Below are 72,089 nucleotides of genomic sequence, written 5' to 3'. Positions count from 1 at the left end.
TTCTGTCTTGAAGTGAATCCATAATCCTGTTGGGTCCTGGCCCTATGAGTTGACAGCTACAAAACTTCATGAAGTACATTTCCACTGAACTCCCCTTTCTCTCATGGGGAATCTTTACCACACGGAGTCCACACTTGAGGGCTTAGATCACATATGTCAAGAGGCCCATGAGGTTCAGCTCCAGTGCCAAGCTCAGCAGATCACTCCTAGCACGTGGTGCAACTCATAGCAGTCTTCTTGGCCCCTTGTGGGGGAACCTCTCCATCCCAACTCAGAGCCCATTGCATTTCTTTTGTGCTTTTCACGACCATGCATAACATGGAGGAACTACATGTTAATAGTGGGGCCCAAATAAGCCTATTGAGTAACTGCAGTACATACACAACTGGAAGCTTCTTAAACATGGCAGACCAGTGAGGCTCATTAGAGGACCCATAAATGGAGCACACCCAATTCCTATATGCTAAAGGCCCCTTTCTGACTCAGGTAATGCAGTCTATCGGAAATTCCCCAGTGTCTTAGATGCTATCTCCTCCCCCATCTTTCTGAACCCAAAGGCCAATGGATCCCAGGCACAGGAGGGATGCACATAGAAGTATTTCTGGGCTGCTTGGGGGATAGAAAGATGCAGCTTGTTCCATTCCCTCTGTACACAGATCTAGAGCACTCAGTGCTCTGTCTACTGTCCCCTCTGGACTATTTTCTGGCCTTTTTCCTGCAAACAGATTAAGGGCTCTGGGTTCTGAGGAGGCTGTAAGGTAAATAAACTAAATGATAAAAAGTACCTACAACTAAAAGGAGAGGCTACTGTAATTGTTTATATCTTCAGAGCCTGAGAAAAATGTATTGTTTAATGTATCACATCTTGCACACCAAGCTAATCTCAAAGCATAGTCCTGCTGACTTTCCCCTTTGAAAAAAAAAAAAGACCAGTCTTCAAAAGAAATAGTCCACTCTAATAAACATGATTTTTTTGCCCTTTCCAGTATATACAACTTAGCTTTACACTAATAATAACATGTTGAAATGATGGAAAGCTATTACACTTTGTTACCTGGCTGATGATAGCAACAAACAGAGCAGCAAACTGCATTCTCAATATCTCCTGTGCACTCAACTTCATTCCTGGGCTGCAGCCGTAGAGCAGAAATTTTATTTGGCATTTAAAAAAAAAAGGTTGCTTCATTGTTCAAGCTGCTTCATGTTCTTTGAAATCTCTGAGTTCCGTGGTCATGACAGTCTGACAGCATCAATAAGACAAAGTTAACCTTTCCCTGCATTTACAGTCACTTGTCAGGTGTCTAAAGTTTCTTACCAAGCTTCTTAGGTTATTGATACTTACAAATGTTGAGTTCTTTCTTGGTGTCGATTTGTTTTCAGACCTGGAGTTTCAATTCCACCTGCCTTAGAGGATGGGGATGGACTTTATTTTCAGAAGAGCCTAGAATCTCCTGGGCTGGAGGAATTTTCAAGGCTAAAGAGCTGTATACTTACAACTGTGAACAAATTTCACTTGATCATAGATACTGCACATTTGCTATATTAAAATCAAGGTGGGAAAAGTGTGACTGATGCAATAATGGCATTAAGGATGCATTCCAGCTCCTTGGTTACAATATCCGTTTCAGATTTGTTTGGTTAGGAGTCTGATTATTTCCACTTCAAATTTCATTATCTGTTCCCCTTACCATTTACTACTGTTTTCTATAAGTGCAAGTTTCACTCTATAAAGCGCCATCTCAGCTGAACTGTGTGAAAAAAGGACTAGGATCATGCCTCAAATCCTTCCTGATTCCTATGCACTGGCTAGTGCCAGCAAAAGAATTAAGTACTTGAAATCCTTGCATTATGCCCATCTCTGTGTATTCTCTCCTTCCCTTGCACAGCCTGCAAAGGCCAGGTACTAACTGGCCTAGAGACATCAGAAAAGTATGGGTGAAGGTAATAAAGTGGTTTTTGTTATTCATTACTAGACTTGAAATACATCTGGCATAAAAATTCATGTGAATAGTGAGGATCCAAAACTTTACTTTTCACAACCTTTGAGGAGGTCACAATTTGTTATGGACTGAACCAATGAGGAATTACTTCCAAATTTTGAGAGAAGAGGTGCTTCTGTAGGGATCACAGGTTCTAAAGGATAAAAGGGAGCAGTTGGTTCATGGATTCCTGACTTCTATTACAAACTCTGTTGTTGGCTAATCTTGACGATGCCTTATACGTATGAACATTTTTCGCTTTCACAAAAGGCTATAACCCATTTTATAGACTGATAAACTGAGGGCCATGTGAAGATTAAGGGCCTGAAATGCTGAGCATCAACCATTCCAACTGAAACCACCTCAGCACTTCAGAAAACTAGGCCATGTATTGTATTTTCTAAGTAGTGATGTAATAGACTAATTGTTGGCAGACAAGTTTCAAAGTGTTGGCCTAAATGACTTACAGAAGTCCACAAAGCAAATCAATGGTAGAAGCAGCACTGGAAAATTTCAGGCACCAGACTAACAGTCTAATGCTTATTCCTCTAGAGCTCACCATCTTCCTATACCCCTGAAAAAAGGATCTAACTGTAACCCCTCCTGTTCACTAGCCCAGTATGAGGTTATTCAGCATAAAGAAAGCCTTGTGACTTCTTAGACAGCTGTGGGAGGCTAGGCCTGAGGCTCTTTGGTGTGCTCTGCATTGCGTATTATTGTGTGTGCACCTTACACCAGACTCACTTAGACAAACCACCAGAAACAAGCTTTATTCTGTAAAAGAAACATAGAACAGGATCACAGTTCAGCAGCCCCTCCTCTCTACATGCAGTGTGCATACTGCTCCTAGCTCAGTCCCTGCTGGGGGTAGAGGGCACATCCTGTCAGGAATCAGGAAGTTCTCCCAACATGCTGCAGTTTGTAGTCCACAACTTGTAGTTCCCAGGGCTGCTGTTGAAGCACACTGGACCTTGGGCTACATAACAATAAATGAATAGACAACTAATAGAAAAGATACCAAATATAAAAGTCTACATGCCACTTAAATCCAATTTATGTCTTCAAAATAAGCTTAAGTGAGACTTAAATGGTTAATAAGCATTTGTTCCCCCCCCCCCTCCACCATATGTTAATGGATATTATTAATCTAGCTATTCAGAAAGAGATGTAAATATTAAACCTGATATAAAAGTCTAATATTTAGATGCAGAATAAGTTCTGCTTGACTTATTTATGAGTCAGAGTGAAGAAGAACCCAATGTAGATTAGAAAATAATATAAAGTTTGTTCACACAGAGAGAAACTATTTTTGACTCATACCACACAAAAGTTGACAGCCATTTTTCCATATATAGAGTTAGCCTTCTTTCTAAAGACAGAAATGAAGTGACCTATAATACAAATAATGAACGTACATCAAGTAATCTTGCCCAAGATATACAGTTGTTGACATCATATGAGAGGCAAGACAATAAGACGTGTAAGGAATTGTTTATATTTTGCATATTATCAATAGCGATATTTCTGTACCAAGGTTGTGTCTGCTCCCTTCTCCAGGCCACACAGTGGACAGCTTACCTCACTGTGCTTCAGTAACGCACTGAGGAGTGTATTTATTATGCATTTCCAAGAAGATATGAACCCGTTGCCTCTCCAGTTTCACAGCCTGGAAACCACTGGGTCAATTCTGAATATCAGCAAAGATAGAGGCCATCGCTTCTACCTCTGATATGGAGAGTACAGAGCAAAGAAAACTAAGAGGCGGTTAATTAAGGGATCAAAAGACACCATGGGCCAATTAATTATATGGAAACTATAATGCTTTCTCCAACAGAGTATAGTGAATGTTGATTTTTTCAGGCTAGCATTTCTGATAAACACAAAGGTTGACGATAGTCTAATCCTGCCAACCAGAGTTTGTGAGAGAAAAATGTGTCCCTTTGAGTTACAGATCTTTGTTTAGCTACAGTTTAAAAATGCTGAATAATGAGACTAGATTCAAGCTCTCTTAGGGTATGTCTACACTACAGCTCTATTTCTAATTAACTTAATTCGAAATAGTTAATTCGAATTAAGCTAATTTGAATTAACACATCTACCTATTTTGAAATAGCATTTTGCTATTTCGAAATAGGGCATCCAAACTGAGTGGATCCTGAACCAAAGTTAAGGCTGGCTGGAACCAGTACCGGCAGGGCATCAGGTTAGGACTTACTGTGTGGGGCTGCTGCCTGAGGCTATCTGAGGTCTGTGTTTAAAGGGCCCCACCCAGACAGCCAGGTCTCAGCTTTCCCTGCTTGCTTGCCTACCTCGATGAGGGACAGAAAAGCATTTTGTCTCTGCATGCTCTGGTTGCTAAAGAAGGTTAAAAAATAAGTCCGTTTTTTTTCCCACAGGTTGGGAAACAATGCACCATCTGCCTTCCTAATACCACTCTTGACTACAAGGCCGTAGTGTCAATGGGTTTCTCAGCCAGTGCAGCAGTAGCTTAGCCCTCTTTTTTGGTGCTCATATACTAACAATATAGAATGGTGCCCTGGCATTTTAAAAGTCACTTCTAAGTGTTTAAAACTACCTTTTATAAAAAGTTAATTATTCTACAGTTAAACCTAATTATGTAATGAATGACCTTTTAAAAGATATGAGCTCGTATGTATAATCCTGGCCTTCATCCTCAAAGAGCTGTGTAGACAGCAGTGTTCCATGTGGGTGCAGCAGGGGTCTGCCTAGTCTGCACTCTCTTGAGTAGTTGTAGCCAGATTAGTCCCCATCATATTGTACATATAGTTGGGATTATTTTTTCCAATGTGCATTACTTTATATTTATTAACATTACATTTAATTTGCCATTTTGTTGCCCAATCACTAAGTTTGGTGAGATCTTTTTGAAGCTCTTCACTGTCTGCTTTGTTCTTAACTATCTTGGGGCAGTTTGGTATCATCTGCAAAATTTGCCACTTCACTGTCTACCCCTTTCTCTAGATCATTTATAAATAAGTTGAATAGGATGGGTCCCAGAGCACACTTTTGGGGGACCCCACTAGTTACCTCTATCCACTCAGAAAACTTACTGTTTATTCCTATCCTTTGTTTCCTGTCTTTTAACTAATTATCAATCCATGAAAGCATGTTCCCTCTTATCCCATGTTAATTTACTTTACTTAAGAGCCTTTGGTGAGGGACCTTGCCAAAGGCTTTCTGGAAATCTTAGAATACTATATCCACTGGATCCCCCTTGTCCATATGTTTGTTGACCCCCTCAAAGAACTCTAGCAGATGTGCAAGGCATGAGTTCCCTTTACAGAAACCATGTTGACTTTACAGAAACCATGTCCCCCAACAAATTTTATTTATCCATGTGTCTAACTATTTTCTTCTTTACTATAGTTTCAACTAATTTGCCCAGTACTGATGTTAGACTTACCTGTCTGTAATTGCCAGGATCACCTCTAGAGCCCTTTTTAAATATTGGTGTCTCATTAGCTACCTTCCAGTCATTAGGTACGGAAGCTGATTTAAAGGATAGATTACAAAGCACAGTTAATAGCTGAGCAATTTCCCATTTGAGTTCTTTTAGAACTCTTGGGTGAATGCCATCAGGTCCCGGTGACTTGTTACTATTACGTTTATCAATTTGTTCCACAACCTCCTCTAATGACACCTCAATTTGGGACAACTCCTCAGATTTGTCACCTAAAAAGAATGGCTCAGGTTTGGGAATCTCCCCAATATCCTTAGCTGTGAAGACGGAAGCAAAGAATTAATTTAGCTTCTCTGCAATGACTTTATCATCTTTGAGTGCTCCTTTAGCATCTCGATCATCCAAGGTCCCCACTGGCTGTTTAGCTGGCTTCTGATGTACTTAAAAAACATTTTGCTATTACTTTTTGAGTTTTTGGCTAGCTGCTCTTCAAACTCCTTTCTTATTATATTTTACACTTAATTTGGCAAAGTTTATGCTCTTTTCTATTTTCTTCACTAGGATTTGACTTCCATATTTTAAAATATGTCTTTTTATTGGAACCTACATAGGTTCCTTAAAAACAGCCTTCATAAGAGGTTCAGAGGCCTGTCCCATCCCTCACCTTACATGGCAGATCTTGAAACATGACAGAAAAAACAAATCATAGAAAATGGCTCCTCGGAGATAGCATTTCAAACTTATTGTCCAAATTCCTCCCATCCAATTAGATGATTTGAATTGATAGCACATAAATTGATAATATATTGCTGGGTAAGTGAAGAGAAATACTTATCTCATTTTTCCAGCCCACTGGCTCAGTTTCTGCATGATACGATCATTTATTACAAAATTTTCATTTTTTTCATTACTTTTTATTGTTAGTGCAGAAATAAAATCCCATTAACAGAGGATTTATGATGACAAGATAACTACAGTGCAGGAATGGAGAGAGCGTGAGTTTAATGACACACAAATAAAGTTTAATGAAATATTATGTAATGGAAATAATATGGAGCCTGGATAAATCTTCCCAGAATCTTTTTGATTGTTAGACAAGAAGATTTAGGAAAACAGGCAATAAAAATGAGACAAACACACTCAACACTGTGACACTATCTGAAATAGTTGTCTTGGTCTACTTTTGTATTTATGAATGTCTCAAAAAATACCGAGTAGAAAAACCCAAGACATCATGCTTTTTCCTTACCTATAGGCTGTGTCTAGACTAGCAAGTTTTTCCGCAAAATCACTTGCTTTTTCGGAAAAACTTGCCAGCTGTCTACACTGGCCGCTTGAATTTCCGCAAGAGCACTGACTTCCTACTGTCTGAAATCAGTGCTCCTTGCGGAAATACTATGCTGCTCCCGTTCGGGCAAAATTCCTTTTGCACAAAGCTTTTGTGCAAAAGGGGCAGTGTAGACAGCTCAGATTTGTTTTGCGCAAAAAAGCCCCGATCGCGAAAATGGTGATCGGGGCTTTTTGCTGAAAAAGAGCATCTAGATTGGCATGGACGCTTTTCCACAAAAAGTGCTTTTGCGGAAAAGCGTCTGAGCCCATCTAGACGCTCTTTTCCGCAAATGCTTTTAACGGAAAACTTTTCAGTTAATAGCATTTGCGGAAAATCATGCCAGTCTAGACGTAGCCATAGTGATAAACTAAAGAAATTTGCCAAAGTAAAGTCCAATGCACATAAAGAGTGATTCAGAATAAATACTAAAGAAACTGAGCCCAGAATTAAGGTAATCTCTATTGAAGTCTGATTTTGTTTGTGTTTTTTAGTCATCCCCCAATTTCCTGGGGTGAAGGCAGGAAATTAAGTAATCCCTAATCACCTTTGTTAAGGCAGCAGTTTTAAATATGCTTACGTAATCCAGAAAAGATCCAGGAAGCACGAGCAGGCTCTAACGCTGTATCTAATTCATGGCAATGGGCTTACCTAGGGAAGTAGTGGAGTCTCCATCCCTAGAGGTGTTTAAGTCTCGGCTTGACAAAGCCCTGGCTGGGTTGATTTAGTTGGGATTGGTCCTGGCTAGAGCAGGGGGCGGGACTTGATGACCTCCTGAGATCTCTTCCAGCTCTATGGTTCTAGGATGCTGACAAAGGAAATGTCTTTACAAAACTAGATGACTAAAAGTCATAGTATTTGAGATAAACTCCTGGCACTGTCAGACTCGATGAGAGTTAGCCATTGAGTTCAGCTGTGACAGAACTTCAGTCTTGTAATGCAAGTACTACAAATTTCCTTAATTATAGTGCTTCCCCTATATGCTTGATCAACCTCCCAGATCTGTTTCCCTGAGTGTATGGTGTCTTAGCAAAAAACACTGGTGGCAGTGATTCTCAGATCCCAGGTCAATTGACTTAGGCATGTGGGGTTTGTCCCGGGGGTGGGGGAGCGAAGAACAGTTTGGGCTGACTCTCAGGATGTGAAAGCTGTCAAGGCAATAGCGAAAGAAATCAATCTTTAGTGTTCAGTGTTTTTTCCTACAGCTACAGCAGCCTCATTTTAAAAATGTAGCAGCAGATTCACAGATACAACAACCACCTGCATTATGAGTTTTGCAATCTCTCTCTCTCTCTCTCTCTCTCACACACACACACACACACCAACTCCCATAGGTGTGGTAACTAGGGGTGCTAGAGTGCTGCAACACCCTTGGGTTCTCAGCCTAGTGTCCGGGGTTCCAGTTGTTGGCCCTGAATGCCACAGGGGCTCTACTGCTGTCACCACTCCTTGGGGTCCTGGTTTGACTCCTAAATGCTGTGGGCCTCTGCTGCCAGCCCCATGCTCGGGGTCCCAGCTGCTGACCCTATATGCAGGGGCTTTGCTCTCAGCCTCAGTTGGGGGGGAGGGGAGAGGTGGACAGAGGTAAAGAGGCTCACCTTTAAAAATGTTCCCATGCTATTAGCCCCAAAACTCACTCCCCATCTTATGGCGGGTATTTACAATTTGCTCTCCCAAGAATGTGATTCCCCTGCAGCCATTTTTGAATCTTAACTTTTAAAATGCCTCTGCACTCAAATTTTTGTATTCAGAGGCTGTGACCACACTACAAGCTACGGGGGGGGGGGGGGAGGGGGGGAGAAACTCCATGCGTGTGCACTCATATGCAGGCTAGCTCTCATTGACCTACTCTGGGCAAAAATAGCCGTATATCCTTGGTAGCAAGGCTGAGTGGCGAGGAGTAAAAGTCCACCTAAAACCAATGACTGTGTAACTGGCTCAGCTGAGCAGTCCTGCTGCTGCCACCCTTGTTATACTGCTATTTTTAAGTGCATTAACTCGATGAGCTCACAACGGTGGGGGAGTGTAAACATAGCCTCAGAGAGATCTCAACATTGAAACTAACTTCATTGTTAAAACTATAAAATAGGCTGGGAGCACATCCTCATGTCTATTTTTTTTTTATCTGAGACATGAGGCCTGGTATGAGGGGCCTGGAGGAGTAAAGTCAGGCCTTGCTTATGTCATGCAGTTAGTGACAGTCAGGCTTGCTCATAGCTATACAGCTGTTTATGTTCAGACTAGCTCAATGAGAAGTACATAGTGATAGTCAGGCTATGAGCAAAAATCAGGCCCTGTTCACTGAACTCAACAAAAACAGCTGCCCCTGAACACGCCGGTGTGTCTCGAGGGGTTGTTGCCATCAGCCCGGCTGCACTTGCTGCAGGCTGCCATCCGGGGAGTCCATCGGGGGGCTGTCAGCATCCAGGAGGCCCTGAGGGAGAGCGACCACCCCGAGGAGCCCTCAGAGCCTCCCTGTTCCTTCCCACTGGGGGCTCGTGCCCCATTCCTCCTTCATGTCCTTCCCTCTCTAGCCCCCCTTCCTGATGTCAAATAAAAGACATATATTTTCAAAAAAAGAAACTGGGTTTATTGAACAAAACTGGGGGGGGGGATGAACTGCTGGGGAGACTGGGAAAAGGAGGTGGGAGAGGGGAAGAGAGAGGGTGGGAGAGGGGAGGGGGAAACCTGGGGAGGGAGCTGAAAGGGGGAAGCAAGGGGAGGAAGGGGGAGGGGAAGTCAGGATTGGGGGTCTCGCCGGACCAACCTGACTTTCATGCTAACCTGCTCCTGGGTTCACATCTGGCCTTTGGTGGCCAGGCTGGCAGCTATCCTGCCGTAGACGGCTGCATTCCTCCGTCTAGTGCAGAGATCATGGACGTTGGGGGCATCCCCCCCCAAACCTGAATAAGGTCCATGATCTCCACCCTGGACCAGGAAGGCGCCCACCCTCTCTGGTCCCTGTCAGGCTCCTGGGAGCTGGCAGCCTGCTCCTGGGGAGCAGTGGAGGGCTGGCTGCCAGTGTCTTGCTGGCTGATGTTTTGGGGCCACTGGGTCAGGGGCCCTGGTGGCCACTGCTGGCTTGGGCTGACAGGCTTGGAGATGGCACAGGCACTGTGGCCAGGTTCTACCCCTTTAATGTCTCCGGGGCTGAGGGAGAGGGGAGTAAGCTTTCCTGGTTGTGCCCAGAGTGGCGACCACGGCTCCCTGGGAAGGGCTGGAGGCCCCCTATTTCGAATTAAGTGTCTACACAGCACTTAATTCGAAATAGCTATTTCAAATTTGGTGTTACTCCTCGTTGAATGAGGTTTACCAAATTCGAAATAAGGGCTCCACTATTTCGAATTTATTTTGAACTAGCAGTTTGCCTGTGTAGACACTATTAAAGTTAATTTAAAATAACTGCTGTTATTTCTAATTAACTTTGTAGTGTAGACATACCCTGAGATACTAGGACCATGCCTCGTTGACAATCAACCTGGCTGAGTGCCTTCACTACTGAACCGAGTCTGTGTCCTTCTTAGGCAGTTTGACTGAGGTCTGTGTAAGATATCTGCGTCAAGCCGGCGAAGCATTTATCAAGGGCACACACAGCCAACAACTAACAAAACTAAACAATCTTTAATATCTGAATCGAAGAGAACTGAGTAGCACCATGGAATTAGCACATGTGCAAATTTAGAAAGGCTTTCACACTTGTGATCATTGATGGGACATGGTCCTTCTCTCTAGAGTCAGGAAATGCCGCAGTTAAAATTTAATTAACTGCCTGAACAATGCTCTTCATCATTGATAGAGGGAATACTGTAAAAATCCTATTTTTAAGAAATACGTAACAAATATATTTATATCCTGAACTCCTCAGATCAGGAACTTTGCCTACTTCTGTTGAGAGTAAATGTATTTTTCCCCTTTGGAAAACATAAAACTAGAAAAAGAAACCAAAAATTAGCCAAAACCAAAATATTTTCCATATTTCCTTGCTAATTTTCAGTCTGGTTACCACAAAGTGGGAAAATTTTCATTACTAAACTTTCCATAAAAAAAATTCAGAAAGTTCTGATACACTGAAAATAGTGGGTGAGAATAAAAAGCCTGACATAGCCTTAGTTCTAGTGAGCGCACCCCTGCCTCTGTTATAATAATGGGTCTTTTAGAGGATGGTCAAACATGGAATGAATGTAATAAGTGTCCAAGTTCTGGGATTGGGAATTGATTGTGCCCCTAGCAATGGGAGCACACTGCACAAAGGGGTACTAAGGGGAAAACTAGAAGCAATGTCTTGGAGAAAAAGAACTCGGGTGGCCAAACATACTGTTTTTAAAGGGGTAATCCCCTATTTAAGCCCTCCTGAGGATGTGCTGACTTTTCCTTAGAAATAGGCAAGTTGTCCTGTATTTTCTATGTCCTCTCCCCACCATCGGTACTAGCAGGCCCTGCTTGCTATCCGTCTGCCCACCAGCAATGAGTGGGGGGCGGGCGGGTCTAGTAGCAGACAATGACAATGGGTGTACAAAGCATGGACCCTAGCCTTCCTGCTCTTCCACATCCCCTCTCCGGAGTACATCCCTTCCCAGGGACCCTGCATGCCCCCCCACATCTGTCCTGGGGGTGCAGTCAAGGAGGGTGAAGAGTCAGTATTTAACAGTATGTTAAACAGTCAGTATGTTTAACAGAGGCTCAGTCAACTTGATGTTAATTTGAACATTTGTACTTGCCATTGAACTTACTTGAATGCATGTAATTTTACCAGGTGTCTATTATTCAATGTAGGAAAAAATGGTCACCCTAAAGAGAATGCCGTCCACATTGCATTGGATGCACTATGGGAAAGGAAGATCTCAGCAGCTGTTTTCACGCTTCTCCGGGTGTCAAGGCTTCAGAGCTTTTTTGTTCTCTCTCCCCTCCACCTCTCCCTTTCAGCTTACAGGCTACCCACATTCAGTCCTGATTCTGAGTACACGGCGTATGCGTCTCTCCTTGTTGTGTCTTTGCTCTCCATACAAATGGACAACAAGGATAGGATCCTAATTCAGGAATACCATGGAACAAAGCTAGGCAGCAGCAATGTATCCATGCAGCTAGGGCTTGTGTGCTTATATATAATTAGTTAACATGGTTATTTAGAATACAAGGAAACCATACACCAAAAAATGGGGTACCAAACTTCTCTGTCCCTGTATCCAACCTACCATCTCACCCTATTACCCAATCTATTCCTTTACAAAATAAAACATTTTGAACAGTGATAAAAAGCACTCCACAGGGGCAGATGCACAACAATCTGTGTACACAGCCCATACCAGATACTTTTTCAAACCTCCATCTACAAAAATATTAACCAGTCCTCCATCCTCTTACATCTTCTCCTTGAACTGTGCATGAAAAAGGGAAACTTTGGTAATGCCCTCTGTTCTCCATTTTCCATTGCACATTTTACTGAAGTGAGGCACCTAAAATCTTTTTTAGTTCCATCGCCAGCACTACATCCTACTTGGCAGGCAGCTCAGGTACAAAATAGCACTTTTGCCACAGCTGGCTGCTCATTTCCTAATACATTGAAGTGTTTTCCCTTGAGCCAATGGGCCAGTCGTCAGGCAAAAGTTCTTCCAGTGTTATAAATGCAGCTCGATTCTGCCTCAGTCATGTTGCTCCCTTTTTAATCTCTGCGCTCTACTGAATGTCAACTCTTTCTTGATGCAGTGCACTGTCCTGGTCTTGTGAATACTGTGACACACACTTTTCTATGAGAGAGCAATGGACGTCCAGAAAGCTCAGGAGTCTCCTATGCTCTGAGTGCAGAAGGAAACTCTGAACAGGGCATTATGGAATACTCATAAATATCTTTGGGCCTGATTCTCCTCTGCCTTATTCCTTGCATAGTCGTTTACTCCTGTCCAAAATGCTGACATTCTGATTTGCTAATGCTTTGCGCAAGAGACCCTCCCCCCCCCCGCACTAGAGGAAAAGACAGTGGAGAATAAGGACTGCTTATGTCTCTCACTTTGCTTGGGAATTATTATAGGTTATGTTTTTTATTCAGAGTCTGCTTCCAGACAGAGAAAAAAGAACTGACATCTATCGATTATTGGACTTTTACATTTTATATGTGTAGAATGAAATTTCAATTTGATCCTTGAAAGATCCTTGCTTTCTAATTATTAATGCTTTTCAACAGCTCATTTTATTCCCCTCTCCCTGAAAAATTTCTAAATACAAAAGGGAACAGGAATGCAAAGAAGCTAAAGATTCTTCCTTGATATTGAATGAAGTTTTTGTATCATTTCAAATTATGATCTTAAAAACACATTAAAACAGTTAGGCTATGTCTACTCTTCTTGCGCTAGAAATATGCAAATGAGGCTAAGCGTGGAATATCACCAAGCCTCATTTGCATACCTAATGAGCCGCCATTTTGCAGAAGAGGCTCTTGCACCAGAAGGAGCTGTCTACACTGCCTCTTCTTGCGCAAGGAAAACCCTCTTGCGCAATGCTGCTATGCTGATTATTTTCAGGAATAAAGGCATTGCGCAAGAGGGGCTTTCTTGCGTATGAAGGGGCAGTGTAGATAGCTCCTTCTGGTGCAAGAGTCTCTTCTGCAAAAATGGTCGCTCATTAGGTATGCAAATGAGGCTCAGCGATATTCCACACTTAGCCTCATTTTCATATTTCTCACGCAAAAAGCCGCAAGTGTAGACATAGCCTTACAGTGGAATTGTTTAGCTAAAACAATTGGACAAAACTGCCATTTTCAACTAAAAAAACCCTACTTTATTTGAAATATTTCAATCAGCTCTGTTTCTATCATGTTAATTATGGTGAAGCTCCCGATCAGTTTCCATTGAGTATGAATCGTATTTTAGTTACTGCTGCAACAATATTCCTTATCGTTTTAAGATTCCGTATCTTTTTGCCACCAGCTACTATACATGACAGAGGATGAACAAGTCCCTGATCATGCAAAATATGATTAAGCATTTGACTTAATGTGCAACGTATTTAACATGCAAGAAATTAGGTTAGAAAATAGGACATCAGAGAACAATTGGTTACATGTAAACAAGCAGGAGAAAAGGTTGGCAGAAGTCAACTCCAGAGGATCTAGTACACATTTGCTTATATTGAAAGATTTCACCTTGATGTAGACAATAGTTAACTCCAGCTGCAGAGGGTATTATGGTTTTAGAAAGCGAACAGGAATCAGCGAGACAGGGAAACTCTAAATCTTATGATTGTCTGTGCAAAATGAGTTGCAGTGACAAAAGGTGTTGTTTCATTCCCTTCACCTGTCTCTAACTTTAGAGGCAGCTGGTCCACTGTGTAATTTACATCTGGCTGCCCATGGCTCCAATTGCATCTGGAGATCAATGGAGTGTAATACTGTGTAGGGTAAGTTGAGGCAGCCCACGGTATCTTGCTGAAAACTGACAAACTCAAATCTGAAAGTATTGGGACAAGCCTGGGAAGCATACAATTCAACAGTTACTGTGACCCTGGTTCCCCTGGCAACTACATTCAAAAGGGGCCTCTCTCTCTGATAAGGCCTGGCTGGTACCAGCCAGGCTGCGCGGTTTTCTCACTACCTCTTGTGATTTCAGATTAATAAGCTTGGATCCCAAAGATCGTGCCAAAGTAATACCACCCCCACAGGAAACGCATTACATTTCCGGCCGACAAAATGACCATCAACATGCCTTTGTTTATGTTGGCTCATTTAGCTTGTTAGGAATGTAGTCTCCTTACTAAAGGGGCCTCGGTTTTATTCTGAAAAGACCCTGTGTGCTACAATCCAGACTACAATTCCCATGAGCCTGGGAGAAAAACAGGAAGGAAGGACTCTAGTGTGGGAGATGACTCTCTCTCCATGTGCATGAATGAAAGAGGCCTAGCAGTCTGGGACTCTGCCTTGGAGTTTGGAACCAAAGGGGGAGCCAGGCTGCTGCCAAGGACATTGATCCAGGGGCTGTTGGATGCAGCTACAGACCGGGACTAGATGCCTATTGGAACTGGGAGGTAGCAGGCTGCTTCCGATAGGCACAGCATGAGGTAGTAAGTTTTTGGGCCTTGTTGGAAAAGTGCTGCCTGGGACAGAGCTGCTGTCTAGCCTGGACCAAATCTCCACTGCAGCTGCAACATCAGCGCGCCAGTGCAAGCAAGAGTCTGCGACCGTGAGTCCAGGGGTGTGCACACTCTGGGGTGGGATCACTGTTAGTACAAATGTTAGCTATATAAACTTTAATTATTGTTATATGTTTTGTTAATGCTGTTCATTGCTAATTCTGTTAATCCCTGTTTATTTAAGTTAAGTAAAGATTGTTTATTTTAAAGTGTTCTATTCGATGTATATGATTTGTAGTTGTTCTGGAATTAGATCCAGGTTTATGTTGGAATGAGTATGTTCCTGGAGGCTCTCAAGGCACCAGTGTGTGTACAAGGCCAGCCAGGTGGAGGCACCGCCATTTTACATTCATTACAAGCAAGGGACTGCAGCAAGGGGGTGGATAGGGCTTTCCCCAACTAAACACCATCACTACTGGGGTGCTCAGGATCTCTTTTAGGTTAAAACATCAGGTGCCCAGGCACACCTGTGAGTGTGACCTGCTCCCCAGTAACCTGGGGAGGAAAAGGGGGTTACAGGAATAACTACTTGTATTAGTGATAACATGTTTAATTGGCAATGGGTGGAGATACTGTGTAACTTTGTAGCTCATTATCATATCACTTCCGCTGCTAGACCTATCAAATCACTTCTCCTCTGTCCATCTGCTACCTATATAATTTACTGTACGTTTTGGTTAAGTTAGTGCTCTCTGGGCTAACCCCCTGGTCCGCACTCCACCAGCGCTGTGTGTTCAATAAATCCTCTGCTTGTTTTCACCTGCACGCAGTGTGTCCAAGAATGATTCCCAACACACTGCATGACCCAACAACGGGCAACAGACTAGTTTATAAAATAGTATAATCAAACTAGGATCATATATATAGTAGCCCAATGTCTGAGAGTCTGTAACGCTGAAATGCTGGCTGTTCCTTCTGAGTGGCGCTGTTGCTTGAAATGCTGGCTGTTCCCTCTGGGTGATGCTGTTGCTGAAATGCTGGCTGTTCCCTCTGGGCGGCCCATACTGCATGGGGAGTGCGGGGCTCAAATGGCTGCTTGCACCACTTGCTCCCCCGTGGTGGCCCGGCTGAGCGGTGCAGAAGTCAGCTGAGTGCCATGGCGGGAGGTGAAGGGGGGCGGGGCGCTGTCATGCAGCATGACTGCGGCTTCAGGCCCCGCCTCCTGGCCGTGAACGTCACTGCCCTGCCCCCCCCTTTGCCTCCCTCTGTGGTGCTCAGCTGACTTCTGCGCTGCTCAGCTGGGCTGCCGCAGGGGAGCAAGTGGAGCAAGCGGCCGTTTGGGCTTCGTGGTCCCCCGAGTGAGAGGCAGGAGGGGGAGGAAAAGAGTAAGAGAGAGGCAGGAGGCGGAGGAGAGCTCGGGGGGGGGGGGGTAGGCAGTAGGAGGAGAAGAGAGAGAGAGAGATGAAGTGAGAGACTGGAGACTCAGGAGAGAAGACTGACGTGGAGGAGAGACCTGAAAATCCCGTTTTATGACAGGCTAATTGGCTAGTTAGAAAGAATCACCAAGAAGATTCTATGCCACTACCTAGGACACTAAAATATCTTCAACATTAGATCCCAGCTTGAATCAAAACCTCAAATCTGAACATCCAAGAACTTGGGTGCCTGTCCCTCTCACTTTACTGGATTGGGACAATGCCCCAGATCAGAACTGTGTGAAATTTGCAGAAGTTCCAACCAGGATCTGGATATATGTTTTGCACATCAGGCCTGTCTATACCCAAAATAATCACAACCTTGAGGGCTCTTTGTTGTATCCCTCTTAGCTTTTGCAAGGTCCAAATCAAGGGACTACACTTCTTGGAATGATTCAGGGCCCAGTCTGTCACCAACTTCAGAATAGTAGCAGAAAGGCCATTCTGCCCACAACCCTTCTCCGTTGTCACACACTCACCTTCCACTATTTCCCTCTGAGCATTTGGGCTCATTCCCATTATCCTTGAGAAATGTTGCCACTGGTTGTGTGCCTGCTGGTTGTGTGCCTGCTCCCTCACAGCTCAAAATGCATTTTTCTGCTTTCTTTATTATAACAGGGTCACTCAGCCATGGACAACAAGATTTCAGGCACAAGGAATCTTCACGTATTATCATGACCCCAGAGCAGAATTACCATTTTACAAGGTCCTGGTAGTACTGATAAAGTGTATGAAAAATTAGTTAGCCTTCAGGAGTTTACCCTGCTCATCCTTCATAGTGCCCTACCTCTAACTGCATTCTTGGCAAGAAAAGCCATATTTTAGAACAAAGTATTAAAAAACAAACACCTTAGTTGCTTAAGGGGGGAACATTCAAAGGGCTTAGCTCCAGCAGATCTTTGCAGAGTCAAAAACAGTGTGCCTCTTTTGAAAATGCTACACAGAGAGCTCAGGAGTACATATAATATTTAAAAAAAAAAAGATGAAAGGCAAGACTGCCTTATGTGGAGGAACTGGATTTACTGAGGTGTAACACAAGTCAGCTCTTGTTAGCATAAAAGGAATATTCAGTGAAAATCACATTAACTTCCTGATTGCTAGCATGCTAGTGGATACAACTCCTCTGTTCCTGCCATAAGACAGGAGTATTTTAGCAAGAGAGACTAAACAGTGGGGATCTGATTTTGAACTGGCTGCATTAATGCATGTGTTGGCTGGAAGGAAGAGCTCCTCTTTGTGCTTGGCTAACAAACCAGTTTAAAAAATGCTACTCACCTGGGTTACAATCCTGCATCGTGTTCCATGTGAGCAGTCTGCCTTTGCCCATGTCGAGCTCAAATCAAGATTAAAATCAGGATGTATTATCTGCCTCTGGATGGGTATTCTTTTTTAAAGTCCATTTTGACAGATGCATTCCTGGAGTTGAAGCCCATAAAGCACAGGAGTCCAGTGCTGCAGGATCAGAGGTTTGGAACAGCTTCTTCAGCACTAGCAAATCTAATGTGCTAGAGCCAGCTAAGAAGGAACTCACACAAGTCCCTATGGTCACTAAGTTTGTATCTCCATAGGACTGTTCCAGTTCATCTCCAAAGCCTCTTGTGCTGATTGAACTTTTCCCACATTCAGCGGGGCCCACTCTAGGCAGGGGCAGAATTAGGGAGGACAACAGTTTAAGCTGCTCCTGGCCATACTCAGCCGCCACAAATATTCTCAAAGGCTACACGGAAGCTCAGAAATGGGAAACACTCCCTCCCCTACTGCCTTAGGATGGAACATGGACTGGGCATGGTGAGACCCAGCAAGCAAGATGCTGGGGCCAGTGACTGCAGCATGGGCTACTGCACAGCAATTGGTGGCTACCAACTTTATCTTGCTTTAGTTCCCAAGACTTCAGTCTTCACGGCTGAGCACATTAGGGAGATTCCCAAAGCTGCACCGTCCTTTGTGGGTGATGAATCTGAGGAACTGTCCCGGATTGAAGTGTCATTAGAGGAGGTTTTGGAACAAATAGAAAAACTTAATGTTAACAAATCTCCGGGACCGGATGGCATTCATCCAAGGGTTCTAAAAGAACTCAAATGGGAAATTGCTGAGCTATTATCTGTGGTTTGTAACCTATCCTTTAAATTGGCTTCTGTACCTAATGACTGGAAGGTAGCTAACATGACACCAATATTTAAAAAGGGCTCTAGAGGCAATCCTCGCAATTATAATTACAGACCGGTAAGTCTAACTTCAGTACCGGGCAAATTAGTTGAAACAATAGTAAAGAATAAAATTGTGAGGCATGTAGAAGAACATAATTTGTTGGACAAAAGTCAACATGGTTTCTGTAAGGGAAATCATGTCTTACTAATCTATTAGAGTTCCTTGAAGGGGTTAACAAAAATGCAGACAAGGGGGATCCAGTAGATATAGTATACTTGGATTTTCAGAAAGCCTTTCACAAGGTCCCTCACCAAAGGCTCTTGTGTAAATTACATGGCCATGGGATAAGAGGGACGGTCCTTTCTTGGATTGAGAACTGGTTAAAAGACAGGTGTCGTACCTCGGTGTTTTCGTACCTCGGTACCTTCGGTGGTCTGGACTGTCAGTGTCAGCGTCGTCTGGTCAGGGTTGTCCTGGCGTGCTCCTGACAGGACCTCTACTCCGTTGTTAAACTTTCGGCTGCGTGCGTAACAATCGGTACTCCCTTTATCTAGAGCGTTAGACCCCGTGCACTTGGGTCAACACAAGAGATCTCTGAGAGGCCCCAGAAACGACAGATGCAGGCAAGGTTTGAAATCAATCGAGCAGGTTTATTGTCAAATGCGAAGCTCTACCAGTTGGTAACAGAGATCAGTACAATGTTACACCACTGGGCACTATGGCCTGCGTTGCCAAGGTACCAACACCGGGCAGGCCTATTGCCATATAACAAATATTAACAGCAGTTAGTCAAAGTTAAGCTACTGTGCACTCTGTAAGTTTAGGCAATGACACCTGCCGTTCAGGCGCCTAGTGCGCCCCCCCCCAAGGTCGGCTGGAGAGCACCCTCTGCGGTGTCCTTTTATAGACAGGTACAAACAACTTACATCATTTCTTTACGCACCAGGTTACCACCCTCTGTTGCCTAGTTACCACCCCTCACCTTATGGAAGGGGGACTTACTTACTATCCTTCATGCTGTCAATTCCGACCCGGTCCTGAACCTAGGTTGGTATGTGCATTAGTTTTTAGGGAGTTTTTGTACCAAGACATTTCTTATTAAGATGTTCCATTACTCCCCTTTGGCTTACAGTCTGTACCCAGTGCCTCCCTGTGTCCTTCCATGCTCGACCTAACTTACACAATCACACAGTTATCAATAGGGCCTCTTTCTTGGCTCCTGTTACTGAACCAAAGTCTTGCTCACTAGATTGCAGGCCTGTTGCTGTTTTCATGTTATAGGCCTCTATTTAGGCCTGCTGACTCCATGTTACTGACCTCAACTTACTACAAACAAAGGATAGGAATAAATGGTAAATTTTCAAAATGGAGAGGGGTAACTAGTGGTGTCCCCAAGGGTCAGTCCTGGGACCAATCCTTTTCAACTTATTCATAAATGATCTGGAGAAAGGGGTAAGCAGTGAGGTGATAAAGTTTGCGGATGATACCAAAGGCTATGTCTACATTGGCATGATTTTCCGGAAATGCTTTTAACGGAAAAGTTTTCCGTTAAAAGCATTTTCGGAAAAGAGCATCTAGATTGGCCAATGCCAATCTAGACGCGCTTTTGCGCAAAAAAGTCCCGATCGCCATTTTAGCCATCGGGGCTTTTTTGCGCAAAACACTACTGTGCTGTCTACACTGGCCCTCTTGCGCAAATCATTTGCGCAAGAGGGCTTTTGCCCGAACGGGAGCAGCACAGTACTTCCGCAAGAACACTGACTATCTTACATGAGATCGACAGTGTTCTTGCAGAAATTCAAGCGGCCAGTCTAGAGAGCTGGCAAGTTTTTCTGCAAAAGCAAATGATTTTGCGGAAAAACTTGCCAGTCTAGACACAGCCAAACTGTTTAGGATAGTCAAGACAGAAGCAGACTGTGAGGGACTCCGAAAGAATCTCACCAAACTGAGTGATTGCGCAACAAAATGGCAAATGAAATTTAATGTGGATAAGTGTAAAGTAATGCACATCGAGAAAAATAACCCCAACTATACGTACAGTATGATGGGGGCTAATTTGGCTATGACAAATCAGGAAAGAGATCTTGGAGTTATCGTGGATAGTTCTCTGAAAACTTCCACACAGTATGCAGCAGTGGTCAAAAAGGCAAATAGGATGCTAGGAATTATTTAGAAAGGGATAGAAAATAAGACACAGAATATCTTACTGCCCCTGTATAAAACTATGGTACGCCCACATCTTGAATACTGTGTACAGGTGTGGTCTCCTCACCTCAAAAAAGATATTTTGGCCTTGGAAAGGGTTCAGAAAAGGGCAACTAAAATTATTAGGGGTTTGGAACAGGTCCCAAATGAAGAGAGGTTAAAGCGACTGGGACTTTTCAGTTTGGAAAAGAGGAGACTGAGGGGGGATATGATAGAGGTATATAAAATCATGAGTGGTGTGGAGAGGGCAGATAAAGAAAAGTTATTTATTAGTTCCCATAATAGAAGAACTAGAGTACCCAAATGAAATTAATGGGTAGCAGGTTTAAAACTAATACAAGGAAGTTCTTCTTCACACAGCATGTAGTCAACCTGTGGAACTCCTTGCCAGAGGAGGCTGTGAAGGCTAGGACTATAATAGAGTTTAAAGAGAAGCTAGATAACTTCATGGAGGTTAGGTCCATAAAAGACTATTAGCCAGGGGATAGAAATGGTGTCTCTGGCCTCTGTTTGTCAGAGGCTGGAGAAGGATGGCAGGAGACAAATCACTTGATCATTGTCTTCAGTCCACCCTTTCTGGGACACCTGGTGCTGGCCACTGTCGGCAGACAGGCTGCTGGGCTAGATGGACCTTTGGTCTGACCCAGTACGGCCGTTCTTATGTTAAGTAGCTATGGAATCTAAATAGCTTGGGAAGGAGGGAGAAAAGCAGATCCATTATATTACAGATGGGAAAGAGAGTCAGCAGAGTCTCCGCACAACAGCACCTTTACCTTTGTATGGCTTTAGGCGTCAAAGGAGTGTGCTTTAAAAGGAGAATTGGAAAGGGGAGAAAGATATAACTCTGTGGATGGCCATAGGGAATTCCTTCCAAGAGTGAGGGGCAGCATGGGAACTTTTACTTTGCTACCATATCCCAGACATTATGATTCAATTAATCAAAACCAGACAGCAAATTATATCAGTTTTCAGACTGGGTGAAATCCAAGGCCAAATCACATTGATCTCCTACCTAGCCAGTCACCAGCTATCCAAAGTCACATGGATTTAGTCTTTAAGCTGTCATAAATCCTTAAATACAGAGTGCAGCTGCTTTTTGAAAATAGATGAAAACCAATAAATCCTCTTCAGAATTATGTCCAATAAGCTACTGCATCACGGTTAGGCAGTCCAGAGCTTTCCCACATGTTCACAATGTTGTAATAAAATGTTTGTGCTCCCTCACTTCCCCATTCAAGGACTTAAACAAAATGGCGGTCCTCTTCCCCAGCTTCAGCCCTACTGAAAGTCTTGGAGATAGCAACTGTGTCGAGGAAAGGAAAATGCATGAGATGAAATCGAGAAGTGTTTTCATGTTGAAGATAGAGAGACTCCAGAATTCACAAGAGTCACTGTAAAAATCACAAGAGCTGGTAATGCTGAGGAAGTTTATTCTAAAGACATACCAAGTCTATTCTGAGTGTTACCTCTTTTGGGGCAGGCCTTTAACATATCAGGGCCAGAGGAGGATGGAAATTCTTTCTGCTGCAAAGAGAAGCTCAGCTGTCAAACATTTTTGAAAGGCTGCCACAACCTGTCATCCGCTTGGTGAGCACTTAAGGTCTGGGTTCATTTGTTAGAGTTCTCATTTAAGCCAAGGTGCAAAGCATTCATAGTGGTGTTGCCTCTCTTTCATACATCTGAAAGGTCTCTCTCTCTCTCTCTCGCTCTCTCTCACACACACACACACTTTAATCTCACATCTAAAATTACTAGACTATTACAAAATACTCAGTTCAGAAACCTTCTTTGTCTGAACACCCTGGGCTAGATTGATGAAGACCTTACTTCTCCTTTTTAAAAAAGCTGTGTGGCTGAACAACCCCACCTCTGTTCCCTTATTTAATTCCCAAGGTCTGCTGCTAACATAGGGGTAGGCAATAAAACTGTGGTGGTTCGCCTGGGCTAGCCACCGCTACTATATTTACCTGTGTCCCCCCAGGTATGGGCAATTACAGCGCCCATTGGCTGTGGATCATTCCTGGCCAATGAGACCTGTAGGAAGTGGTGCAGACTGGGACACTGCTTCCCTCAGCTTCTATTGGCTGGGCATGGTGATCCACAGCCAACGGGAGCTTCAAGAGCCCATATCTGCGGAGGCTCAGGTAAAAAGAGCGGCAATGCCCAGCCAGGAGCTAACCCTGGTGATTATTTGCCCACTCCACATTCACACAATGCTCCCTCAGCATGGGTAAACATGGGGATGGAGAGGTGAAGAAGAGGTGAGGAAGTGGCAGGGCATTTGCCTATACCCTTATAGGTTAACCAGAGCAGCTAGCTGACTGCACAGCAGTGTATAAGCTGCTCAATGAAAATGGTTGAACTATTGTCCTCCTCTTGAATCAAAGTGGGGGAAGAAGGGTGACAAGTCACCATTATTCCCAAGGCTCTTGCTACGCCAGCACAATTGTACAATGTTCTTTGTTCAGGCAGGGCTATAAACATTTAAAGAAGCACAACCCAACACTACTTCCCTTGATGAAGGAAAGCAATGGTTAGAACATGGGTCATGAGTCACAGGACCTGATTTGATTCTTCAGTTTGCAGACGATCCACTGTTTGATTTTGGACACAAGATTTACAGCTTGTCTACATACAGCAAATTGCTGTGTGGGTGTGACTACACAGGCCTACTCCACCGCATCCTGTGTGAACCCCAGGACAGTGCCCCAACCTGCACTCCTAGATTTTCAATGTGCTGCAACAGTACATTATAGCAGAGCAAGCATGTGTGCCATAGGTTCATGCCCTCATTTACAGCACAGTAACTAGACATGTACACAGCCTTTGCCTCAGTTTCCCCATCTGTAAAATGGGAATAATAAAAATAACCAACTTTGTGAAATGCTAGTAAAACCCTAACTAAAGCCACCATTTAAAACAAAATCATTTAGTTTTCCTCCTATTTGTTGTTCCATTTCACAGCTGATGATATTTTCTTATATTATGCATTACTCATATATGATTTCCTCAAAACTAAAATTAAAAGTTTTCCTTTTCACTACATTTTTAATGCTTTGGTTGAGTTGTAGGGTACTTATGTATTAAGTGTATTGGAGTATGACCTAAATTATATTTGCGAGCCTAATTGGAAAAACATTACACTGAGCACCCAATAATAATAATAATAATGTCACATTTGTGCTGTGATGGTTTCAGCAGTTTTAAAGAAACTAAAATCGGTAGCAATTACCATTACCACTACAATATTTTTAAATGAAGCATTTCAATTATTAAGTCTCAAATTCCATTTCCTATACCCACTAAAAGCGGCATCATATAAAAAATAAATTTACTCATAATAAGGTAACATGTAAAAGTAATTTCATGATGCTTAAGTTTTTATTAATACAATAACTCTTTTCAAGGTCATTAAAACAGATATTTTCTCTATGCAATTAAGGAACAGCTTCTCATTTATGTAACATGTTCCTATAATTTCTTGCTTAGCTCAACTAGGAGAAAGTGCCACTTCAATAAACTCTAAGCTGACTGATTTGCATGCAGTCTACAGAGAGAATCTCAAAGTTCTGCCTTTGTCACCATATCCAGATGGACAAAACTAAACACTGTGATACAATGCCATGTCTTGAGAATGGACTGAATCTAATTGCTGCTGGCCAATACAGTAAGGGTATGTCTATACTAGGCCCCTAGTTCGAACTAGGGAGGCTTATGAGGGTGACCAAAATTGCAAATGAAGCGTGGGATTTAAATATCCCGCACTTCATTAGCATGTTCCCAGACGGTCGCCATTTTGGAAATTCTATGAAGACTCTACTCCTCATTCCACAAGGAGTAACAGCTAATTTGAGTTAGGGGTTTACTTCGAACTCCCGTTTCACTGCCGCATGTAGACGCAGGCAGTTACTCTGGGCTAGTCAATTTCCAAAATGGCGACCGCCTGGGAACATGCTAATGAAGCACGGGATATTTAAATCCCATACTTCATTTGCAATTTCGGTCACCCTCATTAGCCTCCCTAGTTTGAACTAGGGGGCTAGTGTAGACATAACCTCAGTTCAACACAACTAATAGAATAGCAGGGTCTGCCTGTTAGAGGCAGGCCAATAATTGAAGGAACTAATACTTGGGGGATGTAATAGCTTTGGTAGGTCCTAGTCTAAGGCCAGAAGGGACAACTGTTATCTTCTATTTGGACCTCCTAAGTTTTTAAAATTATTGGCTGAAAGTTATCTGCACCTGCCAGGGAAAACAACAACCCAGTAGATTCTTTATCTTCTTCCAGCAATACTATTTGCATTGGAAAGAATTATTACCACCACGTCATGCAACCACATAATTTTTTCCCAAATGCAGAACAGAATTATGTATTGAACACTTCTGACTTTTCTATACTATTAAGACGTCCACCATATCCTCCTAGTAATGAACCATTATCATCAGGGCCTCATTGTGTTAGGGGCTGTACAAACCTACCTGTTCCAAAGAGCTTACAATTCAAATAGACAACACTGCAGAGTGAGACAAAGGAAAGCTTAACCCCATTTTACAGATAGACAATTGAGGGATATATCTTATAAAACTGATGCCCAGTGACAGAGAATGTGGGAACTGAACTGAGTACATTTCCTTAAAACCATCACTCTTCTCATTTAGGGTTCATCTCCACAGCAACATTATTTTGAAATAACTTAGGGTATGTCTACACTACAGCACTAATTCGAACTAACTTAATTCGAACTAGTGCATCTAGACCTAAAAACTAGTTCGAATTAGCATTTTGTAGTGTAGACATACCCTTAGTCCTCATCTACACAGCAGGCAGTTATTTTGAAATTACGTTGAAATACTGTCAGGCTGGAGGACTGCTTACTCTGATTCCTGTAACCATCACTGTACAAGGAGTAAGGGAAGTCAAAGGAAGAGATCTCTATTTTGAAATAAGCTCTGTGTAGACGCTCACAATTTCAAAATAAGCTATTTTGAAATAAGTTGCGCAATTGACATAGCTCGATTTGCATAGCTTATTTCAAGTTAAGCCCTGCTGTGTAGATGCACCCATCGAGGCAAAGCTAATGGATTTAGTAGCAAAGGCTTTTTCATAGTTGGTTAAAGGTTGGGAGAGAAGGCTGGCTGAAAGTTTTTTCTCTACCAGCCCTGATCAGTCATTATTACATACACAACGAATGACAGGAAGAGGAGGTGAAGATGACAAATTTCAAGCAATGACACTTCAACTGAATCTAGTTCAGTCAGTGTGTGCATGGTGGTAGCAAGTAAGTGGCTTGAATTTACCAATTCAGAAGAAGAGATCAATTCAAAAGAGGTGGGCCTGCCAGACACAGTAAATCTAACTGAGGAACACAGCTAACTCTGGAGTCAAGAGGGTTTGGTCCTTAAGTCAACATTATGGGGCAAAAATACAAGCTCTTCCAACCCAAGCACACATAGAAAGGCAATAGTTATCTGAAAACTACATGAGATTTGATAATTGCAGTTCATTGCGCATTTATATAAGCAGACATTACAGATATGCAGGGAAGGGGACAGTCTGAAATTATCATGTAGGAAGGTAATTACTGACCTAGAATCTTTCCTCTCTTATCTGTCCCCTACCTCAGCCAAATTCTGGGGCTCCCAAAGCATGATGACTTTGGTACAAACACACAGTGACAGGGCTGGCATTGGAAGCAGTAATTGTGCTCTAGCAACATCAACTCCCTGGAAGCAATCCACATGGGAAGGGAGTGAATAGCACTAAATATGGAGGGTTTTTCCCAGACCCCTCCTTCCTAAGACCACTAATGGGAAAGTCAAAGGGACACAAGGAGGTGGCTGCAGAATTTTTTTTTACTCCCTCCCCACCTTATATATGAATGAATCTCTTTAATTATTCAATGGCTTTGCTGCAGTCTTACCAATTCCTTTGCTTAACCCAAATTTATTGCTGCCAATGTGAAATGTTTCCATAGAAACACAGTTAATCAACAGTAGCCTTCTGTGCATTACAAAAAACCAATCACTTCTGCAAAGAAATAACTGTCAAATGAACCAACTGCCAATCTCTCCTCTACGTACAATAATGCCCAATACGGATTGGTGAGCAGTTTGCAAAGATAGGGAAATTGCATGAGCTGCACAAACGGTTTGTCCTACTCTGTCCACCAAATGTTTTAAAGCAACCAGCCATTCTCAAAATGGACAGGATTGCTGCCAAAACATTCAATCCTAAATCACTGTTAGAGAAAACCCTGCTGTGCTGGCCCGGCAGTGTTGTGCCCATAAATGCCCATTTTTTAATTGATAAAGGAGCCAATTGAGAGTGCCTTTCATTCAGCATCCCTTCCTGGTGGTACCATGATACGAGCAAACATGATTGTAAATCATTAAACATCAATATAAGCATCTTGGAGGAGCAAACCGAATCCCATCTAATCTGCAGGAAATATCTAGCACCATGTGCAGCTCACCATGAAGTTGCTTTGATGAGAAGGCTGGAAGCAAAGTGAGAAAGATGAAAGCAGTGGGCTGTAATCTTGGATTCCAAGGCAGACGCCTCTTGGATCTGTGAAATTGGTAGCAAACTGTATCAATTGTCAGCCAGAAACAGACACCTGACCACACCCCTTATGCATACACCATGATCAAGTGGGATCGAGGGTTACCTCACTATACATTCAGCATCAGGATCATTTGCCAGATTCTAATAATATACATTAGTACCTAAAGCAGGGGTGGGAAATAATTTTTTCGGTGGGGTGACTCCAAGAATTTTGGTAAGCAGTCACAGGATTCACTTTTTTATTCTATAAATAGAGTTTGGGACAGAGTTTGGGGACAGGAGTTTGAGGTGTGGGAAGGGGGCAGGGTCTAGGAGGGAGGCTGAGTCAAGGAGGGAGTTCTTATGTGGGGCAGAGGGCTGGGGAGTGAAGGGTTTAGTACAGGTGGCTCCTAGCTGGCAGGACAGTGGGAAACTCAGTCTGCCTGAATGACACTCAGTAGCCCCACACCACTAAAAGCAGCTGGATGCTGCCGCAAGTATGTCTCTACACACTTCTTGCAGGGAGGGAATAACCAGTCTCTTTGGGCACCTAGGAGGGAAAGTGGCTGTACGTCTCTGCAGACTGCCTGCAACTGAAAGCACCACCTCCACAGCTCCCATTAGCTAGTATTGTGAGTCATGTGATAACACTGCCTGAATTAGCAATGATGTAATAGTGCATGGAGTGTGCAGAGTAGCAATCTCACACCAGAGTTTTCGGCATCTTCAAAGAGTTAAATCCTGGCTCCACTCATACTCAATGGTATATCGCATATTGATATCACCAGGATTTCATGCAAAATATCCAGTTCACACCAGCACATAGGCTAAAAACCACTAAACAAAGGGGGTATGTCTACACTGCCACCCTAGTTCGAACTAGGGTGGCTAATGTAGGCATTCGAAGTTGCAAATGAAGCCCGGGATTTAAATATCCCGGGCTTCATTTGCATCTTGCCGGGTGCCACCATTTTAAAATCCCCGTTAGTGCAGACTCTGTGCCGCAGCTACACGCAGCACAGAGTAGATAGTTCCAATTAGGCTCTCTAATTTGAACTACCGGTACACCTCGTTCCACAAGGAGTAACGGTAGTTCGAATTAGAGCCTAATTCGAACTACCTACTCCGTGTCGCGTGTAGCTGCAGGCACGGAGTCCGCACTAAGGGGGATTTAAAAATGGCGGCGCCTGGCAAGATGCAAATGAAGCCCGGGATATTTAAATCCTGGGCTTCATTTGCAACTTCGAATGCCTACGTTAGCCACCCTAGTTCGAACTAGGGGGGTAGTGTAGACATACCCAGGGAGAGTCTGTGGGAAACAGACACACTGAGTCCCATTGTCTCTAAGCCATATGATTTAATGAAAGTATTTCATGTTTTCTTAAACATTCTTGTCCTCCATAAAATCATAGAGCTGGAAGAGACCTCAGGAGGTCATCAAGTCCAGCCCCCTGCCCAAGGCAGGACCAATCCCAACTAAATCAACCCAGTCAAGGCTTTCTGAAGCCGAGACTTAAAAACCTGTAGGGATGGAGATTCCACCACCTCCCTAGGTAACCCATTCCAGTGCTTCACCACCCTCCTAGTGAAATAGTTTTTCCTAATATCCATCCTAGACCTCCCCCACTGTAACTTGAGACCATTATTCCTTGTTCTGCCATCCATCACTACTGTGAACAGTCTTTCTCCATCCTTTTTGGAACCTCCCTTCAGGAAGTTGAAGGCTGCTATCGAATCCCCCCTCACTCTTCTCTTCTGCAGACTACACAAACCCAAATCCCTCAGCCTCTCCTCACGGGTCATGTGCACCAGCGCCCTGATCATTTTGGTTGCCCTCCGCTGGACCCTCTCCAATGCATCCACATCCTTTCTATAGTGGGGGGCGGGGAGGGGGGAACAGAATTGGACACAATACTCCAGGTGTGGCCTCACCAGAGCTGAATAAAGGGGAATAATCACTTCTCTCAATCTGCTGGCAATGCTCCTCCTAATGCACCCTAATATGCCATTCGCCCTCTTGGCTATTGCTATTTAGCCATTCAGTCCCCAGCCTGTAACAATGCTTGGGATTTTTCCATCCCAAGTACAGGACTCTACACTTGTCTTTGTTGAACCTCATCAGATGTTGAACAAAACCGGTCCTAGAACAGATCTTTGGGCACTCCGCTAGAAACCAACCGCCAACCTGACATCGAGCCATGGATCACTACCCAATGCGCCTGACAGTCTAGCCAGCTTTCTATCCATCTTACAGTCCATTTATCCAATACATATTCCCTTAACTTGCTGGCAAGATTATTGTGGGAGACCGTATCAAAAGCTTTGCTAATGTCAAGGTATATCACATCACCATAAAGAATTGTGAGTGTATCTCTCCCCCATCCCACTCCCATTCCCAACTCCCTCTCCAAACTCCCTGTTAGTGGCCCCTGTTCACAAGCTCTCTGGTTGCTAACTCACTCCTTTATAAAGCCCTGGACTGCCTGATAGCCCCAACTCCTGATTAAGCCTCAACCAATGGGCAGAGGCTTCTAGATTTCAAACCCTGATTAGAAGCTCACATCTTCCACCTGCCAGCCACAGCACACACTCCATGCGGGGGGAGGAGGTAGAAGGGGAAAAAAATGGCCAAACACAAGCTCAGACAACCACACACTACAGACAACCACTTCCCTCAAGGGTCCTATATTAGCTTCAAGGTTTCAAAACCAAACTTTTTAATTTTTGCTTTCTGAATAACTGAAATAAATGGATTATTTTCTCCTCTCCACACACCTTTAGCCACTATTGTACATTTTTCCTTTTGTTTCTCTGTAATTTTTCCGCCTCTGGAAAAATCTTTGCAAAGTTAGAGAGCAGGGAACCCTAAACAATTTTTTCATTTGGTACCATTCAGAGAAAAAATGGAACAATTTTGCTCTTAGGTAGTTTCATTTTCTGATTCTTCTGCTGTTATGTTTGTGTTTCAAAAAACACTGGTGGAAAAAACATTAGTCTACGTTAGAATTACCTTTTAAATGAACAAATATTTGCTGAACTCAAATTTTATTTATATTAGTTTTGTTTTATTGAATTTAAATTTAGAGTCAATTTTAAGGTGACTTTTGCTAAAGAATTCCAATAATCCAATGCATTAAACTAGGGGGAGAGAGAGATATATTGGAGGACAGGGTCCAGAGTGACCTACACAAATTGGAAGATTGGGCCAAAAGAAATATGATGAGGTTCAGCAAGGAGAAGTGCAGACTCCTGCACTTGGGACAGAAGAATCTCAAGAACTCTTACAAGCTGGGGACCAATTAGCTAAGCAGCAGTTCAGCAGAAAAAGACCTGGGGATTACAGTGGGGATTACAGTGACAGCAAGGCTGGATATGAGTCAACAGTGTGCCCTTGTAGCCAAGAAGGCTAACGGCATATTAGGTTGCACCAGGAGGAGCATTGCCAGCAGATCTAGAGAAGTGATTATTCCCCTTTATTTGGTACTTGTCATGCCAAATCCGGATTAGTGCATACAATTCTGTGAGCCCCATTACCAAAAGGATGTGTACATACTGGAGAAAGTCCTGCAGAGGGCAACCAAAATGATTAGGGGGCTGGAGCACTTGACTTATGAGGAGAGGCTGAGGGATTTGGGCTTATTTAGTCTGCAGAAGAGAAGAGTGAGGGGGGATTTGACAGCAGCCTTCAACTTCCTGAAGGGAGGTTCCAAAGAGGATGGAGAGAGGCTGTTCTCAGTGACAGATGGCAGAATGAGGAGCAAAAATCTCAAGTTGCAATATGGGAGGTCTAGGTTAGATATTAGGGAAAACAATTTCACTAGGAAGGTGGTGATCACTGGAATGGGTTCCCTAGGGAGATGGTGGAATCTCCATCCCTAGAGGTTTCTAAGTCTTGGTTTGACAAAGTCCTGGCTGGGATGATTTAGTTAGGGTTGGTCCTAGATTGGGCAGGGGACTGAACTCTATGACTTCCTGAGGTCTCTTCCATCCCTAGGATTCTATGATAGGAATAGAAACAACAGCATCTGATTTAGGTGACAAATTGTACACCTTAAATATACAAGAAATAATGTTATCAGTTGTGAATTATCCATAAGGTACCCTCGGCTGAGAAATATGTATCGATAATCAGCACATTTGCAGTAATTTATGCTCTTCCCATGAAGTCAATGGGGCTTCAGACAGATACAGCAGTTTGTCCACATTGATCATAGCATAAGACTAGAGTCTGGGATGAGCATGTGAATCTCTCGTGAAGAGTAAAATTAATAAATAAATAAAATAATGAAATCATCAATGAATATTATTTATGATAAATAAATTTGACTGCCTATATTTATGATCAAATGGCATACAAATCCATAATTCCAGCTGCTGCTTATTTAGCACACTTACCAAGTGAGAAGTTCCACTATTTATAAGCAGACAAGAGCTCATTCTCTAAATTAGACAACTAACATGATGAATAATGACAGACCATTGGAGCATGTGCAGGCAGTAGAAGTGGGCAGCAGAGCCAAGGAAGCAGGGGAAAAAATGGAATAGTTTTGGCATTAAATTTATAGATCAAGTTTCCAGCAAGCAATGAAAGAGAAAAAACAAGAAAACAGAATGAAGGATTGCTGCAGTAATATCCAATGAGGAAAAAGCTGTTTTACAGGAGCAAGTAAGATATGCAATTCTGACTTATAAATGGGTAATGTTCCAAAAAATATGAGCGTTAGTTCTATCAGAGAAGAGCAATAAAAATGATCAGCGGTCTAGGGAATATTAGAGGTCTGAGGGAAGATTGGAAGAACTGGGTTTGTTTACTTTGGAAAAGAGAAGACTGAGGGGATAGGATAATGGTTTTCAAGGACTAAAAGGTTGTTACAAGGAGGAGGGAGAAAAATTGGTTTCCTTGGCCTCTGATGATAGGACAAGAAGCAATGGGAGGTTGAGGTTGGACATTAGGAAAAACTTCCTAATTGTCAGGGTGGTTAGACACTGGAATACATTGCCTAGGGAAGATGTGGAATCCCCATCACTGACTTTTAAGAGTGAACTAGAGAAATATCTGTCAGAATGATCTAGCTAATGTTATTAGTTCTGCCATAAATGCAGGGGACTGGATTTAAGATCACTTTCAGTGAAACAATAGTATGACGCTATTAAATTTGGGAAAGATAAGGAGATTTCAAACAAAAGTCCTTCTAAAGAAAATTTTAATTCCTAACTATCCATAAAATTCCAGAGGCAATTACCAAGTCAATCCTTTGGAAAAACTAACTGCATTTTTGGGAAGGGGCTTTTGGAAAACTGCAAAGTTTTAGAGCACTTACAATGGAAAACTTGACAATCCTGGAACAGATGTTCTCTGTCCACTGAAGTACTAGAGTAGCAATTCAGGTTTCCCCACAGTGACATTCCAATGTCCTTTAACCATAACATGTCGACCATGTGCTCCAATCCCCATTAGAAGAGCACAGGAAACACACACCTGACTGGCATTAGTGAAGCAGTGTGGAGGAAGGTAGGGTCCTTGGCCTCCTTGCTGAGAGCATCATCCAAGGTGCCCATTACCGTGGCTGTTTGGGTGATGTGGAGTCCAGAATCTGGATCTGCCAAGCTCATTTAATATAGAAGGATACTAAAAAATCTCATCTGGTAAAAGAATGTAGTCACTGCCAAGCTGGTGACAAAGTGATTTACCACAGATGGTAGCATAGTATGTTCTCTTTGAGTTGGTCTAAATGACTACAGAAAGCACAGGGACACAGCCTGTCAGGCCTCATCATTTACTTTTCATCTTCACTGTCCCTAGAATTCAACACTGAATTTATGAGAACTACCACCAAAACAAGTGACATGCTTATCTGAATTACTAAAATCAGAACAGATATATAGGAATGTGTTAAATTAAGGACTAAACTCTGCTGTGATGGAAGAGCGCAACCTGGATTTCACTGGGAATATTGTGGGTTTCAGTAGTTTCACCTATTGCACGGGGGATGAATTTGGCCCCGTGCATAATCAGAAATGATGTGTCTGTACAACACAACTAGCACAATGGGACACCTCAGTGCTACCTGAGTGAAATACAAATAAAAATCGTAAAAGTAATAATGGCACAAAATGGCTACGTCTACACTGGCCCCTTTTCCGGAAGGGGCATGTAAATTTCACTAGTCGTCGTAGGGAAATCCGCGGGGGATTTAAATATCCCCCGCGGCATTTAAATAAAAATGTCCGCCGCTTTTTTCCGGCTTTTAAAAAAGCCGGAAAAGAGCGTCTAGACTGGCCCCGATCCTCCGGAAAAAGTGCCCTTTTCCGGAGGCTCTTATTCTTACTTCAAAGTAAGAATAAGAGCCTCCGGAAAAGGGCACTTTTTCCGGAGGATCGGGGCCAGTCTAGACGCTCTTTTCCGGCTTTTTTAAAAGCCGGAAAAAAGCGGCGGACATTTTTATTTAAATGCCGCGGTGGATATTTAAATCCCCCGCGGATTTCCCTACGACGACTAGTGAAATTTACATGCCCCTTCCGGAAAAGGGGCCAGTGTAGACGTAGCCAATATGTTTAGAACTATTAAATGTGAAAAAAAGAAGAAACACGACATGACACTCTGGATCTGTATCAGAATCAAGCCTGGATTTTCTGTGTTACTAAACTATATGCCAACTCCAAAGTAATTCCTTCTTCCCCTTGCTAAGAATTTGCAGTGGTTTCTCACAATCAGATTCGGACACTCTTCATGCCTGTCGTTCCTGTCTAATGAACAACAAATGAGCTGGCAAAATGAAATAGCATTGCAGTTAAATGCAGTATAAGCTTCCTACCCTAACATCCTGAGAAACAAAAATAACATACGAGTGTTGGAATCTGTTCCATTGATTACTTCAGCTTTGCCAGAGGCAGCAAAAACACTACATAACTCTACAAGTGAGTGAAGGCCATTTTCTCTACTCTTTGTTGCTGCTTAAATAACTACCTACAGTAAATAACACATAAAGTAACAAATGAGACTATTGCCTTCTTTCTGAAACAAAACAAAACAGACAGGCAGCTATCATTCATCAAAGGGCATCAAGTTGGTACTAGGTATGTGCATACGTCTGCAGATAAAACCATTAATATGTCAAGATGAAAAAGTATGATATTGTATGAAGGGTATTGCTAAGTAGTTTTATTAGTAAGAAATTAGTGTGGGCCTTCCTCAGAAATACAGAATGAATTTGAAACACACACTTTAGATGTGAAAAAAATTGTGTGTGTGCGCCATGCTTGAAATACTTAAATATCATTGAGGATCTAGCCATTGGGCACCTCCTGGTTCCACCCGCAGTGCAGAATCACCATGCAAGATGGTATTCAGATATTCTAAGAAGCCTTACAGACTTAACAGTAGGCTTAAATACATTTAGGATAATCCTCTTTGTTTCCGAGTGTGCATACGGGGCGGATATAGGGCAGGGCGAACGGGGCGGCCGCCCCGGGCCCCGGGCTTCAGAAAGCCCCGCTCATGCGCCGTGGCAAAGGGGGGCCCCCGCAGAATTATGCTGCCCAGGGCCCCGCAAAACGGTCATCTGCCCCTGTGTGCATGGGCACACTAATCTTCTCCCCCTATGTTCTGTTGCATTGACTGGTGAAGGGGAGGTTCTATCCCACCAAAGAACAAGGGGAACCGGACATGGAGCTGGAATTAGGGCTTTGGCAAATAAGTTTTCAATTGAACAGGAGGAAAATGACACTTGTGATGTCCCTTAGTTTGCGCTGTGATGAAAGGAGGGGGAGGGAGAGATATTCTGTATTCTTACCCTCCACAGTCTCATTTTGCAAGACCCAGCTCACACCCCACACCGTGCAGCACAGAAGCCTAAGCAATAACCACCATCCCAGCATTTCAGCTTGATTTGGTATCAGGCCTTCTGTGGCTGCAGGCTTTGGTGCATTACCTGAATTAGTCCTGAAGAACTAAAAGCTCGTGTGGAGCTGCCCATAAATGCCTCATATTATGTAAGAGAGAGGAGCCTTCTAGACCACCCCTTAAGAAAACGCAGCATGTGCTTCCCTCCCCCTCAGAAAGCTCAGGGAATACCACTCTGATTAGCAGTGCAAGGTTCCCCTTAGCCAGCAGTCCGCCACACTGTCATCTTCAGTTTTATTTTCTTTCACAGCATTCTGCCTTCATTTGCAGAAAACCTGTAACCGCCACAGATTTCTGTGTTGTGTACACAGAAATAAACCTCCCAAGAGAAATTCTAGATGCCCATCTCATGAGACATTTCAAATCCGACTGCACAAAGCAGTTCTAAACATACTGTAGGGAACAGTGCTCATTGCCAAACACCTGGAAGTATGTGACCTAAGCATCAGAATTAGTCAGCCAAAGACTTTTCATCCCAGCTATGATGCATGCAGTGATAAGCAACCATGCACATATTTTCCTGTGACAGGCATGAGACATGATTCTGGTTATTAGGCACTATGCAGTCAACTTACAAATCCCAAATTTTACACTTTCTGGTTGCTTTTTGGAGAGGGAGCTTTTTCCTGAGACAATCCCAATTTTTTTGTATACAATTAGACTGTAAAATATGTTATTTGTCATTACAGAGCTCTTTTATCTTTTGCTCTTTAGTCTCCTAATGTCCAACAGTATTTTAAATATAGACTTTCCTTTAAATCTCCAGGAACCAAGGTCAAAGCACTCATAAACAAAAACTACACAGTATACAGTATTGATTATTCTCCATTGCCTAGCTGCAGGTTTTTTTGTGTGTGAGATCTTATTGATTTCTGTGGCATTAAGCAGTCATAAACCTGGACTAACACAGCAGAGAATTAAGGCATATATATTATGGGACATCAAGTTTCAAAAGTAAATTGTGTACTACTAATTTATAAACACTTGGTAGTAGGAATTGCAACAAAATGGGATGTTAATACAAAGCACATGGCTGGGGTATATGCTCTTTGGTGGTGTCCACCTAATCACTCCCCATCATCCTTAGCAGATTCTGCCCCAGTATTCATAAGTACTTGTCGACAAAGTTTTCAGATCAAGGTCTGTTTACAAACTATTTGGTGTTGCCTATATATCTATGCTGCACATATCATCATCTCAGTTATATGGCATTATTTCTCTTTCCTTATTGGATGGCAGAATGTATTCTCAAATGAATAGAATTATGTTATATTGTAATATAAATGAAACATTTCATATGTATCCTCTGAGAAATTATGAATACCAAAAGTTTCATGTGTGTGTATATATATATATATATATATATATATATATATATATACATACGCACACACAGGGGTCGACAAATTATGGAAAATCCTACTCACCAGACAAAAAGGGGGCTCCCACCAGGCCCTGTAAAACTAACTGCTCTATCCCTTATCTCTTCCCATTATACTCACAAACCCAATCTGGCCAGTCAGAAGCAACCCACACAGTTTCTTTGTTCACACATATTAGTAAGGATATAAAAGTATCAAAGATCAAACCCAAAGCTCTATCTCAGGCTGACAAGCAAGCCCATCTATGGGTAGGTGGTGTGGTCTTTCACCTAGCAACAATTGATTGCAAGCCCACAAAAATGGGCTGAGGGACTCAGGGTCAGGTGTAATTTGTGAAAATACTATTTTTAATAGACTAGATTTCAATTTGACAGTGTCCCCTTTTACCTGTAAGGTCAGATACTGAAAACCGCTTAGAAAAGAATATCACTGTGTGAGTTCTCCAAGATTCTGCCGTATGTACCTGAGCAGTAACAAAGCAGTGTCAAGGAATAAAAACAGGTGTGACACTCATCTATTAGGTAGCTCTTCAGTGACTGCCCTGCAGGATACATTGATCTGTTTAAAACTAGACTTGTTTTGGATAGATATGCATGTTGGTGCATGACGACAATAGCATGCTATTAACGTTACAGCAAAGCCACAATTTTCAAAGCCATCTGAGGGATCGAGGTGCGCAAAAAATTAAATGGGCACCCAAATTCCTTCAGAGGTTTGGAAAGCCTCAGTCTAAATGTCTATTTTGACAAAGACTTCACATGTCATTCACTGGTAAATCAACCAGTCCTCCAGAATATACATTGAAGCTACTACATTTCCTAAAGAGAGGGCAGAGATGAGGGAAAGAAATGACCATGGTTTGCTTCTCTGGTATGGTATCATTAGCTCTATCCGGTCCTGGCCAGTAAAAGTAAATAGAAATAAACACAATTTAATAGAGATAATTGCACTCCTACTCCCTGCATTATCAGTAGCATCTCACTAACTAAACCTATTCTATCTGGTGCATGCAGTCTGTGTATTGGATCTCCAACAGGAAACCCTAATTATTGTTTTTTAAATAATCAAGCTACAGTGGTAGCACATGGTAGAATCTAAACAGCTCATAACCTTCTGGTCTGCAGTTACATTAGATTGAAGAAAAGACATTGTAAATTCCCAACACATGATTAGAGGATTTTAATAGTCACTATTAGAACAATGATAGCTTATGATAAAATTTCTAACCATCAGTAATGCTGAATAGGGTGATTTGGTTGAACTGCCTGTGGTTTCTACCAAAGCTAAACTAAATTCAAGGCACAAGTTCTAAATGCGTTGACACATTCAGATTAGTACTCTAGATTTCATTAGCTTCCCTCCTCATTCCCATACAACATTAATCGTTTATTTCTTCCCCAGCCCAATAGTAATGGCAACATATTACATAGAATGTGACTCACACCAGTGATGTAGGTAGGTACACTCAGAAAGGGGAAACCAGCATAACATTTAGAGGGTTCCAGAAACATGACTGAATAATTTTGGTGTCTATTAAAAATGTTCTTTTAAGGCTATGCCAAACATACCAATGACAAAGAAAACATTAGGTTAGGTGGTGTGCTGGGACCTCTGAGGAGATGGTGTTCATTTCAATGAGGAAATTATCTTCTCTTGAGCACAGAAGAGAGCCATACATCCATACCTGTTTTCATATCTAACTGGACTGGCCACAGAATCCTGCTGACCCACCTTACAAGTGCTGTAGTGCAATCTCTTTATTGTGAAAGGCCAGCTTATGAATGTAAATTTGTTACACTAAAAAACACAACAGTGTATTAGTACCTACCAGTCCACTCAGTCCTACTTCTTGTGCAGCCAACTGCTAATAGAAACAATTTTGTTCACGTTTATGGAAGATCATGCTGCCCTCTTATTTACAATGTTAACTGAAAAAATCAGAACAGGCATTCAAATTGCACTTTTGCAGCTGGCATTGCAAGCCATTAACGTGTTGGATATGCTAAACATTTGCATGCCCCTTCAAGCTTTGGCCACCATTCCAGAGCATATGCTTCTATGGTTACAATGCTCATTACCAGGGCTCGCCAGCCGCGCTGTCCAGTGATCTGCGCGTGCGCTGTCCAGCAATCTGTGCATGCGCAGATTGCCTGAACCCGGCTGTTCTGGGTTACAATCTACTCGCCACGGGTAGATTCTTCCATATATTGTAGCAGATGTTCATTTTAAGAACACTTTCACTTTAAGATGTTCTAAAGAAGATACCAATGTGAAATTTCTAAAAGATAGCTACAGCATTCAACCCAAGATATAAGATTCTGAAGTGGCTCATAGATTCTGAGAGGGAGGAGCTATGTAACATGCTTCCAGAACTCTTAAAAGCACAAAACTCTGATGCAGAAATTACAGAACCCAAACCACCAAAAAACAAAATCTACTTTCGCTGGTGGCATCTGACTTGGATGATGTGCTGCTTAGAATCATTACCTAGCAGAACCCATCACCAAGTTGGACTTATGGCTTCTGGAATGGTGGTTGAAGCATGACGGGACAGATGTATCTTTAGCATATCTGCACGTAAATATGTTGTGACACTGACTATAACAGTTTCCTGCAAACATCTATTCTCACTTCCTGAGGACATTGTAAACAAGAAATGGACAGTGTTATTTCCTGTAAAGGTAAATAAATTTGTTTATCTGAGTGATTGGCTGAACAAAGAATAGGACTGAGTAGACTTGTAGGCTCTGAAGTTTTACATTGTTGATGTTTGAATGCAGTTATTCTCATACATAAGTCTACATTTTGGTGTATTTCAACTTTCATGCTAAAGAGATTACACAACAGTGTAAAACATTTTTTCACAATGCAGATATTTCTAATCAAATATAAAGTGAGCACTGCATACTTCATATTCTGTTCTACCTGAAGACAAAATGTTAAAAGTGCAGAAAAGCATTTAATTTAAAACAATGAGTGGAAATGTATAACTGTGATAAAAACAGATTAATTGTTAATCACTATTAAATGTTTTAGTTAATCATGTGAGTTAATTGCCATTAATCAACAGTGCTAATTCTTATATTGGTAGAACAATCTGCACTCTGTTCAGGTAGAATCCCTCAGGACATGCAGCTAATCAAGGCAGATAATCAATTTCTTCTTTAAACTGTGCTCCATTCTGTTTATTTGTCCATGTTCAAATAATTGTCCATCTGGTTATTTTGTTTTCACAATCAGATGCTCCAAGGAGTTTACACCTACTGGACCCTTTCCCCACTTGACAACAGTACCTATATTTAAAAGAAGAATGTGTAGGTAACAACACAGCTTAGAAATAAATTGCAAATATCTTCTTGTTGATTTTTTAATTAACATTTCTTCTGAATAGAAATGCCTAAAAATCCCATTCAGGTTGGTTCTGCTTCCTAACTTTGTACCACAGAACTAATTCTGATATTGCTGATATTTTATATACTGATGTCACAAGCTAGGAAAGATCATAAAAATAGATTATGCACTAACTATAGTTACTGTAAAATGTGAACTTGATATGATCTGAACATCACATTTGATATATGCCTATTTATCACTAGAACAATAAAGAGAAGGATGCACTGTAATTCCTACCTCTACAGCTGGCTTATCAAATAGCAAGCTATAAAGAGGATGCAGCTAATAAAATGTTTTTCTTTCCTGATGTTGTCCTTTTCCAAGTGAGGAAGACTTCTAATTTGTGTGCTCTTGTAATCTGCTGGTTCTGTTTAGCTTACTTTCCGCATTTATGTCCAGGCAGCATCAGTGTTATCAACACACATCTGGGGAGAGAAGAAGGTGGTAAATTAATATGGATTACTTCAGCTGACTCTCATGAAGCAGAACACAGAAACATAGGAATAATTTTCCTGTCCTCTTTTCCCCCTTGCTTTCCCTTCCTATATCTTTATTTTTTGGGGTAGGGGGGTTGATTCTTTGATCATTTTCTCCTTTATTTTTGAGAAAAAAATCAGCAAAATATAAAAAAATATAAAGAAAAAAATTGTGTTATTAACTGTATAACAATGGTACCTAGATCAGGGTCTCATTATTCTATGTGCTACGTGTACCCACAGCCAGGTGAGGGATGGTCCCTGCCTCAAAGAGCTTGTACTATAATAGATGTGCTAGGCAAAATTAGGGGGAAACCGAGGCACAGAGCAGGGATATGAGTTGGGTACAGTAAGGTCACAACCAGTGGCAGTTCTGGGATAGCATTCAGGACTCTAGAGGCCCAGGCCACTGCACTACTTAGCGGCAGTGTCATCTCCACTAAGCATTTTTCTGAAAAGACAGAACCCCACTTTAATTAACAGTATATAGGGTCTCCCATTCAAAACTGAGATCTGTGGTGATTTAATATAAAATATACTCCACTATTCTGTATTCATGCTCTTTCCTTTGTCAGGAAGAATTTAGTTCAAGACAATGCAATTCACAGATGAATAACAGGATGTTATGCTGCAGACTGTGTGCCAAAGAAATGCATGTCCATTGTCTTGAAAAATGATGAGACATTCTCTGAGATCCTACAATGACATAGGTAGAGAAAAAAAATTGATGCAATCAGGAACATGAACAATGGGATATAGTCACAAACATCAGAAAGTAGAAATGTGGCTCTCTCTCATTATTTAGTCTGCAGAAGAGAAGAGTGAGGGGGGATTTGATAGCAGCCTTCAACTTCCTGAAGGGAGGTTCCAAAGAGGATGGAGAGAGGCTGTTCACAGTGGAGACAGATGACAGAATGAGGAGCAATGGTCTAAAGCAGTGGTCCCCAACCTTTTGGAGCCACTGGGTACCCAGGGGCAAGGCCACCCATGTGCCAGGCGCCCGGGGGCAGGGCTGCTCCTATGCCATGTGCCCAGGGGCGGGGCTGCCCATATGCTGCATGCTCGGGGCCGGCGCCACCCATGTGCTCTGCACACCCGGGGGCGGGGCCAGCCCCGATCACTCGGCGGGCGCACAGAAATGTCCCGGCGGGTGCTATGGCGCCCGCGGGCACCGTGTTGGGGACCACTGGTCTAAAGTTTCATTGAGGGAGGTCTAGGTTGGATACTAGGAAAAGACTATTTCCCTAGGAGGGTGGTGAAGCACTGGAATGGGTTACTTAGAGCGGTGGTGGAATCTCCATGCCTAGAAATTTTAAAGTCCTAGCTTGACAAAACCCTGGTTGGGATGAACCCTGGTTGGGATCGGTCCTGCTTTGAGCAGGGGGTTGGACTTGATGACCTCCTGAGGTGTCTCTTGACCCTATGATTCTATAAGAGTTGTCCAAACACTTACCATCAAGAAATTCTAACCTGTTTTTCACTGGTAAAGTAATGGGTGAAATATTAAAGGGGAAGAATGAGGGGATTCTTTCAACATGGAGGCAGCAAGTAAGAGCAGAAAGCACCATGAATTTTAAGAGCAGATCTACTAAATGGACAATTTTTGGCAACATTCCTACATTAAAAAGGCTGGATTAAATCCGCAAATAGATTTTTTCCATCTCTGCTTTCTGAAGTTCTGTAAATCTTCTGTTGCTTTCCTTATGAATCCATAACAGCAACAGGAACTGAGAGACAAGTAACAAGTTTACCTGTCCGTAGAACTGCCTCTGTGCCGAAAAGGCTGAACATTTGAGCATTTCTGTTTCAGTATTCAGTTGTCTGGGCCAGAATTTAAACACTCCTTGCCTACAGCACAGTGGCCAACTTCTCCCTGGTTGAATGCATCTAGACCATTTTACAAATTTTTTCATCATGGTCTCCTGGACTCAAGATTTTAGTGTGCAACTTCTCCCCAACCCCACCCCACCCCAACTGCTACCCCTGCCCAGTTGGAGAGAAAGGGAGTGAAGCCAAGACCAGGTAATGTGGCCAGATTTGTAGATAAGGTGTGTGCAAAAGATAGAGAATGTGAGTGAGAGAGATATTGGAAAACAAAGCTGGCACTTGTCCCTGTGTGATTTGTCTTAGAAACCGAGACTTAAAAATGTAAAGAGAATGTAAATTCTGCCACTAACCTTTGTCTGTAAGAAGGACCATCTGGCAAAGGACCACAAGCAGTGAAAAGTCTCACTGAAGCTGGTTGGACTCCAGGACTCGAGAGCAGAATCTGAACAGGTCCTGCTGCATACTTGTACAAGTGCAAACCGTTGCTCCCAAATTGCAGGAAGAATCTGACTCTCTTGCGGGTGACATTTGTCAGAAGCCATCTGTGTTTGACAAGCTACAATTGCCTTGACACAATTTTGCTGTTCACGGTCAATGGATGCCTCCACGTGATTTTATTTTGGAATGCAGTCACCACTCCAGAATTATGCAAAACATAGTTGTGTCTGCAAATACTGATGTACCCTCAACAAATTTAGTTTTGAATTTATGACAAGCCCCCACATATAAAGTAAATAATCTCTGCTGAAATGGACAAGTGTTGCCTACTTTCTACCTGAAACAAAACATCCTAGTCTCTTTGATAGACCCGTAAATCTAGTCCTCCTTTCTCATTTCCAGTCAAAGTAGATGAGTTTCACGTGCTCTTGCGCTGAAGGCTGAGATTTTCAAAGGTACCTTGAGGATCTAAATGCCTCATTCCAATTAGGAATGTAACTAACTGACTTAGGAGCCAAAGAGTCACTGACATTCAGTGGAATTTAGGATTCTTAAATGCTTTTGAAAAGTTTATCCCAAATGCAGCTTTAAAAATTTTCAGCCTAAATGTTTTTTCTCAGTTCAGTACTGAATGAGGTCCCTCACTCATATGAGCTGTGGAAAAATATCTCACTAGGATCCCTTTCAGTTGACAGCTTTGTTCAGAATGTGCTGTCAGAAACACGAACTCATTGCCTCCTCTTTATGCCGTGAGGTTGATTCGACTACTATTAAAATTCTCTACTAATGCACTGAGACATGACTGTCTATCTCCCTACAGGCAAACCAGTAAAGCATTTTCATGAGTTAGCAATTAAGGTGCCTCTTGTTTTGTGATATGAGGATGAGGCTGCTTCTTTAGAATTTTCTAAGCCCTCAAAATGTCATGTGCACCCTGTGAATTACAAATAGTCACATTTTAAAATATAGCTAGAACTGACTGAAAAAAAAAAAGAAACCCAAACAACAATTTCAAAGTGGCTTTTGTTTCAATGGATTCAATACAGGGTTTCCCCCTCACCCCAAATATTTTTCCAAAAATTTCAAATTTTGGAAATTTTGAAATTTTGAATGTTTTTCCCCTTCCATTTTTTTTGCCTCTCTGTAATTTCAATATTTCTTTCAAAGAGGCAGAGTTATCTTTCTTTTTCTTTTTTGTTACTCTGTACCTTTTCCAAACTCTGAGGATGTTTTCATTACTTACTGTCAAAAAAAGAAAAAAATGGGAAAATAAAAATGTAAAACTGGACAAATGAACCCTAGACATCATGCATTCTATTGTAGTCAGTGGCAAAAGGTGGAGGAGAAGGAGGAAAAGTAGAAAGGAGGTAGCAAAAATTCAAAAGTTCACATTTGTCAAGGTTTAAAATTTCTGAGAGACATGGTAAAACTTTAAAAAAAGATTTTGATCTTTAAACTTTTTCATTTGAACACAATAACTTTTATTTATTTTAAGTAACTTTGAAACAAAAATGGAAACATTAAGTTGAAATGTCAAAATAGGACAATTTGACATTATCAAAACATTTAATTTTGGTTTTTTCCTAACAAAATATGATCAAAATGACACCATTTCTGAAACTTTCCAATTTAGACAAAAATGGCTTTTTTATTGGAAAATTTCCAACCATCTTTAGGCTCCAGTTCCCAATTTGCTAACTCCTCTGATAAGCCACAAGGAAGGGCTAGAAGCTGAGGCAGGTCAGTTAGTCAAAGTACCTCCAGCTCTTAAAAAGACTTAGAGCTGGTTCCCATGTTGCGGGTTTCCACAAACTTTCTGGTCCCTGTCCCTCTCCCACAAATCCTGGGGCATACCAAGGATTAAACCAGACTCTGGTGCAAATTACATCATCTTTAGGAAAGGAGCTGTTCTACCAGCCAGGATCACCAGAGATTATTGTCCTGAAAAGTTCCTGGAATGCAGTGGAGTTGGCATGTAGGACTAGGTATGCTAGCCTAAAACCTGCTCTGGATTTAGGGAAATCTTCAGCTGCTGTCTTAAGGCTTCTTTAAGTTTCCTTGTGCTACTGCAGGGACATACGTGGGAATTAACAGGGCCTCTGGATTTGGCCTGGAGGTCCAATTCCATCTTTCACTAGGTCTTGTTTAGCTTTTGTACTATGAAAAAACTTAAAAAACAACACATAGTCTAGTAACACCTTAGAGACTAACAAAACATGTTGATGGTATCATGCGTTTTTGTGGGCACAACCCACTTCTTCAGATGACAGGTGGGTTGTGTCCACAAAAGCTCGATACCATCAACATATTTTGTTAGTCTCTAAGGTGCTACTAGACTATTTGTTGTATTTTAAGTTTTTTCTGTTACAGAATAACTTGGCTACCCCTTTGAAGCTTTTGTACTATACTTAGGGTCGTTGTATCTTACTGTGTACTGACCCTGTCTAGGTTCTCTTTTCAGCTGATGCATAATTCTTCACTGGCCATCTTAAGTTCAGTTGTCTATCACATCAAGGGCTTGCCGAACCTTGCAAATGACTGCCCATGTCATGTCAAATTAATTTACATCTCTGTCAGCATCTCATTTTGTGTCAACACACTCGCTGACATCACAGTGCTCCAAAGTCCACCCTCCAGTCTACTGTGGAATGAACCTGTTTGACCTGTTCTAATCATCAAAACAGTTCAATCTTAATCTCCGTTTGGTACAACAATAATGCAAAAAACTTGCCCTTGGTGTTTTATTAATGTGAAGGATTATGCTTTCAGCAATGTATCAGAAAGCATTTTATCTAAGCTATACTAGCTGTTACATTTGCATGTGAATTTCAATACCCATCATTTCACATGCAGAAACGACCCCAGAGAAAGCAGGGACAACATTCATCATGCTATACTGCTCTGTCACTGGGAGGAAACCAGGAGAGTATTCCTATTCCACTTCATCTATATTCTCATCATCCAATTTTCTTGCTTTGGTGGATCCCTTCGCTTCATGCTTTGCAATTCTTTGACTACATGTGCCCCACAGAATCTATTTTACAGATAAATAATGGCATCTATAAGGGTGATAGTTAAGGACTGCGTTTCTCCTACTGACTGCTTGACTCCTGTATGTAGATTGTAAGATCTTTGGAATGTGTAAGCACAACACTTAGCATAATGAGGTCTTGGTCTTGGCTGGAGCTTCTAGGCACTCCTGGGCTATGTCTACACTGGCGGGTTCTTGCGCAAGAACCGCCTTTCTTCCGCAGAGTGTCCACACTGCCCACCCACTCTTACACAAGAAGATTTACAGTAAAGCGTGGCAAGAGAGGGCTTCTTGCACAAGAACTATGCTCTTTTCTAACAGGTGTAAGCTCTCTTGTGCAACAGCTCTTGCGCAAGAGGGCAGTGTGGACGCGCAGCAGGGGTTTCTTGTACAAGAACGTCCTATGGCTAAAATGGCCATCAGAGCTTTCTTGAGCAAGGCAGTGTCCACACTGCCATGGATGCTCTTGTGCAAAAGCACAGGGCAGTGTGGACGTGTTCTTGTGCAAGAATTCTTACACAAGAATCCTTGAGCAAGATGTTCTTCCACAAGAACCCTCTAGTGTAGACATAGCCCTGTAATGCAATTAACAATGATCCTGGAATGTTTTCATCCCCCTTTTGTAAAATGCTGAGCATTCTCCAATCCACTGATGCCAATGGGACTTAAGAGCTCTCAGTATTTTGCGGGATCAGGCTGTTGCTTACTTTGGGGTGGCAGTGCTTTTTAGCATGTTGGTGACATCAAAGCTCACAGAGCTGATCAAAGGCATAACCAAAAATACACACAGATCCTTCTGTGTATTGACTTTACCAGCAAGGACCCAGCTGTGGCAATGAGCTTCATGTGGGTAGACCCCGTGTGGGTCTTCACCTAGGTACAGCTGTACTGAGCTCATTGCAGGACTGGGACCTACAACTGCAAAAGCCTGTTCTGCTCTTGCTCTCCAGATGGCAAAAGAAACTACTGAGCCTGAAAGTGCTTCGACATTTGGATGGTTTACAAAAGGAGACAAATAATGTTTCTTTGTTTTATGAGGTCCAAAGAGTCAGGCTGAAGTAAATGGGAAATTGTATATTGGGGAATATTTAGCAAGACAAGAGCCTCTAGGCTTCCATAACAATTGAAATTCTCTCCTGTATATTCCGAGAGGTGATGGCAGTTACCCAGGTTGAAGCAACCTGGAGGTGCTATAAAACTCTCCTGTAGGCAATTTGAGGCAGCCTAATGTATTTCAAAGCTTGCAGAATAAGCTAAAAATAAAGAGTGCTGTAATTCGATTGTTAATATCCCATTAAGTTTTATGAGCATGAGGGAGGAAGAAAAAATAAAAAAGGTTGCTTTGTGGGCTCTTTTGACAAAGCCTACAAAGTAGCAATAAACAGCTTGCCATTAAACTTAGAGACTATTTATAATACTTTTGTGATCCATCTCTCCTGCTCTTCTGCTTCATGGAAATATTAAATCAGTGGAAATTTGGGGGAAAGTGGATAGAGCTGATGTTCCTTTCTCTCTCTCTCTCTCACCTCCTCTGGAGACAGACTACAGCTATTAGAGGAAATGGCATTCCACACAATGAGAACACTTAAACCAGCACAGCTCCGAATGCTGGAGGATGGGGGTGGATAGGCCTGGAGTTCAAGAACAAATTGCAGGGCAACACATCCCAGTCCCATTTTTAAATAAGTAGGTATTTGCTTAAGATTTAACAAGTCAATCACTGTATGCTAATTGCTGTAAATGGTGGGAATTAAAAATGATAAAAGTGATACATCTAATTCCAAAATAATTAGCTTTAGTGACATGTTTGTACAGCATATATAAGGAATATGTTAATGAAAACCAGCCTACTCTGTGTAAGTATATAAGACTGTATGGTAATATAAGGCACTATTCTACAATGCTTTGCAGACAGCGGCTAATCAACTATGGTCATATTTTCAAAGGTTCCAAGCAGCTCCCACTGATTTTGGGTAAAGACCTCTCAAAATCAGGGCACTGGACCTCACCAATGGCTGTCAGGTACATATTTTTATCCCTGTTCTGCACATGGCAAAATAGAAAAAGAGAGGTTCAATGACTTCATCTAAAACATTGAAGGAGTCACGGACACTCAAATGTAGGAGTTCCTGGCTCCCAGGCTGATGTTCCATCCACTAGACTATACTGCCTTTCTTTGTCCTTCTCCATATCATATGCAACCAGGGTCTGACTCTGTTCTAGCTGTGGATGTGTGACACTGACTCTCTTAGTCACCAAGGGCAAGTCACTTAGCCTTTCTGAGATTATTTTCTCCACACAGGAAGTGAGAATAATGGTGTCATTATTGTGTGTATTACAATAGCAATTGTCTAAATGAGTTATGCTGAACTCTAAACAGGATTAAATGTGTATATATTGATGTTGGGAGGTGGGGTTCCCCCCACATAATTCAATGGGTTTTAGTTTCACAGGCAGTTTTGCAATGAAGCCAAAACTTGAGTATTATTATGTTGAACTATCAGAAAAGTCAGTGAATGTAAAATCCAAAGACTAAGAGAAGAAAAATGAGTCTGGTTTTGGGGGTGGGGAGAATATGGACATACTAGACTAAATAGACCTGTCCATCTTAAACCACTGTAAACTGTGTAATAATTTGTGTTATGACCAGCCATGAAGACTGAGTTTTACACTGTATGCCTGGACTAACCTTATCACTAGCCTTTAAGTTGGAAAGTCCAAGGGATGTGATTGATGCTGAATGAACAAGGTATCCTAGCTACTCCCTTCATCTTAGCCTTTTATCATTAGGACAGAATAGATTAGTGTTTGTTTTATAGCTCACACTGCCCTTTTGCTGCCCTCCTTGCACTGCCTCTGCAAATGAAAATGTCTCCACAGACAGAAAAATAAATGGACTTTCATTAACAGGCACTATGCTGATCTCACAGATTTATGCAGACTGGGTTGAAAAGGCAGCACACATGCATGCCTGGGGCAGTATTAATTGTGATCTGTCCTAAAGAGCTAGTCTTTATGCAGAGATCACTGAGTTTGCTTTGTCTCCTTTAAAACGTCAATTGATGCTGGGTGGGAGTTGCATCTGTTTCACCTGCCTAGGAAGGTACAGGCCTCTCAAATGGTGACTGCAACACGCCCATGGGTAGGAGCTCAGAAAGATGAAGGGGGTTAGATACAGAGCTCGATTGCTGCCTTTTTATTGCACCATGGAGTCTTGGGTTAGACCCCTTGCTAGAGTATTACTGGCATTGCTTGGCTTTATGCTGTGGGGGGCTGCAACAGCTTTGGTCTTTGGTGGAGCTTTTGTGATACTTACATACAAAAATTACAAATCCTTCTTTGAGGATTATTTCCTGCTTGTGCCAGGGTGGCTGGCTATTGTGTCTGCCTTTCTGTTGCTGCCCACTGGGGCTTTGGCCATCAGTATCCCCGCAAGAAACTCCCGCTACCAGCAGGGGACTTTCATGTACTTGCTGATTGTTCTGTTCTGCCTGGAAGCCTCTTCAGCAGTCTTGGCACATGTCTATTCTGTCAGCATAAGCTCTGAATTGGACCGCACTATGGGTCACCTCTTCCAGCAGTACAATGGGACTTATTCCCATCATCCTGGCAGTAGGGCCGTGGACATAATCCAGAGACAACTGCAGTGTTGCGGGGTCCACAACTACACAGACTGGCGAGAGTCAGCGGCTTCACAACACATCTCTGCTGGAAATATATGTGCTCCTGAAAGCTGCTGCAAAGAGACATACTCACATTGTACTGGTGACATGCGCCTGTCAGAGCAGCTCTTCCAGGAGGGTTGTCTAAGGAAGCTGGACTCTCGGCTGCAGTTTGTCATGGGCTATGTATTTTGGTGCTGTGTTGTTGTAGGTTGTTTGGAGGTGTTAGCTGCCATTAGCAATGGGACACTTATGAAGCAGAGGCCATTCCAAGACTTCCGAATTCTGGACTCTGCTACATTTTCATAGACTTAAGAAAGGGAAACTTGTTTGATCTTCTCCATGTCTGCTGAGGCTGTGGGTCAGCCCCAGTTAAACTGTACTGAATGCAGATTTATTTTTTTTTAAACACAAACCCATCCTAACCCACTGCTAACTTTCCCTGAATTGGAAAACCCTCTCTCAAATAATGATCAAGTCTTGGTTTTGATTTTATAAAACTGACATTAATAAATATCTTGTATTTGCAAATCTAATTTAGTTGGTAATTAAGCCAGAAAGAACAGATACACCTTGCAGTACATGCAAAACTGAAAAGGAAAAAAAGTCCACAGGTGTAGTGAGAGGCTTAATTTGGCTCTGGAAACCATCACTAGCTAAATCAATGGGACTAGCCATGACACTAAAGTTAAGAAGGTGCCTAAATGTTTGTCAGATCAGGGCCTAAATCATTACAATAAATCTGAAAACTGAATTGACCTCACTGGAGTCATAAAGCTTTAGCCAAGATTAGAAACAGTTCCTATTACTTAAGCATCAATTCAAACCAGCAGATTAATATCCTCAGTGTTTCACACCTGGCATTATGCCAAAGGCCCGAGAGAAAAGGATCAGCACAAGATTACTAGGATACACTTGTTTTACAAGCTAATGACATTCTAATATTTAAATTTTACTGTTCCAAAACCAACAGATCTGTAATAATACTGGGCTGCCAGGGTTGCTGCTAAGACATCTCCTTAGTGGTATTCATCAGAAATAGCAAACTGCATGGGTTATGAAATAGCTTTGTAGAGAAGGAGGGATTAAAGCAATAACAGAGCTAGTTAATGGTCTTTAAGCAACTGCAGAAGAACAGTGGGGGAGAAGGGGTGGGTGATAAGTCCAGCTGCTATGGAGCTGGTAATTTAACAAGTCCTCCAGTTTCCCTTCTGCTTAATTAAGAGTTTTTGAAATTTGTTGGGGCAAAACAAAAGATGAACTAGAGAAGGAAGAAAGAGTTTTAATCATACTAAATGATTATAGTTTTAAAAGATAACAAACTGTAGTTGGTAAATGACAGCACATTTTAAAGTGCATTATTGCAAAAAAAATCGGAGGAATATTTTTCTTAGACCACAACTGAAATAATTCAGTTGGGCCTCTATAAAAATGTGAAAAACTTTAAATGAAACATATCAAAGGGCTTATTCAAATCAAATCCCTTATCCTGCATATCCACAGTGAAACAAAATGGAGTGCAAGCATCTTTTGGGGAAGATGGAGCCACGGGAGCTTTCTCAGACTTGAAAAAAGGTAAATGGATGAGTTTTTAAGCAGTATAATAAAAAAATAAGAATAGTGCTCTTATAGTTTACTGTTGAGACATTACATGATGGAGTGATGTGCTTAGGAACCAGAGGAGACTCAGCTGTCATAGCCTCACATTATCTTAGCACAAAGACATGTTATGAAGTTTCAGTCATGTAATGAAAAGGGGATGATTCTACAGATAGTAGGAAAGTGGCCAATCTGGTTAGGAAATGAAGTTATTTGAAGCAATCAGGGGATAAACTGAGAGAGTGAAAATCTTCCTTTCCCCTCTCTCCCTGGTTTAAGGAACTTAGTTTCCCCCCAAGTCACTCATCATTCTTTCTCTCTTTGCTTGGGTAGTGAGGATTTATGGATGGGGATTTCCCCTGCTTCCTCCTGGTAAGTGGAGCAAGGGTATCACCTCTCACCTTGAAAAAGAGGCATCTAACATGGGAAGCTTTGTGTTTGTTTCTGCTCCCTTAGAGATAAACTGGTCTTTTGGCTTCCCCAGCCTTACAGTGGAGATATTATTTTAAAGAAATAAACAAAAAGGGATATAAACTTGTATTGGAACTTACTCTCCACAGTTGATTTCTGGAGCCTATTTAATAACACCATAAAAACATATATGGCTTTCTACGTAGAGTACAATCTATCCTGGTAGAATATAGGAATGGTGGCGAATGAGAGTAAGAGTGAACGGACTCCTATACATGAGGGCTACGTCTACATTGGCAAGATTTTGCCCAAATACTTTTAACGCAAGAGTTTTTGCGTTAAAGTATTTGTGCAAGAGAGCGTCTACACTGGCGCATGCTTTTGCACAAGAGATATGCTTTTGCGCAAAAGCATCTGTGCCAGTGTAGACGCTCTGTTGCACAAGAAAGCTCCAATGGCCATTTTATCCATCGGGCTTTCTTGCGCAAGAATTTCATGTTGCCTGTCTACACTGGCCTCTTGCGCAAGAACACTTGTGCAAGAGGGCTTGTTCCTGAGCGGGAGCATCATAGTTCTTGCGCATGAAGCACTGATTTCTTACATTAGAACGTCAGTGTTCTTGTGCAAGAACTCGTGACCAGTGTAGACAGGTGGCAAGCTTTTGTGCAAAAGCGGCCACTTTTGTGCAAAATCTTGCCAATGTAGACACAGCCGAGAAGATTATATAAAGTTAGGGTTACTAAGTAAATTATTATTTATATATTAAGAAATAAGTAATCTCAGGCTGAGAAGCTTTCAGTGAGAGATTACCAGTTTATAAACATTGGATATATCCAAGGAAATAGAACAGTTGTGTTCTTTTTATGTAGTTCCTCTGTGCAGATTCTGAGGGACTAACCTTTTCTCTAACAAAATGATTGAGGTAAATGTGAACAGTAAAAGAAGACACCCCATTCTCAAAGGGAAAGAAATAACAAAATTTAATTGACAGAAAAGACATCTTCTTTGATACCTAGCTAAACCTTCTTAATCCTCTTTCAGGCAGGATTGGCCTTTTATAAGAACCTTTTTCCCAGCAAACCTTTCTGGCAGAGACAGAAGTTCTAAGAGGTGGCCATTTTGAATTGCCTGTTTTTCACTGACTCTTTCACACCTTCCACTGGTGAGTACTTTTAACTGCTAATATTTCCTCTTCTGCTTTCTGAAATAATATGTTATTGCAGGGGGAATTCTGTCTTTTTAGATAGGTATTTTGTGCGGGGTTTTCCTCGTTCAAGAGACACTAACACTAGAAGTTGGTGTTGACCCTGTGGCAATAAATGTCTCTGCATTTATGAGAAATGTTAATACAAAATGCTAAAATGTACAGAGTGTAGAGGGGTTGGTGGAGCAATGGAAAATGTCCTACATGCTGTTACTGAAGTGGTGAAAATCACCTGAAATTGGTTTTCAAACAAAAGTTCTGGGCTTGATGCAAAAACTAGAGGGTGTGGTTCTCTGTTATGCAGGAGGTCAGACTAAATTATCTAAAAGGTCCATTTGAATCCACAAAAAACTCTGAGGTCTTAACACTTCAGCTGGGCAAGCTGCCTCCCCTAGGAATTTCCATGCAGCAGCTGCAGCTTTAGTAGGAAAACATCATGCCTGCACAGAAACACCATCAGGGACAGCCTTTGCCAAGATCCGGCAGCTGTCACTTCAAAAACCCAGAAGAATCCACATTTTGTACCACTATCCCATGGGTAACTGGATCATTTAAAGCAGCAGAATATTTTCTGAGAGGCTTTCAATGAGCAAGTAACGTGACAGTCAACGAGTTCACAACAGTTTGATGTTCAGTCACAGACTGAAGGGGGAGGATGAAGGTTTAGAATATGCTAATATTAAAATAAGATATTTAAGAAGTTCTAAAACCTGACGTCCTACTGGGTCCCCTTTTGTCTCTCTCTCTCTCTCTCTCTTTGTTTGTTTAAGAAGAGAGAACTTTTTTCAGAAAATCTATTGTTTGCCATTTACTGTGGCTTACTATGGAAACAAATACCCTTATCACAATCTACATAAAAACTAAAGTTAATTGAGAAATTCAATGCATGTGTTACTTTTGGTTTTATAGCTTGAGTGGGAGTTTGTATACAAGGTTGTGTTTTTTTTCCCCCCCCCCTTTTTCTGTGATGGTAAAACACAGTGGGATCCTGGTGCATGGCTGGGGCTCCTAGATTCTACTGAAATACAAATAAATAATCACAGGTGCACTGTAACTGTGTGTGAACTCATAATATGATATTTCAACTCAGGGATAACTGAAAGGTAAGGGCTGATGAGAGATCTTACCTACCGGTAACATATTTGCACAGCACTGACAAAACACTTGTTTTCCTTGGTATAAGAATGCATAAGTACTTTACATGGAATTGTTCACCTTGGATTTTAAGGGACCAACAAATACTTGTGCATGTGAATACCTTGACTAATGGAACTACTCACCCGATTCAAGCTACTCAGGTTTGTTAGTGTTTTCATTTCAACTACCTAATGCTCCACCAAAATTCCCAAATATTCACTGCTTCCAAGGAACTAATCTAAAATAAAGCACAATGGGAAGGGAAAAGTAAACAAATCAACACAAGGAAATTTGCAATTCTGCTTTTCCGAGTTAAGTGAATAACGAGTTGACCAATTTAGTGGGTTTTTTGAATGGAAGATTAGTCTTGTACTGAAGGCATGGGACTAGGAGTCCAAAGACTGGGGACTCCTTTAATGGCTTTTGACAAAACACAAATATGTTTCTGTGCTTCACAATCCCTACCTATCAAATGGGGAGAGTGGCTTCCCAATCTTGCAGAGGCAAGGAGGCTTCATGTGTTTGTGACATGCACAGACACTCTGGGTGAACATCACAGAAATGACTCTAACTATTTCTTTCTACTGGCAAATTTACAGCAAGCAGTCTTTTTTAAATCATGCTCTCTTGCTGGTATCTAGAAAAGCTCAATAATAAGGGAAGAAAAATAGACAGCACAAGAGACAACCCTATCTTGAAATAATATTGAAAAGCTTCTTACTGGTATTTGAAGCCAACTCATCAGCTCTTAGAACTTTACTAATTGCAGAGAAAAACTTAGGCTAGTAGGAAAACCACTAAGGTATTCAGATTGTGTATCCCTTTGAGTTTATGCCACTTCTAAATTTTTGTATGGATCCTTATGTGGGGAAACCTCTTGTAACATTTTGAGCGATTTTCATATACTGTATGTTGGTGTGTATTATGTTTAAAATATACGTGTGACTTCTCTGTGTACGTGCACGGATATTAAAGTTGTATTGAAAAAAATAAAAACACAATTATCTGACCTGTGCTAGTAAACAAGTATGAGGATTCTTTTGAGGCTTGCATAGAAGTTCACTGGGTGATAGGCAGAAATTGGCCACTGGGCAATAGAATTGCAATTTGTTTCTTACATGTACCTTTTTAATTAAAGAGACTTCATGTGATAGATGCTGATCACATGGAATGCTTGAGAGATTTACCTGCTCACAGGAAACTTCACATCTGTTGCTTCACCCTTTAAAATCTGCCAACAGGTGTCTCCTCTGATAACTATCAACAGATGCAGCAAGCATGCCTTTTTGATTAGGTTTGAAACTATTAATTTCTTATCAAGGCTTATTTGCTACCTCCTAAAAAGATTAACCAGAATTGAGCTTTGTTTATTACTGAACTTATGAAATCCAAATCTAAATTAATAAAAATGGGCTTTGATGCTTCATTGATGAACTGGAAAAAAAGTATTCTAACCACACCAGCTCAAAAACATCCTTTTGAAAGATGAAAGAAATCACTCAGCTCTGAGCAGTGTAGTATAACTCTTCAGGGTGGAAATTGGTGAACTATTATCTCCTAAAAGTTGCTGCATATATGTTAACCTGTACTAAGAACATAGATCTTTCATGGACGAAAGAGATTTGTATTGCTATTAGCTAATGCTGTCAGCTCTTCAATATATGATGCAGATCTTTCATTGACATGAACTGATGTAGAACTTGTCTACATGGGGAATAATGCTCTGGAATAATGCTGAGTGTAATTTAAAGCTCAATAGCTCTTCCAGAGTAGCTCCTCTTCTGGAGACACTTAGTCTGGAATAAATGGCGTGCCTTTTTCTGGTTTAGCTTAATCCTCTTCCAAAGTGCAGTAGCTATTCCAAAGCAACTATGCCAGTTAATTTCCCTGTGTCATCGTAACACTACTGGCAACAGTCATGTAAAGTAAACAAATCAATGCAAGGAAAGAAATTGCACCAGCTGAGGGTCTGGTCCTGTATCTCAAACTGACATTTGATATAGCCTTTTTTTTTCCTTGCTAAAAAGAGACATGAGTTTGATTGGTTGTTTTGCCACAGCTTTCCTGTGTGCCTTGGGCAAGTCACTTACAGCCAGAATTTTGAAGGAATTTAGAGCTCAGTGCCTCGTTTTTTTGGTAACTTCCATGAGGAGTCTAGCTGTATCTTTGAGTTCCAGAATTCCTTAAATCTGACCAGTAGTTTCCTTTTGTCTCAGTTGCCCACCTACCTCACAGGGATGTCCTGTGAATAAATAAATGAAACCCTAGCTTCCTGATCTGTACCCACTGATGTAACTGGAAGTTGCTAGATCCTCAGAACTTCTAAAAGCCAGGCCACCTCTTTAGGTACCTGGCTTTAACTACTCATTTTGAAAATCTCGGCTTCTAGTGTTCACAGGCCATTTCCAAGGCTCTGGTGGCTATGTTCTGCTATTGCTCATGCCTGTGTAAATGAACTGAGTTACACTTAGAGGAGGGGAGAAGCCAGGCTCGGGCTTCTAGTTTTGCAATATGATTCAAGTAAATTACAGAGAAGCAGCCTATTCTGTGGGCTGAGAGGAGGAGAGTGCCAGTTAAACGTCTTATTCAATTATGTCAAATGATCGACATTCATTAAACGAAGTAAAGTGAAATTAAATTACAGCAAGTAAGTGATTGCATTAGGTAAAGTGATGTTTTAAATTGGATAATGTGATCACCCTCCATTTATTACATTAAGTTCAGAATGTGGGATATCAATGCTGTTACTGAACCCTTGGAAAAACTCATGAAGGGAGCTGGCTCGTGAGAACAAGAATTAAACAGCTCTTCACTGATACTAGAGTACCCCACATACTTTGTGAGGCCCACAGATGGTAGGTCAGAAACTCCTGTTGCATCTCCTTTTTTCTGCCCATAAGTAAATGGGATGGATAGGCTAGCCCTGTGCTTTGGAGAGCCTAGGGCTAAGCCAACCTCATAACAGAATGAGCCCAGGCTATTCCACATAAAGAGCAGAAGGTGGTTGAACTAATGAGGAGTCAGGCTTAACTGATGATGAAGCCCAGCTGGGGAAAGAGCTGGAGCGATAGCCAGGCAGGCAGCTTGGAGCAGGGAGGGAGCCTGCATGAAGCAGGAAAGAAATGAAGTGACCTACAGGAAAGCATGTCATGGGCATCCCCTACAGGCTCTAAGGAATGGGGGCTACAAGCCCATTGCAAGGGTTATTGAGCCCAGCAGGAGGACTGCAGGCTAAACCTGGAAGACAAGCTGAGGAGCTGCCTGAGAGATGGGGGGGGGGGGAGGATTTGTGTTCATTAGTGCCCAAGCATTGGACTATTCTTCCCCTCAAGCCAGGATGAGACTCTTGATTTTAATGATCTTATCTGGAAGACCCACACCCAGGAAATGGCCTGGAACACAGTTTACCAGTCATGAATTGGACAAATAAAAGCCTGGGATGATCCTGCCAGGACTCAGATCTGTTGTTCTTCAACAATTTGAAGGTTAGGCCACTAAGTCCTCTCTCATTTAGAGTAAGATTTCCTCAACAACATTGTTTCCTTTGTGATTGTTCCTCCAGTTGCCACTACGTAAGGGACTCTCTTTTCATTCTGCTTTTATAATGGCAGTAATACTCAGCGAATGGAAGAAGAGAGCATTTTGTTTCAATATTTCCCAGTAAGAAATGGCAGGCAGACTTCAGGCATGTCACATATTGTGCTGGGTGCAGGGGGAAACTTACAACTCAGATTTTGTTGCTGGAAATGCAAGCTGGGATCCATGAGGTCTCAGCATTAGAAGCTCGTTCTCGGAATTCTGTGTTAGGGTTCATAAATACAGTAGACTTCCGATAATCCAGAACCTATGGGACCTACGTGGTGCCGGATTATCAAATATGCTGGACTATCAGGAGGTACTATAAGCTGCTTATATATATATACTGTATACAGTATATACTGTATATAAAGTGTTCTTAACCCTTTTTATTATACATACTGTATACAGTATACTGTAATATTTTAGGTTTTTTAAAGCCTTTTTTACCCTTTTTGCTCTGTTCAGCTGCTGCCGCTGTTACCTTGTGACTCATTTTTTGCTGAAGCTCACTCACTAGGCTCTTGCCATTTTGATGCTGGACTATCAGGAGTGCCGGACTATTGGATGCCGGACTATTGGAGTTTTACTGTACCAGAGCGTGTGGATGGGGTTTTCAAAAGCATCTTGATAGTTAGGAGAACAAGTTCCACTGAAGCCAGAGGGGGATTAATAAACTCGACACCATTCACTGACAGTGTTGTGTACAGAGAGGACTTAGTCCTTTGGTCTGTTTGGATATCACAGAGGCTGAGGACCACCTGCACTCATTCATGGACTTTTGCCTCCCAACATTCCTGTGAGAGACAATGGTACTATCTCCATTTTCCCAATGGTGCCTAGAGTGACAGGGTAGGTTAAGAGCAGTGGTGTAGGAACATTTTTTAAGAGTGGGAATGCTGAAACTCCCCCTTACCTCTATACTCCCCCCCTCTACTTCCCCACCGCAGCTGAGGCTGGCAGCAAAGCCCCTGTTCATGAAGAGCCTGCAGAAGGGCTTGCGACACACGAGGATGGAGCAAGGACGTTGGTGCACTAGTCTGGGAGCCCAGGAGTGCTGCAGCACCTCCTGCGCCTCCAGTACCTGTCTTGCCCAAGATCATGCTAGTATTCTGTGACTGAACTGGGAACACAAACCAGCTTCCCCGAGTCACTGTCCAGTGCCCTACTCACTAGATCATCCTTCCTCAGCAGAAAAGTGAAGGCAGGGAAGTCCTTCAAGCCAGAAAGATCTCTCATGAATAATTGAAGTGACATACTGGATTTCATAGAAAACTAGAACTGGAAGGGACCTCGAGAGCTCATCGAGTCCTAGAATCATAGAGCTGGAAGAGATCTCAGGAAGTCATCAAGTCCAGCCCCCTGCCCAAAGCAGGACCAATCCCAACTAAATCAACCCAGCCAGGGCTTTAAGCTGAGACTTAAAAACCTCTAGGGGTGGAGATTCCACCACCTCCCTAGGTAACCCATTCCAGTGCTTCACCACCCTCCTGTGAAATAGTTTTTCCTAATATCGAACCTAGACCTCCCCCACTGTAACTTGAGACCATTATTCCTTGTTCTGCCATCCGTCACTACTGTGAACAGCCTTTCTCCATCCTCTTTGGAACCTCTCTTCAGGAAGTTGAAGGCTGCTATCAAATCCCCCCCTCACTCTTCTCTTCTGCAGACTAAACAAACCCAAATCCTTCAGTCTCTCATCATAGGTCATGCTAGTTCCACGAGGAGTAACGGTAGTTCAAATTAGTCTAATTCGAACTACCTACTCCGTGCCGCGTGTAGCCGCGGGCACGGAGTCCGAACTACCGGGGATTTAAAAATGGTGGTGCCCGGCAAGATGCAAATGAAGCCCGGGATATTTAAATCCTGGGCTTCATTTGCAACTTCAATTGACTACATTAACCACCCTAGTTCGAACTAGGGTGGTAGTGTAGACATATCCAGAGAGAGCACTCTTCCTTTGACGTCCCTTACTCCTCGTACAATGAAGGTTACAGGAATTGATGTAAGAAGTCCTCCAGCTCAACATTATTTCGAGGTTCTGTTGAAATAACTGCTTGTAGTATAGACGCGGACTATGTTATTTCGGAATAACATTGCTGTGTGGACATACCCTCAGTTGATCTGCCTTGGAACACTTGGGGCCAAGTTGCCCTGGCTGGGGTTTGAACCTGGATAATGTTCCTATGCAGCAGCCATTTTACAATGCATTTTTACCTAAGAGGCAGCTGCATTTTCAGTGATTTTAACGTATATCTAACTGATTCATAGAAAAATCAATATGTCTGTTAAAGAGGAACAGAACATATATGAAAATCTAGAGTATGAAACTGTGACACCGGGGGGAATGAGGTAGGAACCCACCTGCATGTTTCTGATTGGAGAATGGGGGCTTAATTGTGTGGGAAAATGGTGAAAAATTATGGATTTTTTTAAAAATTAAACTCTTCCAGTAAAATGATATTTTAGTAATGCTATCATATATAGAGTAGCCCAATGTCTGTGACTCTGTAACGCTGAAATGCTGGCTGTTCCCTCTGGGCGGCACTCTTGCCTCCCTGGCTGTTTCCTCTGGGCGGCGCTGTTGCCTGAGTCATGTCCTTTGCCTCCCGCTGTGGCGTTCGGCTGACTTCTGCGCCGCTCAGCCGGGCTGCCACAGGGGAGCCCAAATGGCCGCTTGCTCCCCCATGGCGGCCTGGCTGAACGGTGCAGATGTCAGCCGAGCACCATGGTGAGAGGCGAAGGGGGGTGGGGCGATGACGTGCAGCATGACAGCAGCTCCAGGCCCTACCCCCTGGCCATGAACGTCACCTTCCTGCCCTCCTTCACCTTCCGCCGTGGTGCTTGGCTGACTTCTGCGCCCCTTAGCCGGGCCGCCGCATGGGAGCAAATGGCGCAAGCGGCTGTTCGGGCTCCGCGGTCCCCTGAGTGAGAGGCAGGAGGGGGAGGAGAAGAGAAAGAGAGAGACAGAGGGAGAGGCAGGAGGTGGAGGAGAGCTGAGGTGGGGGGGGGGAGGCAGTAGGAGGAAAAGAGAGAGACAGAGAGAGAGACCAGAGGCTCAGGAGAGAAGACTGATGTGGAAGAGAAACCTGAAAATCCCGTCTTATGATGGGCTAATTGGCTAGTTAACAATAATAGGTTTTAAAAAATCAGACCAAAGTGCTGGTAATTTTTTAAAACAGAAACATCCCTCCATCTAATATCACACTACAGTAATATCTAACTATAGACTACATTAACTTCAAATTTTTTAGGGTTTGACCAAGTTCTCAATGTTTTCTGGGAAGCATTTTAAAAAAATTACTGTGTGAAGCAGTTCCTGTCAATTTGAAGAAATATATATTGTTGAAATTTTTTACTCGCAGCATATTTACTCTTTCCTCCATCTACTTCCTAGAGGCTTATTAGCAAGTGGGTTGACACCTGTTTACAAAATGACTTGCAAGATATCTATAAGCTTTCAGGCAACGTTCATTGTATTAGATGGACAAGAAAAAAATATATTTGTAAATAAAAAATTCTTAGAAATATTAAAATGAAAACTAAGCTTAAGTGCTATCTATGAGGAAAATAAAAAATTACTGCTATTAGAGAAATATTTTAACGGTTTGAACAGTTACTCTCTTCTCCTCCATAAACATTTCTAGTCATTAATAGCCTCTGGTCTAATCATAGGATCAGAATATACTCACAGCAACAGATGACCTTAAATTAATCTTACGAACAGTTATTTCTATAATATGAATTCATTTGCTATGATGAATTTGCAGTGTCATGTTAAAATGCATAATAAAAATACCAGCATTGCTCTGCGATGATAAGGGACTATGATCGTACTGTATTAAAAGTCCATGTCCTGGTCTTATCGCCTTTACTGGCAAGTAATTTAGAGGTGTAGAGAGTGGGGAGGAGATGGGGGGTGGGTGGGGAGAGAAGAGGTGAATGACCAGCAGAGTCACATCAACAAAAGTAGATCAAATGTTCATGGGTTTGAAGGCCAAAAGGGGTATGTCTACACGACAGCGTTATTTCAAAATAGCTTATTTCGAAATAACGTGTCTAGATACAAAATGCGTTTCGAAATAGTGTTTTGCTATTTTGAAATAGCGCATCCACACTACTAGGGATGCTGAGTCGCATTTAAGGCCGGCTGGAACCAGTTCTGTCAGGGCATCAGGTCAGGAGTTACCTTGTGTGGCTGCTGCCTGAGACTATCTGAGACCTGTGCTTAAAGGGACCCCCTCCCCCCCCCCCCCTCCCGGCCCCAGACAGCCGTTGTAAGGTTTCCTTGCTTGCTTGCCTACCTTGCTGAGGGACAACAACACATTTTTTTTTCTCTGTGTGCTCTAGTTACCCTCGCTCAGGACACCCCAGCACTCTGCAGAATGGAGCCAAAGCTGCCCCTGGGCACTCCGGTGCTTCCTCTGGGCGTGTTGCTGTGAGCCTGGCAGCACATTCTACAGGCAGTAACAGTCTCCCTGGTGTGCCCCACTGGTGGGCTTGTGCCTCATTCCTCTCTCACATCCTTCCACTTACCCCTCCCTAACCCCCCCGTCCTGCTGTACAATAAAATACATGTATTTTCATGAACACAAACTCTCTTTATTTAATAAAACTTGGGGGGGGAATGAAACTGGTGAGACTGGGGAAAGGAGATGGGAGAGGGGAGAAGAGAGGGTGGGAGAGGGGAGGGGGAAACTTGGGAGGAGGCAGCTGGAAGGGGGAAGCAAGGGGAAAAAGAGGAAGGAGAATCTCAGGGTTCAGGGATGGGAGTTCTGCTGGACCAACTTGATTGCCATGCAAACCTGCTCCTGGGTTCGCATGTGGCCTTTGATGGCCAGGCTGGCAGTTATCCTGCCATAGACGGCCACATTCCTCCATCTAGTACAGAGATCATGGACCTTGGGGCATCCCCCCCAAACCTGAATAAGGTCCATGATCTCCACCCTGGACCAGGAAGGCAGCCACTTTCTCCAGGCCCTGGCAGGCTCCTGGGAACTAGCAGACTGGTCCTGGGGAGCGGTGGAGGGCTGGCTGGCACTGTCTGCCTGGCTCGTGATGGGGTCACTGGGTCAAGTGCAGTGACTGCTGGCTCTGGGCTGGCAGGCTTGGGGCTGGCAGGCTTGGAGCTGGCACAGGCACTGTGGCCAGAGTCTACCCCTTTAAGGGCTCCGGAGAGGGGGAGGGGGAGAGGGAGAGGAGTTTTCTTGGTTGTGCCCAGAGTGGCCACCAGGGCACCCTTGGAAGGACTGGAGGCTCCCTGTTTCAAAATAAGCGTCTACACAGCACTTACTTTGAAATAGCAATTTTGAAATTGGCACTATTCCTCATGGAATGAGGTTCACCAATTTTGAAATAAGCCCTCCGCTATTTCAATTTAATTTTGAAATAGCAGTTTGGCTGTGTAGACGCTGGTAAAGTTATTTCCAACCAACAGCTGTTATTTCGAAATAACTTTGCTGTGTAGACATACCCAACGGGCCTTATGATCATGCATAATACAGGCCAGTGAAATGCGGGTTTTGCTGGTATTACTACCCTGATCTGTCTTGGACTATCAGCAGTGTAATCCTGTGAGTATGAGAGTCAGAACCTATAACTGGCTTGAGTCCTTCATATTGGTGTATAGAGATCGCCATGCTCTAACCCTAAAGGAGAGCTCAGTTCCCTTCATGGCCCCATCCATGTAGAGGGGAGAGAGTAGCCCCAAATCCATAGGATAGCAAGTGGATATAGATGGCCCTTCAACAAGTTTTAGGCTTGAAATTAGATGAAGGTGTAGAGTGAAATGAGAGTGATGTTCTGGAGCAGGCTCCCAAAGGAAAGTGGGGGCTAATACCCTAACTGGCTTCAGTTGGTCTTGATAAATCGATGGAGGTGATGGCACGATAAGGTTGCATGTGGCTCTTCTGTGGCTGCTAACAGCAAATATCCCCACCGACCAGGAGCTGGGCACTAGATGGGGAGGGCTTTGAGTTACTATGATGCATTATTTCCAGCTGCCCAGCTCATAGATCTTGCCCATGTGCTCAGAGTCTAACTGACGGCCGTAACTGGGATTTGAAAGGAATTTCCCCTGAGGTCAGAGTGGCAGAGATCCTGGTGTTGGTCCCCTTCCTCAGCATGGGGCACAGGACACTTGCCGGTTTCAACAAGAGAAAATGGTAGATGCTCCGTAACATGAAGTGTGTATATCCTGTTTTGAAGTAAGAATAAGAGCCTCCGGAAAAGGGCACTTTTTCCGGAGGATCGGGGCCAGTCTAGACGCTCTTTTCCGGCTTTTTTAAAAGCCGGAAAAAAGCGGCGGACATTTTTATTTAAATGCCGCGGGGGATATTTAAATCCCCCGCAGATTTCCCTACGACGACTAGTGAAATTTACATGCCCCTTCCGGAAAAGGGGCCAGTGTAGACGTAGCCTGAGTGTTTGGGCCTGTAACCGAGGGGGTGAGGGGTTTGAGGTCTGCACTATACAGGATATCAGGCTGAATCGTCATGGTCTCTTCAGGTTTTAAAATGTGAGGAGAAGTAGCTCAGCCTGAGTTGGTTGGACAGCGGAGTCTTGTCGGGGACAGGGGCTTTTCTTGAAAAGGGGTTTCTTTGCAGAGGCATTCAGTGGTGCTGGAACTATTTTGGAGGTGGGGGTGATGAGCTGCACTCCCTTTGTAAGCCTGTTGAGATCAGATGGCCATCTCTGCCAGATTCCATTGCTGCAAATGGCCTCTGGTCCATCCAGTCCAGGAAAGTTGGCAATTCTCACACCCTTCCCTCGCCCCAGCTGGGGCCACAGTTGGGTTGGTGGTGGGACCCTGGGGCTGGTGGGCAGTGGCAGAGCCAGCAGGCAATGGGACCCCAGGGATGGAGGCTGATGGGGACAGCAGGGCCCATGGGGTGGGTTGGGAGAACCAGATGCAAACCCTGGGGGTGTTGCAGCTCCCCCCCCCCCCCCCCCGCACTCCTATTTCCTGTGTCTATGGATACATTTAGAGCAAGGATGGGCAGTAATTTTTCCCAGGGGGACACTCCAAGGTTTTGGAAAGTGGTTGAGGGCTGCACTCCTCTATGATATTAATGAAGGAGGTGTGGGTTCTGGGATGGAGGTTGGCTGCAGAAGGGAGCTTAGGGGTAAAGGGACTGGGGTGCAGGAAGGAGATTGGGGTCTGGGAGGGAGTTTGAGTGAAGGAGGGGGTTTGGGATGTGACCTAGGGCAGGATGGGGTTGTGACCTAATGCAGGGAACTGGGGTGCAGAAGTTTGGGTTGTGACCTAGGGTAGGAGAAGATTATAATCTGGGGCAGAGGATTGGGGTGACAGATGTGGGAGGGGCTATGGGTGCAGGAAGTGGCAGAGGGTTTGGGCATGTTGAGTCAGGGGTCTGAGGTTTGGAGACGGGAAGGGCTGGGGTGCCAGAGGCAGGCTCTGGCCAGGAGACTTACCAGCCAGCAGACCTGCCAGCCTGCTTGTAGAGTTTAAAACCTTGTAGACCAGCCAGCTAAATGCTTGTAGAGTTTAAAACCTTTCTCAGCCAGTCAACCTGCCTGCCCAGTGCCTGAACAGGCTGCAGGGCCAGGTGCTTGTGTGAATAACTGAGCTGGAGGGAAGAAGGGTCTATGTGGTGCTTCATATACTGACTTGTATTAAAAAAAGGCAACTTCTGTTGGCTAGTTTCTGGCCAGAAACCAGCCAACGGGATTGTGCTGTGGGCAAGGTAGAGCGTGAAGCCTTCCCTCGCTCCGCTTTGGGACTGCGCTTTTGAAACAGAAACAGCCTGGCAGCTGCTTTTTTAGCAGTGTGTGAGGCTGTGGGGCAAGTAGGGGAGCCTGCCTGGGGTTCCTCGCAATGCCTGCGGGCCGGATTCAGTGGCTTGGTAGGGCTGGATCCAGCCAATGGCCTGTATTTTGCCAGGCCTGATTTAGAGGGAAGATCTGGTGGCTCCACTGGAGATATTCTGCCAAGGAATGGGCCTAGAGTTACCAGGGCACAGGGGTTATACACAGATAGCTCTAATCCTCTTGCTGATCCCATAGCATGTGGTGTGGATCCTTGGTCATCCTCTTAAGGGAGTAGGAAATCTTGTTCGTGGAATACTCCCACCCATAAGCCTTATGCCATGGATTTCAAGTCTAAGCACATCTGTATCACTTGCTGTGTGTCTTTGAACAAATTACCTCCTGCCTCAGTTTCTCCATTGGAAAAGTGGAGGAAATAATTTGATAGTTGCTTCCTGGGGAAGTTAGGAGACTGAACATATTTTGGAGAAAGGCTTTGAGAGTTTCTTGGTACTTTAAATGCTCACTGAATATTACTTTTGCCCCATTTCCTCTGCAGTGCTGGTTATTTTCCAAACTAGCTTGCCATATGAGGAAAGAAGATTGCACTGAGCAAAGTAATTTGAGGGAAATAATTTAGCCAGTAGAAGGGATTTGGTAGGAGCCAAACAGAGCTGGGGAAGCACTTTGTGGAAAACTGATTTGACTGTTAATATCCCTTCTGTGCTCACTTCTCACCACTATTCTAGCACTGACTTTACTGGCAAGCATGTTCCTAGGCAGCGAATTTCATGCTCCGTGCCCTGAGCAGAGCTAGTTAAAAACTTTCCAAGAATGTTTTTGTTCCAGAAGATGTCTTTTTGTGAAAATTGAAAATGTCCATGGGAACATGCCACCTTTGATCGCAACTTCATTTAAAAATTAATCAAAATGCTTCATTTTGACAGTGTTGAAAGAGAACCTTTCAATATTTCCAGAAACAAATGGTAAGATTTTTCATTTCAAAATGGCTTTTGTTTTGAAATACATTATATTTTATATTTGTTTAAAAATAGTCAGAATTGAAATGGGAATGTTTTGATTGACCCATAATGAATATTTTAGAAAATTCTGTTTTCTAGGAAACTTTGAAATTTGTTTCCATTCCAAAAAGGAACAAAACACATTTTAAAATTGTAGAATTTCCTATAAAATGGAAATTCTTGCTCCCACGAAGCTCTAATCATGAATTGTCTCTCCAAAACCAGGATTCTCAGGGTCTCACCCATACAATGTCAGTATGTCTCTGAACAAAACCCAGACCTATTCAAAATTAAAGATGATCTAACTGCTGGGGCTGAGTCTGCTACAAATCAGGACCCAAGTCTGGCCCCTTTATGCAGGCGAACTTGACTAAACAAGAAAATGGCACTTTAAAAAGAGCCATCCAGTTGCACTAGTGATAGCTGCATTGGAAGCCCTTGTATAACCATCCTGTTCCAGCACCCATACTCAGGTAGGCAGATTTAACATGGAAACAGCCATCTAAGATACTTGTACGGCTCCTAGTACACAATTAACTTCCTATAGTTGCCTCTCCTAACACATCTGTGAGGTAGGGAAGTGCTATTGTTCTTATTTTAGAGATGGGTGACTGAGGCACAGAAATGAAGGGAGAAATTTTTAAAGGTTTATAAGTACTAACTCCTGTAGAAACCGCCGGCAGATAGGCACCTTGAAAAATCTGTCCCTGCCTGACCTGCCAAAGCTCCTACAGGAAATCTGGGGCAAAGCAGGGAACTGTGCACAAGTCTCTGGAGTGTTAAACTAATGCTCCAACCACTGAAGCATCCTTCATTAAATTTTCTCAGGTGAAGTCTAGTGAATGTACTGAGAACAGCCAGGCTGTGTCTATACTGGCAAGTTTTTCCGCAAAAGCACTTGCTTTTGCGGAAAAACTTGCCAGCTGTCTACCCTGGCCGCTTGAATTTCCGCAAGAACACTGACGATCTCATGTAAGATTGTCAGTGTTCTTGCGGAAATACTGTGCTGCTCCCTTTCAGGCAAAAGCCAGTGTAGACAACGCAGTATTGTTTTGCGCAAAAAAGCCCCGATCACGAAAATGGCGATTGGGGCTTTCTTGCGCAAAAGCACATCTAGATTGGCATGGACACTTTTCCGCAAAAAGTGCTTTTGCGGAAAAGCATCCATGCCAATCTAGATGCTCTTTCCGCAAATGCTTTTAACGGAAAATCTTTTCCGATAAAAGCATTTGCGGAAAATCATGCCAGTCTAGACATAGCCCCAGAGCGTAGTAGAGCAAAATTGGTGCTAATGATGAGGAACATCTCGTGTGAGAGCCGTTCCTCATGTACCAGGATTTAGAGTTGTTTTATCCGAACATCTGAAACCCAGGACCATCCTTATCCATGCACAGTGTGGATGGCACCTGAAAATTTGGGGCACCAGTGGGTCTTAATGTTTAGCCACCTACTTCTTCCAGTACCTGTCCCATGGCATCCCTTCATTTGGGGAGGATATTTAACTTAAGTGAAAAAATCTGCCAGACTTATTTGCAGAACACTGAACCTGTGAAAGAGCCATCCAAGTGGTAATGGCACCTTTTAACAGGCATTTGCCAAGTTCAGGTATACAGTGTCTGTGTCTAAATCTACTGAATTAATCTACAGGACCTTAGTTTAAAATGTACTTTAAATATTGCATTAGTGCGTTGCTGAAGATTATAAAATCACATTTCCAAAAAATCATCCCTCCACCCCAGCTGCCAGCAGGCACTGGGATATCAGTTTAATAGTACTGCATAGGGCCCCTTTAATCTTAAGAAAGGCCCTGCTCAACCCCTGAAGAAAATACTAAATTTTCTGAGGGTAATAAAAGCCCATGTCATGGAAAAATCTGTTTGTCATTATGTCCATTTGCTCCAATGTCACATTGTCCTTTAATAATACCATTAGCGCACAATTGGTCTGACCAGAAAGCAATCAGGTACTAGGACACAGTGACTATCTGTGATTTGTTGACGATACTGTATCTGCTATTAGACCAGCTGCTGGCAACAGTAAATAACCATGCACATACTGCTTTCAAAAGCAGGGCACCTAGAACTGGCACATATCGTGAGAGGAAGATTAGGCAAACATCAGCAAAGTTCTTAATTTTATTTTGTTCTTTTTTATTTCTTTTTTGGTGAAGGGAGGAAAGAGAATTTTTCATGTTTCTTCATTAAAACTGACTTTTCACCCAGCATTAGGGGAAACTCCAGGGAAACAACCTTTCCCCGCCCTTAATTAATCCAGAGAATGAACACAGAGGTGACTAGACAGATGGGATATAATTTGAGTTTGGTAGAATTGTCATCATCCTACTTTAATTAGTGTTATAGGATGCCTCTCTCTTCAGATATAAGTAGATATGACAAAGATATGTTTCACATTTTCAAGAGGGTAATTAAACTGCCACATGCTCAAATCAATATACATACAGCCCTGATTAAAAAGTTGAATCTCCAGAAACAATGATGGATGAGCTTTTAATGCGCATGGGTATTGGAGAATACAGTGAGAGGGGAAGGCTGAGAAGTAAATAGCTCGCGTTCTTATCTTACATAAAAGTATGTGCCGTTATTAAAATTAAAGGATGAAAATATCGATGTAGGGGCGGAGGCTGAAGCAGAGCTAATTCATAAAATATAATTTAATGCAATTTTTAATTATAAAGATAGGCAAGAGAGGTGAGCTTGGAAGTACCAGTAATCAAAAGACCTTGCAGTGCCATTGGTAGACTGGCTTTTATTATGTCCCACATGGATATGTATAAAATCCTCCTACTGGTTATCAGAGGGACTGTTCCTTTTGGTAGGCTGAGACCTGTGGGTTTTTTTGGAGCCCTGTTTTGTGAGCTTTGACTAGAGATAGGCCCAAAGCAAACCCAAATTCTTATCCCCTTGAACTGAATTCTAATTCAATCTTGGACCTTACATGCATGCAATTGGTGGATGTTTCTGATATCAGTCTGGAGTTGTGATCCTAACTGGAAGAATAGCTTGTGGCAAACTGGGGAATGGTTTATTTCCAATCTGTACTGTAAATATTGAGTTTTGTTACAGAAATAAAACATCCTGTAGGCTGTGTCTAGACTACATGGCTCCGTCAATGGAGCCATGTAAATTAGTTTATTCGGCAGAGTCAAAGAAGTGGGGATTTAAATAATCCCCACTTCATTAAAATAAAAACGGCCGCCATGCTGTGTCGACGATCAGCTGATCCGACACAGCGCGGCAGTCTAGACGCGGATCTGTGAGCTGGGGAAGCCTTTGCCAACCGATCCCTTATGCCTCGTGAAATGAGGTTAACAGGATCGGTCGGCAAAGGCTTCCCCAGCCGACAGATCCGCGTCTAGACTGCCGTGCTGTGTCGGATCAGCAGATCGTTGGGACAGTGCGGTGGCCATGTTTATTTTAATGAAGTGGGGATTATCTAAATCCCCGCTTATTTGACTATTCCGAATAAACTAATTTACATGGCTCCATCAATGGAGCCATGTAGTCTAGACACACCCGTAGTGTTTCAGTTTGATTCAGCCATAGTCAAATGAGTTTTGGGGGTCACTAAAAGATATGTTTACACAGGAAAGAAAACTCCATGTCCAGCCAGTGCCAGCTAACTCTGGCTCTGGTTACAGAGCTCTCTCTTTGTTGTGTAGACTTCTGGGTTCAGTCTGTAGCCTGGGCTCAGGATCCTCCCACCCCTCAGGGTCCTAGAACAGGGGTGAGGAAGCTTTTTTAGGATTGGGGGCTGCTGGCCCATAGAAAAATCAGTCGGAGCCAGGGACTGCGGGAAGGCTATGTGTGTGTGTGTGGTTGGGTGGGGGGGGTGGAGTGCCAATGCACGCTCTCCAATGCTGGGGAGTCCCTAAGCCTTGGGGGCCAGATGCAGGTTCCCCACCCACGTAGACATTAGGCTCCAGTCTGATCCCAGAAATCCACATAGCAACAAAACAGCTCTGCAATCTAAGCCCCACAAGCCTGATTTGGCTGGCATGGGCCTTCTGTGCTGTGTAGACAAACCGTGAAGAGTGCAGCATATCCCGGAGAGAGAGCTTTTCCTTGACATAAATCATCTGGTTGCTGAGAGAAGGGACGGAAGATTTTTAAAAGTTCTTGTAAGTGCTCAATAACCATGTGAAATACATGGTCAAGTCTGCTGGCTGCATCCTCACCAACAGCCATGGCCGTGTGATGGTTTTAATTCTTCTCCATAGGCCAGATGGAACAGAACTTTATCCTTAACCGAATCAGAGGAAATAGTCTTAGGACACAGGAAGGGACTAGGGATGATGTAAGGTGCCAGGGTGACTGCATGTGGCCATTACCAACTGTGTACGCCTTCATGAGGAGGAGGAAGCATCTCCGTGCTTATTCTTGTGTTCTGCGAGAGCAAGGGAAATGAGACAGGCCTAGTGTTGTCTGGGGAAAAAAATCCCTCATTTTAGAGAGAGCTCCATCTGCCTATTTGGGCAGTGTGCTTCTGCATGGCTGCAAAGACACTATGCAGCCAGAGTCATCGGAGAGCTTGGTGATGGCTCAAAGCTCTGAATCGCTGCAGCTCTCAGCTCTAGAAGACCTGGTTCTTTGGCCAAGTTTGCCAGAGTAGAGCCTGAAGAGGAAAGGGGCTCTTCATGCACCATTTTAAAGATATGAATTTCTGGCCACAGTGGAAAACGCACCTGTGGCACATGACACACAGCGAAGGAGATCTGCAGGAGGGAAAAGGTATGCACTTGAATGAATAAACCTCTCAAGGCAGCTGTTTTCTTTTTTACAAAAGATGGAGTATTGGGTTGCTGTTGAATCACACTGTTTCCATCCAACCTATCTGTTTAGGAAGTTGCCACCATTTGATGCACACTGAAGGGACAGAGGCCAATTGCTGCTACTGTCTGTGGGCTGTAGCAGTAAGTGAAACTGATAACACCAGCTGTGCTCTGAGTGTGGGCTACTCCTATGCAAGCTCCCTAACCTAGCTCTACCAGTGCAGTCCACCCCTAAATCTGCATCATCTCTGCCTTAGCCAGTAATGGGCCTCTTGATCAGTAAGCTGTCAACCATACCTAATTGGCTCCACCTCCCCTACCCCCACATACTTAGGATGCCTCCAGCCTCTCTTTACTTATGAACTAATTTAGGATTTGAACCCACGTGCCTGGAGACGTCCATGTTGAATTGTGTGGTGACTTTTATTAGGCTAATTTCTATTTCAGAGCACAAGTCTTGGATGCCTGGCTTCATGACCCCCTCTGGTAAACAACCTCCTAATTTATTTATTTGTTTGCTATTTGCCAAACAATACGAATAGTCACATTCTGTTGGCACTAAGTATCTTGGCGCTTGACATGTGAGAGCAGAATAGAAAACAATGTCTATTAAAACTTGGATCTAGATTTTAAAAAAAATTAAGCAGGGTAGTAACTCTTTGCCACCTGCCTGAAAGAGAACTGGCAACTTTACCATTCAGCTGGCAGACTTTCCCTTCTATTTGCTGGTACTTTGATTGTGATTTATTCTCCCCTGAATAAATACCCTCCCTGTTATGATCACTGAGTCATTTCATTTTTTGGAAGATAGAAATCATTCATTTCCTGCCTATGGAAACTGAAGAAACAATACATGACAATTATGGCTGGCTGAGCTGGTTGATTATGAGATTAATTATTGTCTGGGTAATGGAGCCTAGTAGGTTTAGGTTTCTAGCTATAGTAACATGGGACAGTTTGTCTGGGAAGAAGGGGACTCCTGATTTGTCATCCTATACTGAAATAAACTTGCTAGAACTTAGAAACTTAGAGCTCAAAACTAATATGGTTGTAGTGATTTAAGCTGGGGTTTTGGGGAGGGAATATAGGGTGTAATGTAGATCTGTGTGAATTTTTTTGGTTCATTATCAGTTTCAAAAAGTGGAAAATAATAATTTTGGGTCAGACCAAAACTAGAAATTTCTCTGTTTTTTTAAGCAAACTGAAAACTCTTGTATCAAACTAAAGGTTTTGTTTCAACTGTATCAAAATATTTTATTTTTGTTTTGACCATTTTCAATCATTTTCTCTACTATAATTCAAAAAATGTTTGAAG

General features: G+C 42.7%; 1 protein-coding gene and 1 long non-coding RNA gene across 2 annotated transcripts; both read left to right on the top strand.

The window, feature by feature from the left end:
- The first annotated feature begins 14,356 nt into the window (after positions 1 to 14,356).
- Positions 14,357 to 61,742, top strand: LOC112545795 (uncharacterized). Its single transcript, XR_016349984.1, has 4 exons — positions 14,357 to 14,895; positions 50,773 to 50,844; positions 52,321 to 52,441; positions 61,547 to 61,742. It is a non-coding gene; the product is annotated as an uncharacterized LOC112545795 (long non-coding RNA).
- Positions 48,633 to 50,045, top strand: LOC142830029 (tetraspanin-3-like). The gene has a single exon (XM_075932882.2). The coding sequence runs from the start codon at positions 48,766 to 48,768 to the stop codon at positions 49,576 to 49,578; it is 813 nt and encodes a 270-aa protein (XP_075788997.1). The 5' UTR covers positions 48,633 to 48,765; the 3' UTR covers positions 49,579 to 50,045.
- Positions 61,743 to 72,089: the final 10,347 nt, after the last annotated feature.

Source organism: Pelodiscus sinensis, chromosome 6, assembly GCF_052426305.1.
Source record: "Pelodiscus sinensis isolate ZL-2025 chromosome 6, ASM5242630v1, whole genome shotgun sequence".
Classification (NCBI taxonomy): domain Eukaryota; kingdom Metazoa; phylum Chordata; order Testudines; family Trionychidae; genus Pelodiscus; species Pelodiscus sinensis.
This window is presented reverse-complemented; position numbering and strand designations above follow the sequence as displayed.

What these genes read in the sequence shown, in the direction of transcription:
- LOC142830029 (XM_075932882.2), top strand. Translation starts at nt 48,766, where the DNA reads ATGAAGGGGGTTAGATACAGAGCTCGATTGCTGCCTTTTTATTGCACC.